The 72089-nt window shown below is 38.0% G+C and overlaps 3 protein-coding genes and 1 long non-coding RNA gene across 4 annotated transcripts in view; 3 read left to right on the top strand and 1 right to left on the bottom strand.

Annotated features, from left to right (window-relative positions):
* The window catches only part of LOC100372095 (NEDD4 family-interacting protein 1-like), a 23036-nt gene extending 22618 nt beyond the window's left edge, over nt 1–418 (bottom strand). Inside the window, exon 1 of the mRNA XM_002739754.4 lies at nt 255–418. Within this exon, the coding sequence (XP_002739800.1) occupies nt 255–281 (27 nt within the window). The 5' untranslated portion in view covers nt 282–418. The remainder of the gene's footprint in view (nt 1–254) is intronic.
* Nucleotides 419–576: 158 nt separating this feature from the next.
* On the top strand, nt 577–18701 carry LOC100372243 (nucleoside diphosphate-linked moiety X motif 6-like). Its single transcript, XM_002739755.4, has 5 exons — nt 577–811; nt 5330–5536; nt 6911–6966; nt 9871–9970; nt 18317–18701. The coding sequence occupies exons 1-5, from the start codon at nt 634–636 to the stop codon at nt 18652–18654; spliced, it is 879 nt and encodes a 292-aa protein (XP_002739801.1). The 5' UTR covers nt 577–633; the 3' UTR covers nt 18655–18701.
* Nucleotides 2796–3598, top strand: LOC144349526 (uncharacterized). The gene is made up of 2 exons (XR_014929096.1): nt 2796–2936; nt 3431–3598. It is a non-coding gene; the product is annotated as an uncharacterized LOC144349526 (long non-coding RNA).
* Nucleotides 18702–55129: 36428 nt separating the features above from the next.
* Nucleotides 55130–67423, top strand: LOC102801502 (fibroblast growth factor 1-like). Its single transcript, XM_006822799.3, has 3 exons — nt 55130–55956; nt 61151–61275; nt 63555–67423. Exons 1-3 carry the CDS (start codon nt 55620–55622, stop codon nt 63828–63830), a joined length of 738 nt encoding a protein of 245 aa, XP_006822862.1. The 5' UTR covers nt 55130–55619; the 3' UTR covers nt 63831–67423.
* The last annotated feature ends 4666 nt before the right edge of the window (nt 67424–72089 follow it).

Here is a 72089-nt window from a genome sequence, read left to right as displayed (position 1 = left end):
AAGCATTGTGATATCTCAGCAAAAATTCGCATAATTATATTAAAATTCATAATTATACTTGATTACTTGTATAGATAGAAATATTGTATAAACTATAATCATATGTTATGTTTATTTATAGCACAAATCGATATAGACATCTGACAGTCATATGGGCAAGTGATATATTGTCCTGAAATCGAAGGTTCGATCGATTTGCATTGTGGAATAAAAACATTCTATTTTCTATGTAATTGACCAAAATATAGCCTCACCTCTTCATATTTTGGTGGTTGATCCATGTCTGCTGTTTTCTGTCCCTCCGGCTTGTCTCACAAAGTGGGGAAAGTCGATATATTATACAAGAGAGCGTAATAGAAATTCACAAAATCACGAACCCAATTTTGTTTTGATGGCACAAAGATGGCGGACATCCGGGTGTGTGTCGCCAAAAGAAGTCACGTATTTTCTCGCGATGAGTTAATTTAACGAGATCCAATATGGCCGCTCTCATAGAAACATGCGGCTTCGATAGTTTTTTTTTGTGATTTTTTTCTCAAATAGTTTTAATCGAAGAAATAATCCACTGATAAACGCATTTTGTCACCTTAGTTATATTAATTTGCTAAATTAGCGCTAGAAAAAGAATTTACAATGATTGCAGTACTTCGCTCGCAGAACATTTATTATTTCGTCGTTGGTACACTGAAAAGAAGATGTTCAAGTTCAACTTTGTTTGATGGAAAAGTTGACAGATATGGTGGCATAACTGTGGACTTACAAAAGTCACATCTAGACAGCCCCGAAACAACATTCAGTGATATTTTGAAAGGTAATCGGCACAGGTGAACAATTATTTTGTGCGTGTGTGTGTGAATGGGGGGGGGGGGGGGTGTTGTTAAATAAACAGTCATTAAAGTGCCTGTGAAATGGCTGCTATGTTCACGCCTAAAATTATCCATTGATACATAAATATTATTAATTTTTATGTTTCTAAATATGAATTATTTTTTAAGTGAAAAAATGTATTTTAAACTCAATCTACGGCAACTTTATTTTTGTGTATTTTAAAACGAGGCTCCTCATTAGCTTCTTATTTGCATACAGAAATTCTCCTTGTGACGTCAGAAGGGGAAGTTGCATGGCAGCTTGCATTGCCGATATGTGTAAATAAGGCAAATTTCTCTTGCAGTTTTCTTGTCTTTGACTGAACTTTCACTTATGTACTTGTTCGTCGAAGAGGAATAGACCATAATGATCACAAAGTATCAATTTTTGTTGCATGGGGTTGAGTTAGATGCGAAATATGTCCGTTCTGGTGTAGCTGGTCACCGTGATTGTCACTGGCGCACGTTTGTACACTGTCGCTGGACAAAATAGAATTTGACGTCGGAATTATCTCGTTATTTAGCAGGTTACTAGGCACGTCACTACACTGTTGTATTTCATCGATCGTCTGAGTAAAACTTTCAAAATTAAAATAAAAAAATATTTTGACATTCTAAACATTAGACTATAGTGATCACTATAAAATAATTAAAAAAACGACAAATCACAGTTACTAAATAAATGACAGCCGCGTGGAAATAAATTGAAATTTTGTTGAAATAGGTGAACGCGTCAGGTCACGACGAGGGCAAGTGCGTTAAAAGTGGCGTTTAATTGGATAACAAAAATAATCAAGATCGTCAAACATACAGATAAATTCAGAGTGGATTCGAGTTAGCGTGATCCATGGCGTGATTGTCATAATTATAACATCATATTAAAACTTTATTTGGTGGAAACACATTGACCAAGCCCGGATTCTTATTTCATAAATTATTATGCAGATCAAGCTGCAAGCATGGAGGTAAAACAAGAACAGATGTGAATTCGACATTCAACACCAATCACCAAACAATTCAGAAACTTTTAGCCTTCGAAAATGAAAACAATTAGCAGTGTGTAAGGGCTGTTTGTCCGACGCTTCGTTTTCGTGTCACTGTCAAAATTATTGCTACCTTTTACTTAACAGGGACTAAATGGTCTCTATAAAACGATAATCAGGATCGCAAAAAAGTCAACTCATTTGAAACACTTGCCGGACGTCTCTCTCTCTTCTGAAATCCGCCTCGGTGATCATGGTCCAGAATCTATTTCTTTCAAAAGTGTTGCGCCAGGTTTATGTTGTTGGCATTTCTCTTTAAACCTAGTTGTTTTTTCATGGACGAGGACAGTTTCTCCAAAAAAAAAGAATCTGAGAAACGTGTGAATACTTACAATATGACTATACGTTTCACTGCAACTGCCCAAAACACAACATCTAAAAACCCTCTCTCAAAAAAATAAAATAGACAAAAGAAAAAAAAAACGCTGACCGAAAAATGTATATCGTTTAAAAGTATACTGAATGACCAGTGTTATTACGGCTTAGAGTATGACTTCCTCTCACATTTTGGCATTTGGTGGCGCACTTTTGGCGAGAGTCGGAAATCCAGAAACAGTCGACCGTTTCAGGATAGGTGGGCATGGCTACAACACAAGAAATATCCCAAATTTACTTGGATACGAGTAATCATTTTTGGCAAAAAAATCAATAACTGCCCATTTCAGTGGGACACAATCTGATTAAAATCTGATGTAGTGTACGGGCTTTAATTATTTTGGCTATAAACTTATTTTAATTTTATTTTTTATTACTTTTGTTATTAATGCCTTTTTATTTTATTATCATTTTACTTTGATTTTGATTTCGTGTTTTTTTTAATTCCGCCCTACATACATCTGAACCGATGCCTATGTAACGAGATTTCAACGAGACCCACTATCGGCGATTTTAGTCAACGAATCACAGACCTCCTTCTATAGCGCACATGATGACGTCACCGGGCAGAGTCAGGTAGCAAACAGACTCAAATAAAATGGCGGATTATACCGACGTTATAATTAGCTACCGAGAATAACACGGCTTTTCGGTAAGTTTATCATTGTCAAATTCAACGAAAGTCATTTTTATGTTAATATTGTGGCTCGAATGGTTCGAGTTTAGATCGTTATTTTGCGTAGTTATTCTGGGAGTGACGATTTTGTTTCCACCGGTTCGACAGAACACCGGTGTCTTTTTCCAGTCGCTTGCCCTGAAGACGGGTGATGTTTTGTTGACGATCGGGCCAAAATCGTCTACGGCATTGAAGCCGTAGCTGTAAATATTCATCAAATTGTATCAACATTTTGTACATTATACAATAACTCTTTATTAAAGTAATTGAGCTGATTTGGACTGGAATAAAATATTTGTTATTTGGAACACATCGCAATTGATCAAGAAATATTTTTTGCTCCAATTTTCTGCGTCGATTCCGTGGGCCGGTGACCGTTATACAATTTAAAATCAGTTTGCATTGTTTACTATAGCTGTTAACAGTGTTCTAATCATTACGATTTACTCATTTGTTTGCTTCCATTCTAGATAATTATGCTCAGTGTTTGATGTAAAATTGAAGGGATGACTGAATGAACGAACCTTGGCTGGCGAAGATGTATCTGGAAGTGTACACATTTGTTGGAAGTGAAAAAAATATTCAATGTAATGACAAAAATTGTAAAATTTCTTCTGTAAATAAAAATGTACTAGCAATTTTCTATTAATGGTTTATTCAAGTGGGCAAAATATAATGTACAGAAAGCTTGCCCGTATACACTGAAAAGTAAGCAACTGACAGCCTGTATAAAAGGGGGGCTGTGATTGGCTGTTACTTACGCGAGATTTGAACGGGACTTACATAGGCGTCGGATCAGATGTAGGTAGGGCGGAATTAAAAAAAATCACAAAATCAAAATCAAAGTAAAATAATAAAATAAAAAGGCATTAATAAAAAATATAATAAAAAATAAGTTTATGGCCAAAATAATTAAAGCCCGTACACTACATCAGATTTTAATCAGATTGAGTGGGACACAGATCTAAAATGGGAAACGTGAGGGTGGGCATTGCACAGGCACTTTAAGGGTGGACCATTAGAAAACTGGGGGCGATTGCAGAAAAACTGTGCAAAAACATTTTGTTCCTTCACTTAGTTTTGCGCTATTTTTGTTAATGATGAATTCGCTGTATTATTTTCTCAGTGTGTAATATTTTTTCCCTTAAAAAATAGCGATGCAGAAAAAATTAAAATTGCATTGGTTAGGGGTTGCGGTGTCACTGCAAAGTAAAAACAAAATTTTAGTGAGAAAAAAAAAACCTTCCCTGAATATATTTCCACACAGTTATACTCCACAATAAGTTTTCAATGGTTGACATTTGCAGGCCTTACAAATTATATGAAACAGAAATTTTACTTTTATTTATTTTGATAGACTTTATAGTTCATGTTTATGGTATAAGGGTCCAATCTACTGAAAGTCAGATGTGGGTACAGGCTCGGGTCCAACTACTGTAAAATACCTCATTTTCACTTGAAATTTATTTTTGCTATTTTCTGTGAAGAGATGAATCTGAAAATAAAATTCAATTGAAATAACCTTTTTCGTTTATTTCACATGCAGCTCATCAAAAATCAGTGAAAAGAAATTCCATACAAAACAGTCAAAATGTCTTTTTCAGAGAAAATTAATTCATGCTAAAATAAAGTAACTTACAATACATGTACCCATATCAAATCATGTTAAAGTATTGTATGATTAAAACAACCAATCATAACTCATGTTACAGACAGCTTTAGGCATGGCTTGATGGATGCTTAAACTTACAATTATGTTGCCTGTATACTCACCGCAGTCTGTTAAATAAATGAATATTTGTTTCTGATCAGAGCACATGATTTTTTTCTGGTTTCTGCCAAAATACTTAGATAAAGTAAATGAAGCGTATTTCACTCCACATTGTACTAATTGACCAATGAATGGAAAACATTTCACTTCACATTGTACTAATAGACCAATGAATGAAGAACATTTCACTTCACATTGTACTAATAGACCAATGAATGAAAAAAAGTTCACTTCACATTGTACTAATAGACCAACGAATGAAGAACATTTCACTTCACATTGTACTAATTGACCAATGAATGATAAATATTTCACTTCACATCGTACTGACTGACCAATGAATGAATAGCATTTCACTTCACATTGTACTTATTGACCAATGAATGAAGAGTATTTCACTTCACATTATACAAACTGCCAAAATACTTAGATAAAGTAAAAATGGTGAAAATACAATAACTTAATATAATTATTAATTAAAATTAAAAGCACATGTTTTGAATATAGTGAATAAAAAAAAAAATATTTTTATGAGATTTGCAAATTTTCTCCCAAGCTTGCATGCACATATGCGGTAACCTGTCACTGTCTTTAACAGAATCTTTACTATCATGGAGGAAAGAGGGACGGAAAGCAGTATGGCTGAATATACCGGTGATGAAAGCTGCCCTAATACCAATTGCTGTGAAGCAAGGTTTTTGTTTGCATCACAGCCGTGGAGATTGCATCACAATGTGTCAATGGATGGACGATGGCTCTCCAAGTAGACTACCACTCTATGCAACACATCAAGTGGGCGTGGCAGGTTAGATTTTTAACTGTAAAATGACTAGTTTTCACTGGGTTTAAATTTTGCTGATTCAGTGGGTTTTAAATTCACAGTTTTATCATTTAGATAATGTGTTATATGCTAAATTTTACATATTCACTGGGTTTTAATGTAGCACATTTTCCAGTCAGCGAAATAAGCAAAATTAAAACCCAGTGAGTAATTGACCCTTTTACAGTACTCAGAACCCAATGCAAGTGAGCCCTCTATAGACTGGATCCTTACATTTTGAATATTTAACCTTTACCTTTTGACCACCAGTTCCCTCTATTTATCACAAATTCACAAAATAGTACTCTTTATAGTCTGCACTTTCATTCATAGGATTGGGACAAAAATAGCCAAATTTTTGCAGTAAAAACTGAAAATTGACTCAAATTTTGTGTTTGCTCCAAAAAAAAGTGCAGACAAATTTTGATGAGAAAATCCAGTGGTGAAAAGGTTAAAGTGCTAGTCATCGTGCAGTGTGTGTGTGTGTGTGTGTGTGTGTGTGTGTGTGTGTGTGTGTGTGTGTGTGTGTGTGTGTGTGTGTGTGTGTGTGTGTGTGTGTGTGTGTGTGTGTGTGTGTGTGTGTGTGTGTGTGTGTGTGTGTGTGTGTGTGTGTGTGTGTGTGTGTGTGTGTGTGTGTGTGTGTGTGTGTGTGTGTGTGTGTGTGTGTGTGTGTGTGTGTGTGTGTGTGTGTGTGTGTGTGTGTGTGTGTGTGTGTGTGTGTGTGTGTGTGTGTGTGTGTGTGTGTGTGTGTGTGTGTGTGTGTGTGTGTGTGTGTGTGTGTGTGTGTGTGTGTGTGTGTGTGTGTGTGTGTGTGTGTGTGTGTGTGTGTGTGTGTGTGTGTGTGTGTGTGTGTGTGTGTGTGTGTGTGTGTGTGTGTGTGTGTGTGTGTGTGTGTGTGTGTGAAATATTTTGAAGGAAAGTGCAAAGCACTGCCTGCCATTGACTTGAATGAACTGACATCTGTGTTTTTTCTCAATAATGTTTCTGTTATCTTAGCTTTGCTGTGTCAGTAGCAGAATTAAATTATATTTGGCTGAAATGAATTGTCAGTTTCACCACCAATGGCTTAAAGGAATTTCAAACTATGGATTATTCTGCGAAAATAATCGTCATTTGAAAACATGTTATCACCCCACAGAAATGTAAATTAAAAAAAACGTAAATCTTAACATCGAGTAATAAAGTATAAGTTCGGTAGCACATTTTAATTTATTACACAAATCTGACATGATTTTAGCTTTCTCCGCATTTGTAAAGTTGCTAAGCAAGTTTGAACTTGATGAAAAAATTGATGTAGTTTAAGTGACTGTGTAATGATTAAATGGTTCTATCTTGCTTAACAATATTGCTTGTTTTTAGGATTTGTGTTAAATGAGGAAACAGGGCAGGTTCTAATGGTTCAAGATAAAATACGAGTGAGTATAAAAACAATGTTTAGACTCATCATTGTTTGTTGAAGTCTCCACTTATGACAAATGTGTATCAGCAAAAGTCAATGACGCATACACGACCTTTGACTACATTGTATTGAGTGAAGAAAGTGACACAAGTTTTGTTAATTAAACACATACTTTTTGGGAAGTCCTTGGATGCTGAATTTAAAATTGAATTTAGAGTATTTTTACTTTACATAGTTTCATTTTTTAATTGGTTTGCATGGAATATAAAACAAACTGACCAATGAATGAAGAGTATTTCACTTCACTTTATACTATTTGACCAATGAATGAAAAAAAGTTCACTTCACATTGTACTTATTGACCAATGAATGAAGAGTATTTCACTCCACATTGTACTAATTGACCAATGAATGAAAAAAGGTTCACTTCACATTGTACTTATTGACCAATGAATGAAGCGTATTTCACTCCACATTGTACTAATTGACCAATGAATGGAAAACATTTCACTTCACATTGTACTAATAGACCAATGAATGAAGAACATTTCACTTCACATTGTACTAATAGACCAATGAATGAAAAAAAGTTCACTTCACATTGTACTAATAGACCAACGAATGAAGAACATTTCACTTCACATTGTACTAATTGACCAATGAATGAAAAATATTTCACTTCACATCGTACTGACTGACCAATGAATGAATAGCATTTCACTTCACATTGTACTTATTGACCAATGAATGAAGAGTATTTCACTTCACATTATACAAACTGACCAATGAATGAAAAACATTTCACTTCACATTGTAATAATTGACCAATGAATGAAAAACATTTCACTTCACATTGTACTAATTGACCAATGAATAAATAATATTCCACTTCACATTGTACCAATTGACCAGTGAATGAAGAACATTTCACTCTACATTGTACTAACTGACCACTTAATGAAGAGTATTTCACTTCACATTGTACAAATTGACTAATGAATGAAGAGTACTATTTCACTACACATTGTACCAATTGACTAATGAATGAAGAGTACTATTTCGCTACACATTGTATCAATTGACCAGTGAATGAAGAACATTTCACTCTACATTGTACTAACCGACCAATGAATGAAGAGTACTATTTCACTCTACATTGTACTAACCGACCAATGAATGAAGAGTACTATTTCACTCTACATTGTACTAACCGACCAATGAATGAAGAGTACTATTTCACTCTACATTGTACTAACCGACCAATGAATGAAGAGTACTTTTTCACTCTACATTGTACTAACCGACCAATGAATGAAGAGTACTGTTTCACTCTGCATTGTACTAACCGACCAATGAATGAAGAGTACTATTTCACTCTACATTGTACTAACCGACCAATGAATGAAGAGTGTTTCACTTCACATTGTACAAATTGACCAATGAATGAAGAGTACTATTTCACTACACCTTGTATGGACAAATGAATGGTTTTTCTCATTTATTTTATTAATAGCATTTGCCACTGCCTTAATTTTATAGAATGGCTGGTTCTGAAAGCAATCTCTCAACCATAGTTTTGACTTTCCCATCTATGTTATGAATACGACACATGGAATATGATTTTTAAGCCAGGTGCCAGATTCCCGCAATTAATATCATTAGCTGTCAGTCCTGAATATTTTTACATGCAAAAGGACTGATTACTGTCCAATCAAATCATTGCTCTGTTTATAAAAATGATTGGGCATTGGCTACCTTACTGAATTGGCAGCGTACACACCCTGGTTAGGGAAACTCATTTTTGCTATGATTTGAACTTGAGACAAGCTTTATGTTACCGATGTAGTTAGTTAAAATCTTCTGACCTCATATCTGCTGACACTGCAATGCAACAGCACTCGAGTGTATGAAGAAATCGTTGAAATAAATGAAACAGAGATTTTTTATAATTATCCTAAACTATTCACAAATAGACCTCCATATTGGAAATCTTATTATTATATAACAAAACTTCTCGTGTGTTAACCTTATCATCTAACATTTACATCCTCTGACACATAATACGCTCATGAATAAAATGTCTGATATGCTGGTATTCAGTCCCCACTACAACTTAATAATTAGGTAAAAATATGTTGCATATTTCCAAGTTGGCTAAAGCGTGAAATGTCATATTAAGAATACCGGTAGTTTGAGTTTGCTTTCACTTTCTACACAAATCATCATTCATGGCAATTTCATGACCTGTCTGTGGCCATTATTATATCATGATTAGCTATGGCCGTTTATTGACCTAACATTAACAGTATTGAAAAAGGTTACAGTAGATGCTGCATAGTCTGCAAAGTAAAAGTACATTCTTGTTTGCAAGCAACATGTCAAAGGTTAGACAAAAAGTTTGCTTCATTTTGTGAATGTAATACAGCAGTACACAATTGTGGTCGAATCAGTGGAAATCATAAACCACACTTACATGACCACTTATCATTAATTATACAATCTACCTGCCCACAACACTTGCCAAAGCTTTTATTAAAGTTTTGTTGAACATAATTAAAATTGTGGAATAGTTTCTCTTTAAATGAGTTGCCGTATTCAAAAGGTATTACTTTATCCATTTTCCTACTTGTTCATGAATACACGATTGTCTCTGAAAATTGCACCGTGACCTCTGTGGTTTCGTTTCGCTTTTCATCTTTGTTGTAGACTGAAGAAAATGTCTCGTTTTCAGGTACCACCACACCCTCCTTAACAAATTTCAAATGTCATTTACACCCACATGTATTCTGTCTCCATAGTAACCTCCCACTCATACATCTATACAAGACATAATGGCGCCAATGTGTGGGATCAAGTCAAAAGTGTATAATTGACATCTACGGGTTAAACTGGATTCTTTTCTGTTTATTCTGCACTGTAGGTGTCACTTTGGAAGTTCCCTGGTGGTTTATCCAACCCTGGGGAGGACATTGCGGACACTGCCATCAGGGAGGTCTATGAGGAGACTGGTGTTAAGACAGGTGAGGGTAAAAATACAGGTGTCTTATTATACAGGTGTTCCACAAAAAGACAAGTGGGCAATAAGTAAGCGGTCAGATCTTAAAATTTGATCAACTGGGTGTGGTTTAAGTTTGTACGAAGAGAGGTTAAAAAGATTAGGGCTGACCACAGCACTCTAGCTGTGGACTCATAGCCATATGTTGCCGACCGCATTATTTACGTGACTGACTCTGGTCTACCGGTATGTTCGACAGACAATAACAAAATCAACAAGTCATTGTTAATGACAAAGTCCCCGTCCAAAATTTTGTGATCTGACATATCAATTTGATTCTGATGAAGTCATTGAGACTAGATTTAAACCATTAATAGTTTGACCTAGCCCACCAAAATGTGAGCTGCTTTTGTTATCTGTGAACATTAACCTTTTCACCACCAGTTCCATTTTTTCATACAAATTCATAAATTAGTCCCGTTTATGGTCTGCATTTTCCTTCAGAAGATTAGAACAAAAATAGCCAAATTTTTTGAGTAAAAACTGAAAAAATACTTAAATTTTGTCTATCTGTCTGTACTGTATTGAACAATTTTGGCGAAAAAGTCTGGTGATAAAAAGGTGTATGTGTCATAATCTTTCCGTCATGTTGTCAATTCTGAAATAAAATATTTTATACTGGTTACTCATTTTTTAAAGATGTTAAAACATAGCACTACAAATAATTAACATGTTGTGAACACAAGAGTCTAATTTTTAGAAATGCAATGTTTAATTCAATATGGTTGACTGACTTCAGTATCAAACTCTACCCTACCAGTAATTGCTAATGCGTAATAACTACTCAGACTTATGAATTGAATTCTGTCAATCACAAGTCTGTCCATTAGTGTTTCAGAGACATTCATTTCATAATGTTTTCAGTTTACTTCAATAGGATTCAATTTAGATCATCATGATTTTTTGCTGGCCCAGTTAAAATACTAGATTTTATGATTAGAATCAAAATAGCCGACTAATGGCCATTTTACCCTCTGAAGTGCTCCGAACATACTCTCTGATTTAGTTCAAGTTTAAGAGTCGAGACTGAATGGTATACGTCAATTTGTTTTTGGATTTGATGAAATTTGACCAACTTTTGTGATTTCATTTAAGATATTGGCCATTTTGTTTTGTATTTCCTTACCCATTTTGTTAGGAAACATAGGTCAACAGAACTATTTGATGTTTAAGAAGAATGCTTGGCAAAAGTCATTTTACTAGAATATAATAGTTCAACAATAAAAACTATAAAATATAATTAGTTTTCCTATCATTAGATTTTACCAGTTCAGGCTGTTATAAGTAAGATACGTCTTGTCCTATTGATAATTTTATATGTATAGGTGTGATATTTTGATGAATTGTTAAATGTATTTACACCTGAAATCAAATTGATATATGTTACTTTTTAGATGCAGGGGAATGTTGAAAAATCACTTTCTGTGATATTAACCTTTACACCACCAGTTCCCTATTTTTATCACAAATTCACAAAATAGTCCTTTTCATAGTCTGCAGTTTCTGTCAGAAGATTGGGGCAAAAAATGCCAAATTTTTTGAGTAAAAGCTGAAAATTGACTCAAATTTTGACTGTTGGCTCCAAAATTAGGGTTCATTTCCAGAAATATTGGAGAATACAAGAAAAAAGTGATGAAAAATTTTGGCGAGAAATTCTGGCGGTGAAAAGGTTAAATGATACGTGTCACGCACAGAGGACATAGTGTAGATAAATGAGTGATCGGAGTGCATAGCTTATTGGCTATTTTTGAGCTACTATCTACATGATCAAATGTTAATTTTAAGACATTTTTGATTTAAAGTTGATTATATATTTGTGAAATTACACATATAATGGAAATCTAACACGTAGATAAATTCCTGAAATAAGTGAAAATATAGATAACCCTGTACTTTAACTAAAGAAGCCAATTATCACATAGTTTATTCTAAAACGTGTATTGATTTTAGTCGTATATTTATCGCTCAAATGTAAATAAATATATATCTTGGCATAACCGCTAAAATTACAATTCTTAGTAACAAGTGAATTTGAGCCATACAAATTTTTTATCAAGCTGCTGATTTGACCTTGCCACTTTTCTAAAAAATATGCACAAATACCTTTCCAATGATACCACACACCATTAGTACTTACAGTCTGTACGAAATCTGCCAAAAAATGGACTTAGCCAGTAGACTAATCACCCATACGTCATTCTCCATGTCAAGTTTATCTGTATATATCTTGCAATATAATGGTTTGCACAGAATTACAAACACTATCAATTACCTGCGGAACCTCTCAATAAACTTGTGTGGTCAGATTATAGGTGTGTAGTTTTACCTAGTCAGTACGAAAACACGGAAAACAATTAAAAGTAAATCTGATAAAAAAAACGGGCTATAGAAACTGGCTTATTCAACGAGATCGGGTTTGGGTAATTAATACTTGATTGTCTGTGCTGATAGCTGTATTTCATATTGTACAATGCTAATATGACGCCCCATAAAACAAAACAAAGACCACCGAGCGCCGTACTCTAGATTGTGTCATTGTATCCGACCATTACCAGTACATTGTTATAGTATATAATAGAGGGTATTGTTCCCAGACACCTACAGATTACATGGTGACAAATTCCCACCAACTGGAATAGTGTATGAAACTGCAGCCCTGTTTACTGATATGATTGTGTAACGCCTTTGTGTTTCATGGTTCACGGTGTATGAGTACCAGCTATTTATTGGGTGTATCATAGTTTATTATTGTTTCTTGTAAGGTGCGGCTTGGGTGTACCGGTTTATTAATAGTTGTTGGGTCTTCTAGCTACGCTTTTGTTTTTGTTAGTCTTAAGCCAGCAAAGGCTTTTTTTAATTGCAAAATACTTCACAGCTTCCCTCACAAAACTTTTAATCAATTAAACTTGGTGATGTTTTAAGGTAGAGATGCAGTTTATTTGGCTTGCTTTTAATTGAGTAATTAGACAATGAAGATGGTATTATATATCCAACATGTTATATATTTTCTGAAAGCTTATTATACAAACTTTGTAAAACTTGTCTTTATTTTAACGCTACACAAAAGTAAAAAATATTGTCATTTTTTTTATGTTTTCATATTTGATATATCATGTTACAAGAATTGAGAAAATAAAATAAAAATATGGGGTAACCTACCGTACTCAGTTCAGAGATCAATAAAATACAGTGAAAATAACACGTTTTGTCTGTTTTAGGACATTTTACCATTGTTACATATTGCAATGATATATTTAAATATCTCAAAATTTTGCTTATAGATAAAAGTTGAAAAAAAGATGCAGTAAAATAATGTATATCAAAATTGTTCGGTAATCCGAACACGTGTTACGTTCCCCAACCATGTTGTTGTTTTCAGTATAAGCCGTAAGAAGCTATAGTTTGGTTCAGTCAGATGTTGTCAGTTGTTTATGTTAAATGAAAGTGCGATGTACAATTGATTGCGTGTAAGTTGCATTGTTTTCAATTCATGGTTCAATGAGCAACTAAATGGTTCCGACTCAAATTTCAGAGCAAGCTTTGGATGGTGGAAGACAGACAAATTTCCATGCAGGGAGAGAAACTGTCATCTGGCGGTAGAGTCATTCATTCAAAAATTCCATGAAATTATGACTAAAGAAAATGATAAATCAGAGCAAATTTACAGCACTGATGAATCAGGCAGGACCTTATTGGAAAAACATTGGTAGCCACCTCAGAGACATCAACACCAAGACAAAGTCAGCAAAAAAAGATTGACAATCATGGCTTGTGTCAACACTGCTGGCACACACAAATTGTTGCTTGTTGTCATTGGGAAATCCATGGATCTGCGTTGTTTGAAACATGTTAATATGAACAACTTACCTATTCAATATTTCAAGCAAGCAAGTGCATGGATGAGTGGGGAAATATTTTCCAAGTGGTTTCACGGTGCTTTTGTTTCTGCGATTTTGTGCGGTGATTTTGAATTGAATGAGCCTTGATACTTTTGCGTAATTTCCCGTCTCACTCCGATGTTGCCGAGCTAAGAAGCATTGGTGGATCAATCAAATGTTTATTTCTGTTGCCAAACACCACCTAGCTAATTCAACCAATGGACCAAGGCGTTGTAAATGTTACAAAATGTCGCTACAAATTGAAAATGTTGAGAAAGTGATCATGAAAAATGCAGATGCTGAGACTGACAAAACACTATCAGACTGTGCCAAATCTGCGAACTTGAAGGACGCTTGTTACCTGATTGGGATGTCAGGAGCTGAAATCTCTGAGGAATCGCTGACAAATTTCTGGCATTAAATTGAAGGTAAATTTGGAAGATTCTGAGAAAATTGAAAATGTGACTTGATAATGAAACCACTGGTGAAACCAACATCTAAGACATCGCATCACAACTTTTCCCCGAAGACTGCAATACTGCCATTGAATAGATGGAAACAGTAAAAGACAACTCTGGCTTTCAAGTAATTAGTGATGATGAAATACTTCATTCCGCTTAGCAATCCGTGACAGAAGGAATAAAAAAGGCAGAAGGATATTCTAGTGACAAAGAAAATCTGTCTTGTGTCCGCATGTCAACTCACAGTGAACCTGCCGACATGTATTCACAACCAGACTGCGAATCAATGCAGCTTTTTTTACTCTGCAGAATCCTCAAGAAGGCATTCAGTGTTGTTATCAGACAGCAAAGCAGTGCTCTATAGACCATTTCGTAACAAAAAGTAATACAACATGCAGTGCATATAAACAATAAAATTATTTTATTTATTTTTTACGTCAGCATAACGCAAGACATGTTTACATTTTAATTGGCAACACATATTGTGTAGTTGGTGAACGAGTGTGAATGGTGAAATTGAACAATGAAAAAAAATCCCAACCCCGAGTTTGCATAACCAAACTTTTTATATCTGAACAAAAACCATGACACCCAAAGTGTTCAGATATTCAACATTTTACTATATAGTGTCTTACAAGGTAATAGAAGTATTAAAAATATTGACAATATTTATAGTGGGTTCTTGATGAGGAAACATGTTTTCATTGTGGTCTATGTAACTGCTGCTAAAATGGCATTTTATTGGTATTATTTTACTGTTTGTTTTCCAAAAAAGCTCACATACTCTTGACCAATACATTTAGCCACCTTCACCTACTCTGTTGTTCATTTGTATAGTCAACTGATGGTCACATGTGATCTCATCAAGTGTGGCCAACTGATGGTCACATGTGATCCCAATCACTGTGGCCAACTGATGGTCACGTGTGGCCAACTGATGGTCGCCTGTGATTCTATCAAGTATGGCCAACTGATGGTCAGATGCTATCTCATCCAGTGTGGTCAACTAATGGTTTCATGTGATCCCATCCAGTATGGCCAACTGATGGTCTCATGTGATTCCATCCAATATGGCCAACTGATGGACACATGTGATCCCATCCAGTGTGGCCATCTGATGGTCCCATGTGATCCCATCCAGTGTGGCCATCTGATGGTCCCATGTGATCCCATCCAGTGTGGCCATCTGATGGTCGCATGTGATCCCATCCAGTGTGGCCAACTGATGGTCGCATGTGATCCCATTCAGTATGGACAACTGATGTTCGTATGTGATCCCATCCAGTATGGCCAACTGATGATCACATGTAATCCCATTCACTGTGGCCAACTAATGGTCACATGTGATCCCATCCAATATGGCCAACTGATGGTCACATGTGATCCCATCCAGTGTGGCCATCTGATGGTCCCATGTGATCCCATCCAGTATGGCCAACTGATGGTCACATGTGATCCCATCCAGTATGGCCAACTGATGGTCGCATATTATCCCATCCAGTGTGGCCAACTGAAGGTCACATGTGATCCCATCCAGTGTGGGCAACTGATGGTCGCATGTGATCCCATTCAGTATGGCCAACTGATGGTCATATGTAATCCCATCCAGTATGGCTAACTGATGGTCATATGTGATCCCATTCACTGTGGCCAACTGATGGTCACATGTGATCCCATCCAGTATGGCCAACTGATGGTCACATGTGATCCCATCCAGTATGGTCAACTGATGGTCACATGTAATCCCATCCAGTATGGCCAACTGATTGTCGCATGTAATCCCATACAGTGTGGCCAACTGAGGGTCGCATATTATCCCAGCCACTATGGCCAACTGATGTTCGTATGTGATCCAATTCAGTGTGGCCAACTGATGTTCGTATGTGATCCAATTCAGTGTGGCCAACTGATGGTTCCATGTAATCCCATCCAGTATGGCCAACTGATGGTTCCATGTAATCCCATCCAGTATGGCCAACTGATGGTTTCATGTGATCCCATCCAGTATGGCCAACTGATGGTCACATGTAATCCCATCCAGTATGGCCAACTGATTGTCGCATGTAATCCCATCCAGTATGGCCAACTGATGGTCGCATGCGATTCCATCCAGTATGGCCAACTGATAGTCGCATGTGATCCCATCCAGTGTGGCCAACTGATGGTCGCATGTGATCCCATCCAGTATGGCCAACTGATGGTCACATGTAATCCCATCCAGTATGGCCAACTGATGGTCGCATGTGATCCCATCCAGTATGGCCAACTGATGGTCACATGTGATCCCATCCAGTATGGCCAACTGATGGTCACATGTAATCCCATCCAGTATGGCCAACTGATTGTCGCATGTAATCCCATCCAGTATGGCCAACTGATGGTCGCATGCGATTCCATCCAGTATGGCCAACTGATGGTCGCATGTGATCCCATCCAGTGTGGCCAACTGATGATCGCATGTGATCCCATCCAGTATGGCCAACTGATGGTCACATGTAATCCCATCCAGTATGGCCAACTGATGGTCGCATGTGATCCCATCCAGTATGGCCAACTGATGGTCACATGTGATCCCATCCAGTATGGCCAACTGATGGTCGCATGTAATCCCATCCAGTATGGCCAACTGATGTTCGCATGTGATTCCATCCAGTGTGGCCAACTGAGGATCACATATTATCCCATCCAGTGTGGCCAACTGATGGTCGCATGTGATTCCATCCAGTGTTGCCAACTGATGGTCACATGTGATCCCATCCAGTATGGGCAACTGATGGTCCCATGTGATTCCACCCAGTATGGCCAACTGATGGTCGCATGTGATCCCATCCAGTATGGCCAACTGATGGTCACATGTGATCCCATCCAGTATGGCCAACTGATGGTCGCATGTAATCCCATCCAGTATGGCCAACTGATGTTCGCATGTGATTCCATCCAGTGTGGCCAACTGAGGATCACATATTATCCCATCCAGTGTGGCCAACTGATGGTCGCATGTGATCCCATCCAGTATGGCTAACTGATGGTCACATGTAATCCCATCCAGTATGGCCAACTGATGGTCACATGTGATTCCATCCAGTGTGGCCAACTGATGGTCGCATGTGATCCCATCCAGTATGGCCAACTGATGGTCACATGTAATCCCATCCAGTATGGCCAACTGATGTTCGCATGTGATTCCATCCAGTATGGCCAACTGATGGTCACATGTGATCCCATCCAGTGTGGCCAACTGATGGTCTTATGTGATCCCATCCAGTGTGGCCAACTGATGGTCACATGTAATCCCATCCAGTATGGCTAACTGATGGTCACATGTGATCCCATCCAGTGTGGCCAACTGATGGTCACATGTGATCCCATCCAGTGTGGCCAACTGATGGTCTTATGTGATCCCATCCAGTGTGGCCAACTGATGGTCTTATGTGATCCCATCCAGTATGGCCAACTGATGATCGCATGTGATCCCATCCAGTATGGCTAACTGATGGTCACATGTGATCCCATCCAGTGTGGCCAACTGATGGTCACATGTGATCCCATCCAGTGTGGCCAACTGATGGTCTTATGTGATCCCATCCAGTGTGGCCAACTGATGGTCACATGTAATCCCATCCAGTATGGCTAACTGATGGTCACATGTGATCCCATCCAGTATGGCTAACTGATGGTCACATGTGATCCCATCCAGTGTTGCCAACTGATGGTCATATGAGATCCCATTCACTGTGACCAACTGATATTTAATCGTGAGCCTGGATGATACATTCTGTAACAATGAATATTAAAATTATATTTTTGTCTGAAATTTCATCCTCATAAATGTTCATAAATCACCTAAAATCAAGTTAGTTGCTGGCATTGAAAATGATTAAAGGGTTGACAGTATACTGGGCAGCATTGACAATAGATTGGTTTCTGTATAAATGTGGATAACGCTGTCAAAATTTCTCTCATCTCACCTAGAGTTCAAGTCTGTTATATCATTCCGACAACAACACAACCATCCTAACGCTTTTGGAAACTCAGACATATATGTTGTATGCCGACTGCAACCTTTGACCTCAGCCATCACTGTATGCCAAGATGAACTATTGGATGCTAAATGGATGAAAATTCACGACGTTGCTCACGATGTGAATATTCCGACACTCACTACGAGGATATGTCGCCTTGGAATATGTGGAATGGTAGAAGGCTTTGATAAAGTGGACATTCAGATGGAGAAACTTGAATCCATCTATAGAGGTGCTTTTTATAAAATTTACCATCGACCTCTGTCAGACAAATATAATTACATGTAGTTCCCTACTCTGTAAAACCATTACTGATTGGCTGAAAAGACATGAAATGAATTTGTTAACTGCTTAGTGACCAATCAGTGAACTTTTTACATGAAGCGAATATACTGCACTGCAAACTGTTAAAGGGCGCGGGTCGTCCTGCAACATACACCCATATTTTGCCTGAAACAAAAACACATTGCATACGTTGCATGGACCCATACTGAAAGGAATGCACCTTGACAACCACATTTCCTTAAAATGATTGTTGCAATGCACTGTATTTGATATGGGTTCCGTTGTTTGTTTGGATTTAAATTATTAATTATAACTTTTTAATTTGTCATTTTTGGGCTGTTTTGAAGGAGTAAACTTCACGAAAGTCACTGTGATTCAATGATGTCCATAACACTTTTAAAATTTTTGAATTCACTCACAATTGTCTCAATGACGAACAATATTTGAAGGGATGATTAGAAGCTTTGACAAATTTAAACTCGTTTTTAAATCATAGCATTAAGATAGCATGAATGTAGATTATGACATCTTTGATTGTGATTAAGACATCTTTGATTGTGATTAAGACATCTTGGATTGTGATTAAGACATCTTGGATTGTGATTAAGACATCTTGGATTGTGTTTAAGACAGGAAGCTGATTATGACATCTTGGATTGTGGTTAAGACAGAAAGCTGATTATAACATCTTGGATTGTGATTAAGACATGGATGCTGATTATGACATCATGGATTGTGATTAAGACATGGATGCTGATTATGACATCTTGGATTGTGATTAAGACATGGAAGCTGATTATGACATCTTGTATTGTGATTAAGACATGGATGTTTTGTGATTGTGATGACATCTTGGATTGTGATTAAGACATGGAAGCTGATTATGACATCTTGGATTGTGGTTAAGACAGAAAGCTGATTATAACATCTTGGATTGTGATTAAGACATGGATGCTGATTATGACATCTTGGATTGTGGTTAAGACAGAAAGCTGATTATAACATCTTGGATTGTGATTAAGACATGGATGCTGATTATGACATCTTGGATTGTGATTAAGACATGGATGCTGATTATGACATCTTGGATTGTGATTAAGACATGGAAGCTGATTATGACATCTTGTATTGTGATTAAGACATGAATGTTTTGTGATTGTGATGACATCTTGGATTGTGATTAAGACATGGAAGCTGATTATGACATCTTGGATTGTGTTTTAATGACAGGAAGCTGATTATAACATCTTGGATTGTGATTAAGACATGGATGTTTTGTGATTGTGATGACATCTTGGATTGTGATTAAGACATGGAAGCTGATTATGACATCTTGGATTGTGATTAAGACATAGATGCTGATTATAACATCTTGGATTGTGATTAAGACATAGATGCTGATTATGACATCTTGTATTGTGTTTAAGACATGTATGCTGATTATGACATCTTGGATTGTGATTAAGACATTGATGCTGATTATAACATCTTGGATTGTGATTAAGACATTGATGGTGATTATAACATCTTGGATTGTGTTTAAGACATTGATGCTGATTATGACATCTTGGATTCTGTTTAAGACATGTATGCTGATTATGACATCTTAGATTGTGTTTAAGACATGTATGCTGATTATGACATCTTGGATTGTGATAAAGACATGTATGCTGATTATGACATCTTGGATTGTGTTTAAGACATGTATGTTGATTATGACATTTTGGATTGTGATTAAGACATTGATGCTGATTATAACATCTTGGATTGTGATTAAGACATAGATGCTGATTATGACATCTTGGATTTTGATTAAGACATGGAAGCTGATTATAACATCTTGGATTTTGATTAAGACATTGATGCTGATTATAACATCTTGGATTGTGATTAAGACATTGATGGTGATTATAACATCTTGGATTGTGTTTAAGACATTGATGCTGATTATGACATCTTGGATTCTGTTTAAGACATGTATGCTGATTATGACATCTTGGATTGTGTTTAAGACATGTATGCTGATTATGACATCTTGGATTGTGATAAAGACATGTATGCTGATTATGACATCTTGGATTGTGTTTAAGACATGTATGTTGATTATGACATTTTGGATTGTGATTAAGACATTGATGCTGATTATAACATCTTGGATTGTGATTAAGACATAGATGCTGATTATGACATCTTGGATTTTGATTAAGACATGGAAGCTGATTATGACATCTTGGATTGTGATTAAGACATGTATGCTGATTATGACATCTTGGATTGTGATTAAGACATTGATGCTGATTATGACATCTTGGATTGTGATTAAGACATAGATGCTGATTATGACATCTTGGATTTTGATTAAGACATGGAAGCTGATTATGACATTGTGGATTGTGATTAAGACATAGATGCTGATTATGACATCTTGGATTGTGATTAAGACATAGATGCTGATTATGACATCTTGGATTGTGATTAAGACATCTTGGAAAATCTTACCAGGGGGGGGGTGTCCATGATTCACAATGCTTGCACTGAGACATGGTTGCTGACATCGTATTTGGGGGTGTTTGGTTCACTATGGTGGTGGTGGATTAGCAATGTTCACAGACATGTTTGCTGACATTGCTATGGGGGGGGGGGGCTTCCATTAATCATTATGATACATTGGTTGGCGCATTGGTCTCGAATGAGAGTTTTTTGATTTGATTGCAGCTATTGGGAGACTGCTTTGCATGTACTTGCATTTAACACTAAAAATGAAAAAAAAAGAATGGCAAAAGAGCCAGCAGTGACTTTGTTTAAAAAATGCTATGGTGCAATAATATTTTTTTTTTTAAATTGTAATATGTACAGCAATAAGGACATGGTGAATAAATTAATAAATCTTACATGACGTCTGTCTATCTGTCATGTTCATTTCTTTAATGATTTATTGGTGGTACATTTATATTGCTGTAACATGTTGTCATCAATCTTGTTATAAATGCCCAAAACAAACTGTTTTGACAACATTTTCTGAAAAGTTGCCAAGTTGTTGCCTCTAATTGGCTATTTGAAAATCTGAAGAAAAAATCTTGGGGTAACTAAACTTTTTATTGAATTAATGTGACACAGTGTTGTGTACCCTCTATTATTCAATTCAAAATGGCCGCCACTGTAGGGCTTCATGAGAAAATGAGTTGTTTCCATGGAAACATTCATTTATATATAAAACAATTCATATAGTTTTATGTCTAATAAATATAGTGGCCTTGATCTTTGTCTTGCCATGTTTGTGAGATTGTGCGTTATGTATGAAGTCTAACATTAAAGCAGGACAAAGGTGATAGCGCCATAGTGGCATCAAAACATCTTGTGGGATTCAATATACACGAAACTTCGAAACTTTGATCACTCCGCGCATAATAATGTGCTAAAGACCTGGAAGATCGGCATTTTGACATTTAGTTATAAAAAATAGAATTCAAAACCAAATTATTAATGTGCATGAATTAGTAATAAATTGATACTAAGGACATATGAATGATATAATAATCGACTTTTCGGAATATGACTTTCAAAATGACTTTCAGTTATTATTCCAGAGGTAATTGGGAGAGAGTAAGGGAGTTTGAAATATTTGAAAGAGTTAGGGAGTTTGAAATAGTGTTAATAGTTTTATGCTCTGGGATTTTCTCTTGATAATTAGAAATAAAAACTTCTTTTAAATAAGAATGTCAAATGCTGGAACCCAGAATTTAAAAATTCTCTATCCTATCTAATAGCTGTGAAAGTTTGGTGAAATAAAAGTTTGTAAGAACCACACTGGAAAAAGTTGTTCATTTTAGCTTTGATGTGCTTAATATGCAGATGTTCGATCCACGTCTTTCAAGATCTTTGAGTGAACAGAAAATCTTCTATTGGAACACGAGTTTTTTTGTCACAGGCATAATTTATTGTGAACTGTTTAATTTTCACTCTAAGTATTGTTTGTAATTCTAGAACGTTTAAGAAGACTGAAATTAGCCTTTGTCATGACTCTATTATGAAAAAATTGTCACTTCTATAAAACTTGTTTCTTAAATTGCTAAATTTGTTGCAGAAAACTGATTGCCTTGCATGAGGCTTCAATTCTGGCAACTCAAAGAATTACTGATTTTATTTCCAAAAAAAAAAAGTTGGTAAAAATTGCTAAATTTGGTAGTTTCACTGAGGCTATAATTCTGGCAACTCAAAGAAACACTGATTTTATTTCCAAAAAGAAAAAAGTTGGTAAAAATTGCTAAATTGGGTAGTTTCACTGAGGCTATAATTCTGGCAACTCAAACACTGATTTTATTTCCAAAAAGAAAAAAGTTGGTAAAAATTGCTAAATTTGGTAGTTTCACTGAGGCTATAATTCTGGCAACTCAAAGAAACACTGATTTTATTTCCAAAAAGAAAAAAGTTGGTAAAAATTGCTAAATTTGGTAGTTTCACTGAGGCTATAATTCTGGCAACTCAAAGAAACACTGATTTTATTTCCAAAAAGAAAAAAGTTGGTAAAAATTGCTAAATTTGGTAGTTTCACTGAGGCTATAATTCTGGCAACTCAAAGAAACACTGATTTTATTTCCAAAAAGAAAAAAGTTGGTAAAAATTGCTATATTTGGTAGTTTCACTGAGGCTATAATTCTGGCAACTCAAAGAAACACTGATTTTATTTCCAAAAAGAAAAAAGTTGGTAAAAATTGCTAAATTTGGTAGTTTCACTGAGGCTATAATTCTGGCAACTCAAAGAAACACTGATTTTATTTCCAAAAGGAAAAAAGTTGGTAAAAATTGCTAAATTTGGTAGTTTCACTGAGGCTATAATTCTGGCAACTCAAAGAAACACTGATTTTATTTCCAAAAGGAAAAAAGTTGGTAAAAATTGCTAAATTTGGTAGTTTCACTGAGGCTATAATTCTGGCAACTCAAAGAAACACTGATTTTATTTCCAAAAGGAAAAAAGTTGGTAAAAATTGCTAAATTTGGTAGTTTCACTGAGGCTATAATTCTGGCAACTCAAATAAACACTGATTTTATTTCCAAAAGGAAAAAAGTTGGTAAAAATTGCTAAATTTGGTAGTTTCACTGAGGCTATAATTCTGGCAACTCAAAGAAACACCGATTTTATTTCCAAAAAGAAAAAGTTGGTAAAAATTGCTAAATTTGGTAGTTTCACTGAGGTTACTTAGATGGCGAAACTAAATATTTTGTTGAGGTGAATGCCCCTAAGTTACATTTAACAAGTGCAGTCGTTTCACACAAAATGACAAATAATATAATATAATACACTTAACAATAGCGACACTGTTTGTTATCATGTTATCATGCAGCGAGTTAATAAGTAATGACAAGAAGTGTTAATAATAACCTTTTAAACCTTGGCTACTTATACAAATTTATTTTATTACTGTAAACATTTTGCAATAGCCACAAGCATTTTTTTTTTTGGTTTATTTCCAAAAGAATAGCACTTTAATGCAGCTAAAAAAGCCAGCAATCTCATTGTGGTGATTGGCTTTCTGATAAATTAGTTACACCTTGAACTACAAAATTAGAAAAATGTAAGATTGCCTAATTTAACTAAAATGTCCTGCGAGTTAGATAAACCTTTATCAGTATTATTTGATATATATATATATATCATTTTTGCTTGCTCTATGACAGTGATGCATTTTATACTTTTATCCAGTGTCTGTCTAATTTGTTGCTTCCTTATGTAGCAGTCATAGCCACCCTGTGTTATATTATATATCATATCATATATTGTAAAATGAAAATGATCACCAGCGCCCTCTAGTGCCGAATGTCACATTGCCAATTATTGACTCGGGTGGGAATTTAATTTTGTTAATTAAAGTTCCCTTCCTAATTACTAAAATTGATAATTTAATTGTGTTCCCTTGTCAATTCCTGTACATTAACTGACAGTTTAATTTCATCTGTATAATTCCTATCATGTCTATTTCTTTGTTCCCTCCTTTTGTCCCTCCCTGACCTACTTTGTTTGATGCATGCCAGATTACCCTTGCAATTTGTTCTTTCGTCAGTTTTGTTTCCGTTTTTTTGTTTTGTTAAGCTTCTTTAACAAATTTGTATATGCTTGTGTGTGGACTTTTTCTTTCTTTTTTAAATTCTCGAATTTTACTTCAAAAGTAAAACAAAAATCGACCGTTATTTATGCTCCTAAACTAATAATCTAAATTGCAATTGTTATTGTTTTTATAATTCGAAACAGTTAAATGCGAACATTTTGCAACTTTTGAAAGTACTTCATTCACAAACGTGTAGACTATTTCAGTGTTTTCATAATTCATTCATACACCTGGAGACGTAAATCGAGCCGAAAGTTTGAATATATGTCATCAATTTCCATTCATGCAGGCAGAAGAATGGTGACATACTTTAATTTTTTATACCTAGGGGTATAGGATTGTAAATTACTGAATACTTGTGTATAGACGGTAAGTGATCTGACGTATACAGGGTACCACTCCTAAGTTGACCGCTCAGTGACCTGAATGATTTGTTTGAAAACTTGTATTATATCATTTGGTTGTAGAATTGTCATTTAAATACCTTCATGTGTGTAATTTACGAGAGGCGTACCTTACACGCAGATTGTCGGGTATAAATAGCCGATTAAGAACGCTCGCAGGCATTCAACCTATTAAATAAAAGTGAAAATTTATTTCAATTTTTTTCCCAAAAGTGTTACAAAATTATTAAGGCTTTAATCCACTCTCACATAGCATGTGGAAAACAACTTTTAAAACAAATTTGAGACATTTTCTTTTGACAGTTTCACCATAATGGTAACCAAATACTTTCAGTGACATTTGTTATTATTTAGGTAAATAGTGATTCTTAGAAACCATCAATACCATGATTTTTGTCTAGCATGTGCAAAGCGCGCATAGCAAGTCTTCGTGGTTAGTGTGTGTGTGTGTGTGTATGTATGTGTGTGTGATATCAACGTTGTGACGAATTTCATTTTACTTTACACCTACCAAATGATGACAGACCTACCAACCTACTACTTTTAATAGTCCCCATTAAACAAAGTCTGTCCACTGGTACATACATTGTACATTATAGGTTACATGACATTTGTTTCGTGATCGAATCAAAGATGGCCGACTGGCAGCCATTTTGTTTTTGAAAATGTGGTATCTTATGCATGCTTTGTCAGTTTTTATTCAAATTTGGTACATACATTATACATGTTAGGATACATGTCTATGATGATTCATTTCGCGATCGGATCAAAGATGGCCGACTGGCAGCCATTTTGTTTTTTGAAAAATCTTATGCATGCTTTGCCAGTTTTTTTTTTCAAATTTGGTACATACATTGTACATTTTAGATTACATGTGCATGACAATTTGTTTTACAATCAGATTAAAGATGGCTGACTGGCGGCCATCTTACTTTTTGACTATACCTCCAAGTTTTTGGAACTATTTTCATTCATATTTTGCACATACATCATATACATGTTCACGTCAGTTTGTTCCATAATCAGATCAAATCTGGCCAACTGACATTCATCTTGGTTTTTTGAAAATGTGGTATCTGGAACAGGATTTGTCAGTTTTCTTTCAAATTTGATACAAACATTATACATGTTGATTTGTTCTTGTTTGAATCCAAAATGACCAACTGGCAGCAATCTTGTTGTATTTTCAAAATACATACATTTTATACATGTTATGATACATTCCATGGCAATCAGATCAAAGATGGTTGACTGCCTGCAATCTTTATGACATACTACAATATTTTTGTACATGAGCCATACAAAGGAAATTCATTATGAATAGCATATATCCTGCTTAATTGTTGATCATTTATTTCTATTATGGAAGAGTCGCTTAATACATTCAATACCTGTTGATACTAGACCAGTCAATTATTCACTCTAAATTTTTAACTATGCTTTTGGTACATATTACTTTACTTTTGTTATGAATAATATTACTGTAAAATCTGTATTAAAAACCGCGGCTTCTATTAAAATGGTACAATGCAACAGAGGGGATGCGGCTTCTAATAGAGCATCTACACATATGAGAAATGATGAATTTTTGGTTCTCAATTATTGAAAAAAAATGGGTGCGACTTCTATTAGGGATGCGGCTTCTAATACAGATTTTACGGTACCCCTAATTCCAACAATGACTTGTTTAATTGAACTTGAATTAAAACTCAATTCTATGTTGAATTGCATTGTAATTGACTTTTAATAATTAAACTCCAATTGAAACGCAACCCTATTTAGAACGCATTGAGTTCATATGGCAACTATATTAAAAGTTAATCCAGTGTGTGTTGTTACAACAACGGTAAGACGTGTATTTTGTCCAAATGAGTTGCATATTAATTAATTTCTACAACACTTTTACAATGATGAAACAGAAATTATCACAAAAGATACAAACATTGTAGTACACTATCATTTACATACAGAGTTATTAGGGTATATAGGAAAACAGTCAAAAGTCAAGTGATTTTTCTTCCTTGTTGAATGTGTTCTATTGTAGTCAAACTCTTGATAAAAAGCACCTCCCGCCATGATGCAACAACACCCACTGACCTGATAGGTCAAGTTTGTTATTAACTAATCAGAATGCTGTGTGTTACTGACAAGATTTCTGAATATTGATGATGGCATTTTTTTTTAATGCAATACAAAGGTGAATTATTTCTTGGAACCGGTTCCAATGAAAAAAAGGCAGGATTCATGTTAAATTCTAGTTTACCCGTTCACAACCGCATTCATGATGAGCAGTACCAGTGTAATTATTTGGAAAAGTAAAAGGATGTTTAATGACCAGGTTTCATGATTTGGCGGTTTAATTTTGGATGTTTTGGAAGGGGTAGTTAGTCAAACATGACCCTCAAAAAGAAATCCCCTCCAAGTCAAGCATGGGCACTAAGACTGGTGACATACAGTAGTAAATATGTGTGTGTGTGTACTTGGATTGCTAAATGTTGCGAGGACAAAAATACAGATATATATCTACTTCCGAGGACATACAAACATAATTTATATTAATAGTTAATTCGATTATTAATACGTTTTGCGTAGCTTAGGTTTAGTATCGGGGGAAGGTATAGTTCACGTTATATTAATATTAATATAATTGTACCATACCTTACCCCGATACTAAACCTAAGCTTCGCAAACATTTCTATGTTCAGTCACGGGATATTCAACTCTTGTTTAATCAAACTTAATTAAAATGCAATTCTCCATTGTATTGCATTGTAATTGAGTTTAATTAAACTCCAATTAAAACGCAACCCTATATAGGAACGCGTTTTAATCGAGTTCATATCGCAACTATATTAAAAGTTAATTCAACTATATTAAAAGTTAATCCAATGAAGTCCTCGGAACATATAGCAATACAAGTATGTGTGTGTGTGTGTGTGTGTGTGTGTGTGTGTTCTACTGGTATCTCAAGAACCAATCATCAACATTCAATAAAACATAGATTCTTAGGGATAATGCACATACCTTATTAGTGTTTGACTGCAATCTGTGCATATTAATTACTTAATAAAAAGTAGCATAGTGGTTGTTGCACCAGACTCATGATCGGTAGACCCAAGTTCAAATCCTACCTTAGGCTGAACTTCAAAGGGTCGACCCCTACCCTGGGTGAATGTGCCACAGACTCAATGGGCAGGCCAATTCCACTGGCCGAGATTCATTCACTAACGAATGCGACTTTGGGGGAACCTTGGTTAAGGTCCGCAGATGCTTGTGTTCGACCGAGCCTGGTTGATACCAGGATAGCGCATTACAAATTGCCATTTGATAGAGAGATGGCCACACAGCCCTGTCATGTAGTCCCAAACATGAATATGACTTCTGTGGCAATATGCACTATGTGTCGTCACTAGCACTTGCACTTAATTTGAATATTAATTTCCAAATTTCACTTTCAGTTCTGATAATACCTATTGCAGGTATACCTATAGCCAATGCTATAATTAAGACTCATTAATATGCATTAATATGCATAACTTTAATAGCTGATATAAAGCCAGACTTGTATTGAAGGCATTTGAAAAAAGCATAGCAATGTGAGCTCATTATTAATGCTAGAATATTAAATTCACTAAAATCCCCTGCATATGAGAATTTTTGTTAAAAAATATATGCTGTATAATGTACAAAACCTGTACATTCACTTCTTATATCAGAGCCTATGACACTCCTCTCAAAGCCTGTACATTACCTCTTTCTGTCAGAGCCTATGGCACTCGTCTCAAAACCTGTACATTTATTTTGTATGTCAAAACCTATAGCACTTATCTCAAACCTGTACACTCATATCTTATGTCAAGGCCTATGGAACTCTTCTCCAAAACCTGTTCATTCACTTCTTATGTTAAAGCCGATGACACTCCTCTCAAAGCCTGTACATTCACTTCATATGTTAAAGCCGATGACACTCCTCTCAAAGCCTGTACATTCTTTCTTTATATCAGAGCCTATGACACTCATCTCAAAGCCTGTACATTCCTTCTTTATATCAGAGCCTATGACACTCCTCTCAAAGCCTGTACATTCCTTCTTTATATCAGAGCCTATGACACTCCTCCCAAAACCTGTACATTCTTTCTTTATATCAGAGCCTATGACACTCCTCTCAAAGCCTGTACATTCTTTCTTTATATCAGAGCCTATGACACTCCTCTCAAGGCCTGTACATTCCTTCTTTATATCAGAGCCTATGACACTCCTCTCAAAGCCTGTACATTCCTTCTTTATATCAGAGCCTATGACACTCCTCTCAAAGCCTTACATTCCTTCTTTATATCAGAGCCGATGACACTCCTCTCAAAGCCTGTACATTCCTTTTTTATATCAGAGCCTATGACACTCCTCTCAAAGCCTGTACATTCCTTCTTTATATCAGAGCCTATGACACTCCTCTCAAAGCCTGTACATTCTTTCTTTATACCAGAGCCTATGACACTCATCTCAAAGCCTGTACATTCCCTCTTTATATCAGAGCCTATGACACTCCTCTCAAAGCCTGTACATTCCTTCTTTATATCAGAGCCTATGACACTCCTCTCAAAGCCTGTACATTCCTTCTTTATATCAGAGCCTATGACACTCCTCTCAAAGCCTGTACATTCCTTCTTTATATCAGAGCCTATGACACTCATCTCAAAGCCTGTACATTCCTTCTTTATATCAGAGCCTATGACACTCATCTCAAAGCCTGTACATTCCTTCTTTATATCAGAGCCTATGACACTCCTCTCAAAGCCTGCACATTCCTTCTTTATATCAGATTCTTTCTTTATATCAGAGCCCATGACACTACTCTCAAAGCCTGTACATTCCTTCTTTATATCAGAGCCTATGACACTCATCGCAAAGCCTGTACATTCCTTCTTTATATCAGAGCCTATGACACTCCTCTCAAAGCCTGTACATTCTTTCTTTATACCAGAGCCTATGACACTACTCTCAAAGCCTGCACGTTCCCTCTTTCTGTTAGAGCCTGTAGCACTCCTCTCAAAGCCTGTACATTCCTTCTTTATACCAGAGCCTATGACACTCCTCTCAAAGCCTGTACATTCTTTCTTTATACCAGAGCCTATGACACTCATCTCAAAGCCTGTACATTCCCTCTTTATATCAGAGCCTATGACACTCCTCTCAAAGCCTGTACATTCCTTCTTTATATCAGAGCCTATGACACTCCTCTCAAAGCCTGTACATTCCTTCTTTATATCAGAGCCTATGACACTCCTCTCAAAGCCTGTACATTCCTTCTTTATACCAGAGCCTATGACACTCATCTCAAAGCCTGCACATTCCTTCTTTATATCAGAGCCTATGACACTCCTCTCAAAACCTGTACATTCCTTCTTTATATCAGAGCCTATGACACTCATCTCAAAGCCTGTACATTCCTTCTTTATATCAGAGCCTGTAGCACTCCTCTCAAGGCCTGTACATTCCTTCTTTATATCAGAGCCTATGACACTCCTCTCAAAGCCTGTACATTCCTTCTTTATATCAGAGCCTATGACACTCCTCTCAAAGCCTTACATTCTTTCTTTATACCAGAGCCTATGACACTCCTCTCAAAGCCTGCGCATTCCTTCTTTATATCAGAGCCTATGACACTCCTCTCAAGGCCTGTACATTCTTTCTTTATATCAGAGCCTATGACACTCCTCTCAAAGCCTGTACATTCCTTCTTTATATCAGAGCCTATGACACTCCTCTCAAAGCCTTACATTCCTTCTTTATATCAGAGCCTATGACACTCATCTCAAAGCCTGTACATTCCCTCTTTATAACAGAGCCTATGACACTCCTCTCAAAGCCTGTACATTCCTTCTTTATATCAGAGCCTATGACACTCCTCTCAAAGCCTGTACATTCCTTTTTTATATCAGAGCCTATGACACTCCTCTCAAAGCCTGTACATTCTTTCTTTATACCAGAGCCTATGACACTCCTCTCAAAGCCTGCACATTCCTTCTTTATATCAGATTCTTTCTTTATATCAGAGCCTATGACACTACTCTCAAAGCCTGTACATTCCCTCTTTCTGTCAGAGCCTATGGCACTCCTCTCAAAGCCTGTACATTCCTTCTTTATATCAGAGCCTATGACACTCCTCTCAAGGCCTGTACATTCCTTCTTTATATCAGAGCCTATAACACTCCTCTCAAAGCCTGTACATTCCTTTTTTTATATCAGAGCCTATGACACTCCTCTCAAAGCCTGTACATTCTTTCTTTATACCAGAGCCTATGACACTCCTCTCAAAGCCTGCACAATCCTTCTTTATATCAGAGCCTATGACACTCCTCTCAAGGCCTGTACATTCCTTCTTTATATCAGAGCCTATGACACTCCTCTCAAAGCCTGTACATTCCTTCTTTATATCAGAGCCTATGACACTCCTCTCAAAGCCTTACATTCCTTCTTTATATCAGAGCCGATGACACTCCTCTCAAAGCCTGTACATTCCTTTTTTATATCAGAGCCTATGACACTCCTCTCAAAGCCTGTACATTCCTTCTTTATATCAGAGCCTATGACACTCCTCTCAAAGCCTGTACATTCCTTCTTTATATCAGAGCCTATGACACTCCTCTCAAAGCCTTACATTCCTTCTTTATATCAGAGCCTATGACACTCCTCTCAAAGCCTGTACATTCCTTCTTTATATCAGAGCCTTTGACACTCCTCTCAAAGCCTTACATTCCTTCTTTATATCAGAGCCGATGACACTCCTCTCAAAGCCTGTACATTCCTTTTTTATATCAGAGCCTATGACACTCCTCTCAAAGCCTGTACATTCCTTCTTTATATCAGAGCCTATGACACTCCTCTCAAAGCCTGCACGTTCCCTCTTTCTGTTAGAGCCTGTATCACTCATCTCAAAGCCTGTACATTCCTTCTTTATATCAGAGCCTATGACACTCCTCTCAAGGCCTGTACATTCCCTCTTTATATCAGAGCCTATGACACTCCTCTCAAAGCCTGCACGTTCCCTCTTTCTGTTAGAGCCTGTAGCACTCCTCTCAAAGCCTGTACATTCCTTCTTTATATCAGAGCCTATGACACTCATCTCAAAGCCTGTACATTCCTTCTTTATATCAGAGCCTATGACACTCCTCTCAAAGCCTGTACATTCCTTCTTTATATCAGAGCCTATGACACTCCTCTCAAAGCCTGTACATTCCTTCTTTATATCAGAGCCTATGACACTCCTCTCAAAACTTGTATATTCCCTCTTTATGTCAGAGCATGTATCACTCATCTCAAGTCTTGTATATTCCTGTACATTCACTTCATATGTCAGAGCCTGTAGCACTCCTCTCAAAGCCAGTAATTCCCTCTTTATATCAGATCCTATATCACTCTTCTAAAAACCTGTACATTCCCTCTTTCTGTCAGAGCCTATAACACTCATCTCAAAGCCTGTACATTTTCTTTTTATATCAGAGCCTATAGCACTCATCTCAAAACTTCTACATTCACTTCTTATGTCAGAGCCTATAGCACTCAAAGCCTTAAAGCCTCACACTCCATCATCATGTCGTAGCACTCCCCTCAAGGCTTGTATATTCACTTCTTTTGTCAGTTCATTATTAGCACTTCCCTAAAATGGACATTTTACTCAACTCTTCATATAACAACATGTGCCACCCAAAGCCTGTATATCATCTCCTCATATTAGAGATGTTTTATTTACCTCAAAGATTATGTCAAAGCCTATTCCACTCCCTTCAAAGCTAGCAGATTTTCTTCTCCTTGAAAGCCTGCCTGCAAATGCTGTAGCACACTTCTCTTCATTTGTGAGCTAATGGCACCTAAGTAATGGTAAATACAGGTTTCGACACCGAATACCACCTGAGACTACTGCATGCTATGCCATTCAAAGTCGACAAATCATTACCTGTTCTGGCGAAGCATTACTAATTTTGGTACTTTCTAACAAATCTGTGGGTGTATGCATGGATACCTGCACATTATCTTCATACCAGTGCCTATGCCACTTTCCTCAATAATTGTACCTCATTGTATCAGAACATATGTCACTCTCATTAAAGCTTATACATACATCTGCAACTCACTTACTACACATTCTTCTCATGTCTATGTCGCCCACATCAAAGCTTGGGCATTATGCCATTTTAAACCTCTCAAATTGACCAATTGTCATGTAATTACCTCACACATCTTCCAAACCTACACAACTCAGATTATTTTGCACACCCAAATCCTGTAAATCCCATTTGTATGTAAGGTTAAGTTTCACTTCACACCTTAGACCATGTTCTTATTGCAAAAAAAACATTATTCTTTTGTATTATAATGGTTTATCAAGTAGCTGTACTATAACATTGTGTACCACTGGAAACCACTTGCTGGATCTATTGTTTGCGCAATGTATAAAAAAATTTTTTATAACCTTAAAGCTAGGTGTCTGGTCATAGATAAATCATTCTACCAGAGGCAATGCCCTTCTTTGGTTGTTTCGCATCTGTAAGATTTTGACAAATTACATTCATATATAAAAATAAAAGAAATTTAGCAACTAGTATATGCCTGTCTAGTAAAACATGATTCAGCTTGTGCAGAAGTACACTACGCCCTGAGGGTCCAGTCCACAAACCAAGCATTGACAACAAAAGCAAAACACCAACTAGATTTTAAGACAATGATCAGAATTGTACACACTATCGAGTGTCTGACACCGAATCAAGCATGAAACATGCTCATCCCCCTTCAAGGTAAGAATTGGCAACAAAGGCAAAACAAAGATAGTGTTTTAAAACAATGATCAGAATTGTACGTAGTATCAAGTATCTGACACCAAATCAAATTTACACATGTTCATACAGGTTTGCACTTCAGGGCAGAATCCAGCAGTCTTCTCAATACAGAGACACAAGGCTGTATTTGCTTAGACAGTAAGTAGTTTATCAATGCATGTACTTATTGACTTCATGTGTTTAATCATAATTACGCTTATGCTAGCTCTGTATTTCAACAATTCACAGTAGTTACAACAAACTACAGTTTTATAGAAACAATAAACTATACAAAACGGTATAGTTGTCAGAAGATTTATTTGCATGGTTGGCTTCATTAAAAACTACATTTGGTTGCACTGGCTGATTTGGTTTGGACAAATTGCAGCTCAGGTATATTTACCATATTGTAAAGTGTATCAATGATAGCCCCCACGGGGTTGGTAATACCTATGTTGACAGTATTTATTTAATTTTATACTATGTCCTTGAATACTGCTGTTATGCAAATGTTCATTTGCGCATTCAGTTGCTGCGCGAACAACCATTAGCTCATACAGTTACTACCCAGACGCTCATTGGCCACGCCGCTACTACACAAACGCTCATTGGCTACTCTGCTACTACGCAAACGCTCATTGGCTACTCTGCTACTACGCAAACGCTCATTGGCTACTCTCCTACTAGGCAAACGCTCATTGGCTATTCTCCTACTACGCAAACGCTCATTGGCTACTCTCCTACTAAGCAAACTCTCATTTGCTACTCGCCTACCACGCAAACGCTCATTGACTACTCTCCTACTACGCAAACGCTCATTGGCCCCTTTGTTGCTACGAGAAAGCTCATTAGTCCATTCAGCTGCTACGTGAATGCGCATTTGTCCACTCACTTTCTCGGCGGACGCTCATTGGTCCTTGTCATTCAGCTTCCTGAGTGATTGTATCTTCATGCTAAATCTCCTTGTCTTATTTGAACTGTCGCGTGGAGGGTATTGCAAATCTAGAAAGGACTAGGTCACAGAAACATATTAAACTCTTTATCATAACTCAGCAGTCAACATAATCTACACACTGTGACGTTCTGTAGTATTACCCATCAGTCACCACTGCTGGGAAAAACCCAGACAGCTTATCAAGGTATTACAAGTAGTTCATTCATTTGGCGCGAGGTAACAATAACAACGACATTACTTAGCAAAAATGTTTTTGTTCAGCTTTTATGCATTTCATAGTATTGCATATCAGACACCATGCCCCCAGACTGCTTGGATGAATTCCAATATATGATGATCGGAAAGATAACAGTGTTGGTACCAGACAATTCACGCCTTCTGTTCCGACAGGTGTCCCGCTTTATGTAAAATGCCAAACCTTGCAACGTACGCCTCTACGTCACTCTGGTACGCTCATTGTGTGATGGGTTGTCCGCAAAATGGCCATATATGGGCGTTGGCGTATTAGCATATTTATTAGCATATTTCGTTGATGGCGCTATTGATCATTAGCCGATAATGTCAAGAAAATGCGTGTTTGAGATTTATGGCCATTAATTGATTTTTTTTTAATTTGGGTAAAGTATTGATATGTGTTGAGTGATATCTCTTCACGTGGTGCCAGGGCGTAGATGCAGGTGTCACGGCGATGTTGTCCCGCAAGAAACTGACACTTGAATTTATTACGGAATTAGTTTAAACATGGAGGTAAAAAGAGATCTCTTTTTACCTCCATGTTTTAAAATATATTGATTGGTTTCCTTATCTCCCTCGGACTGGTGCACGTAGATAGTACCGACCACGGTATGGCGGTCACCATGACTACCGTCACTAGTACCTTCTCTGAAATCCTCATTTAACTCGCGGGTCTCTCTTTTCTCCCCCCCCCCCGTTTTTCTCAATTCCTGTCGTCATTGAAATTTATTCACTATTTATTCCATCGTTATTATGCAAGGTAACGGTGCGCCTGCAATGTTTGCTTCGTACCGCGCATGCGCAATGTTTCGTTAATGGACGTAGATAAGGGCATACCGTAAATAACGGACTGGAAATATGACCACCCAAACGCACAACTAATTTCGACTCTGAAATAAAATTACGCTATCGATATTAATAATTGTTGGAATGGTGGCTTCTGTATCAACGGGTGACGTCGTGGATTTAAAATTACTCGTTTATACCATTTGACCCCACCACTCCCATACACACACCTGCCGTACTCGCTGAGCATGGCAACTGGACATCTGTTTACCAGCTGCATGCAAGTGGAAGTTGGTTATTCTCAGGGGATGGTATCAGTGTGGCGTGTTAGATGAAACATCGAATTGAGCATCGGAAATCCCTTATCGAATAGAATAATATTTTATCAGAAGTTTGAAATGAATATATTATGATACATTATATACGTCGTTTATTGCACACCACCTAGCAACATAAGATGAAATACTTTCGCCGTGAAGAGCAATACAACAACACAGATAGGGTGAAATTGTAACTTTTCTCAAAAAAAGTGTCCGGTGGTCATAGCCCAATATTCATTTTCTTAGAACGGAAAACGACGTACGCTAAAAACGCAAAGGCTCATGGGTAGGCGCTTGTTTTTAAACAACGACACGCTATGACCGTCTGTCGCACGCGTAGGTGACGACCCCCCGTCCCGCTTTAACCATTTAAACGCCAAGGTAACTTTTTATCATTTTTGTCAAAAGTAACCCTCATAATTGTTTCCGTATTAAAAAAAATAATCAGTCGATGGGACAATATGCCCACTCCGAATCTAACAGATACACAAAAAAAAGGTATTGTGAAATAGTAAACAGGGAAATATTCGAAATGTTGTACAACAATTTTGCCGGGAAAGATTATGGGTTGGTATGTATCCACTTCACTGAAAGTATGGTTGGAAGATCAATATTCAGTTTGATCTCAACTTTTTTAAGGCTATTGTACAACTTTACCGACCGACTAAAACTGACGTATGACTGGAGTTTTTTAACTGGACCATCAAGCGTATGAATATATACGACTCACTGTAAAATCCAACTGCAATTGCCGAGAGCACGCCGACTTGTATCAACAGAATGATATATTGTCGACCGTCACCTATTATCCAGTTAGACACAGATGCCCGCCGAGATAGCGGATATCGGGAGAGCCGCTATTCTAAATACCATGGTTACATAGATCAATGGAACAGTGAACTTGATGACAGAGGAGAATACAAACACTATTTGAGAAGAGAAAAAAAAAGTCTCGTTGACCTCACGCTCTCAATGAGATCTCGGCGGCCATTCGCTCCATTCGGTGGCTAATTGAATAATTAGGCTTTTGTGTATTTTTATCTTTAATGAACAAAATTTCCACACATATTTGCAAATTTATTATGATGATTGTGACGTAAATTCACTTCTGTATTATTCGTTGTCGCATTTATCGAATTTGAAGCTATGTGGTGGTACACTGTAACCTAGTTATAACTAACTCTTTGGAGCACATACAGTTAGTTTGTTGAAGTGGAGTGTTCACTATAATGAAGTGCATAATACAATGTTGTGGGTGAGAGACATGCAATGTGTTCATTATATCAGAAAGCTCATTATAAAGGTGGTCATTATAACGAGGTTACGATGTAGTTGTTTGCAACAAATACACTTGAAAGAATTGAGGAAGGAAAATTAATATCACAGTGTAAAAGTAATTGGGGGTGATGTGAATATATTTGTCGTCTAATAGATGTGAAAACAATTTACCCCCCCCCCCAAATCCTCCAGTCCTACAACATTTGCCGTTGGTAATCATTAAAGTAATACATTGTTACGAGGCTAAAGTTTCAGTGGCGCATGCGTCCTTTGAAGTCCCAATTGTACAGCGTTTGGAAAACTAAAATCGTGTCCCAGTACGTGTGGTCGCCTAAAGCTGTCTTCTCTACTATATTTCATTGCATTAAAAGGGCAAGAAAACATTTTACAAATGTATGCTTGTGTTCATTTATTTACGAGGTACATCTTTTGAAGATAGTTGGTTCTTTCTTAATGCTCTTCAGAATTGATGGTAAAAGCTATTGTGAGAAAGGACGATAGTTACGTGGGCGTTGTTCGTGACATTTGGAGAGTGCCGACTATATTTATATTCTTTAAATGTGACCATTGATGCCGCAATTATTATAAATCACAGGAATATGTGCATTTCTCCAGTCCATCACTCATCATTCATCATCATGATGTTGTTTGTGATAATGATGTTGATTATTATTATTATTAATCTTGTATGCCCCCAAGGTAATCTTCTGCGATAGAGAGATATTGTAGTTCAACGCTTTGCTGTCTTAAATTCACGGCGTTGAATATCCACACGGCAGAACTCTATACGTTGCATACAAGTCGAGTACTACTATTTTAATATATACGTGTAAGAATTGCAACTAGTATTAGCTTAAACAATGAGATCGAAGAACTGTACATTAGATTACACGGTTGCCGGTGTTCTTGTCGTCGTCGTTCCAATGGCGACAGACGACTGAAACAGAACACGCTTTTAATACACGGGATTCCGTGACAATTGTTGAACGACGACTCGGGCACCCACTTTAAAACTAACCTACAAAACGTAACAATAGAGGCATTATATGGCATTATATAATTGATGACTGTACTTTGAATACAATACATTGCCTTTTGGTCCTCAGGTCACAGGTCAAAATTACATTCAATGTATTTAACCAAAATAGTCGACGAGGTGGGCCAAAGGGGAATGAAAACACGTCGGATACAAATTGGGAAGTGTTTTTTTTTCTTTTTAGTAGAAACAATGTTCATACTATGTACAACACATTTAAATATCACAAATGCGTTGTTTAGTCTGCATTTTGCAAGAGTTGATCAGCCTTTCCAGGGCGGTTGAATATATCTAGATTTTCGCCCCTCTTCTCCCCGAAATTTACTTTTCCTATCTCCCTCTACCCACACCTATTTGACAATCCATTTTTTTTAAAAGAATAAATGTATAAATCTGAAGTAGACGCCGAAATTAATTGACATGTTTAATAACTGTGTTATCTGTATGGTCATTGTGCTCTAAGCCCCGATGATAACGCGTATCTTGTCTGACGCTCTGAACAACAGCACTTTTGTGTTCGGGGAACAGCTGTGAAGTCGTAAATATTGCTAATTACAGGACGGAAATATAATTACACGGATGTCCACACGCACACACCAATGTCGCCAAAGCAAGACTGTGATCATTGAAGCACTTGGAATGTCTGAAAAAGTTGTGGATATATCCCACCGTATATAAGCCATATTTGGGCCAAGATAAACAACTGCATTATGCAAGTTACGACGCGAATTAGTTAACAAACTAATTCAGCTTTCTGTAAATTAAAAATAGCGGGCGAAAATGGTAATGTTTGGGGTGATTAGTACGGTATCCCCAGTTGTCAAGGTTCACAACACCTTCTAAGTACGTTGTTGTTGGGACCCTGACACGTTATTTGATTAACGGTAATAGCCGAGCCTTCAGTGTTTTAAGTGATAGCCGCTCTATTTAAATTTTGCCAAGCGGCACACACGTATTACCGTCCGGCATGCACAGAATTAATAACCTTTTCTTTGGGGCATCAATCTCTTATCCCTCCCCAATAAAGTACCAAAATAGTGAGCAACAATCTTCGCCACAAACATTATTACCCAAAGTTGTTTGGTTGTCTATTTGTTCGAGAATTGATAGCAACACTCTGCAGTTCACGCGGCCACCTGTAGAGTCAAACTAAAACAGAACCACACTTACACCTCTGCTAATAATAACCCCAGTTGCTTGTCCATCCGTTACGATTGATAGATGGAATTTGGTGTAATTTGTCTCGTTAGCCCGCCTTAATAACTGTCCCCCCTCGCTTTGTATGACCATTAGTCTCGGGGGCAGATCAATCGGCGCCGATGCAACGCTAAGACACTGGTGTCCATGGGGACGCCGGCGGGATGTCTGTACCGATTAAAGGCGTCTTCTATACTTCAATGCGTTAGATACATAGAATGTTAATAAGAGCTGTTTTGTCAGCAGTTTGTTTCAGGGTTATCATTTCACTATTCGGACCGTGAAAAGCTGGTTGTTATTGTCAGATAGAAACTCTTGTTGTTAATTGTTGTGGGTTGACCATGTGTTCACGAAACATTCCCCGTTCTACCTCCGTGGTGGTTAATGACGAGAGCGGTCCCCTGGGATGTTTCCCCCAAGTAATTTATCTCCAGTTATTGGACAGTAAATTTAGACTCGCTCAACTACGATTAAATTATACTAGCTTATACGAGGAGATTAGATCATCCAAAGATATACTGTCCAGTGCATGGAATGTGTCACCGTGCCGTCGGATCAACGGGCGCTCGTGATCCAAACGTCGCAAACAAATTAGTTAAACTGGTGGGCTTGATAATTCGATGCCCGGGGCAACATTAGATTTTCAGACAATTTGATAGTACCACGATTGTTAACTGTGAAATTCGTACATTGGATATAAGTCAGCCCGGGGACGTAGTAAAACAACTTGAAAGGAAGTACGATGAGAAGGTTTCAAACAGAGATCAATTAGAATAAATCACGCCAGTCGTAAACACCCTATTGTAGAGATGTAAGACGGAGAAAAATGGAAGGGCTACAATTGAAATGGCATCGAGACTGATTTATTTCTATGTCCCACTTTAAAAGTTCAAAAAAACAACAAACAAACAACAACAGTCTTGTCCCACGTAAGTATCAGTATCATGAGCAGCACAGTGTTGCAATGGAGGTGTAAAAAAAAACATTGATAGAGTGTGAAGAAAGTTCACCAGTCGTACAAAACGTACAAGACTTTCCGTTCTGTATCGCCAGAGGGCTTTGATGAGGAGGATGATGATGTTAAAAGTTGCTGAAATTCACAAAACAAGCGAACAGCCTCCTATGTTGCCCTGGATTACTTTTAGTTGGGTCAGCAAAGGTTCATTAGTTCGCTCGGTTAGAACCGTGTACTTGCAATGAGATCCCGAGAGAGCAGTCATTGATTGAACGTACACTCGGACGTCTAGTGCGGGTATTGTCACAGTAATATTCAATTGTACACTTGGCTTTACACAGTATTACCATCGGCGGTTATAGTTTATGTTTAAGGGAACGTGACACGGATTTGAACAAGAATTACAAAAATTACAAATGATGCCATCGGTAGAGTTTATCAGCTAGGGTCGTAGACATCTCTTATCACGTCGCATGACTATACGTCTGCACGTTGCATTGGATGACATAGTAAACATGGAGTGATGATAGCACGGGTTCAAAAAATCACCACCTTATTTGAAAACTAATATTCTACTCACTTTCTGTAAATAAATATGCGGTCTGAAGTACATTTTGTGTAAATATTTGTTGTGACAGCGTACTTTGCTTCGTCAAAGTGTAGACAAGTTGCGCTTTTCAACTTGAAGTGTGCTCAAACTTGACCGGGTTTGTGTGCCGGTGAGAGGACACAGGCGAATCACAGGATAAAGGTAAAAGTGTCAGCATGTCTCGACCGAAATAACTAAATAAATTGAATTGAATTGGGTAGCTTAAAGAAGGTCGCCGTTAACACGGAGGAAAGTTTGCCTGCCTCTCGGGAATTTGGCAAAGCTATTCCTTGTCTATTGGATCGTTTGAAAAAAACAAAAAACAATTGTAATATCTGAACTACTTTTTGTAAATTATGAACCTTCAGTCACCGGTCATCGCAACGGTCATCGCAACGGCCTTCGCAGCGAATCGCGTTTGACATTGGTCACCAACGACGCATAACGACGCATGATGTGTATTTGATTACACAAAATGTGAACGCGCGCTACAGGGCGATCATCACGTTATCTATCGCTTACATAGACATTCAAACTTGCCAGATAATGTGAATTCGGCAAGCCGGACTCCGACTCCACAAACTTGACGTTGGTCAAGTGACAAACTGGGTTTTAGTATAAATACGAATGCGGATTGTGAAATATTAAAACTCAAATCTGACGTGACCCTTGACCATTTAAACTGAACCCACCATTTGCCCCCCTCTCCATGTGCAGATACGACGTAGTTCAAGCGGTTCATGACAGTAAACCAACGCCATCGCCACCACTTCTCACAATGAGAAAGTCTGCATACTACTGAAGTAGAAGACCATAGCGACATTATTCCATTTTTATTTTGTTTGAAGCGCGGTGGTCGTCGCGAAACGCGTGTTCGAATTTCATGTAAACAAACAATGTATTTTACACGCGTTGTATACGTTGCCATGGGTCCCATATCGAACAGGACGCGGTGGTTCGATTGTAGCGCTTTAACTTTCATGTGATAATAGTAACTGCATCTAGGCTTGTACACAGTAAAACCTGTTATGTTTGCTTGTTTTATGATTATTATGAATTTTGTCAATAAATCTTTCGCAACCTAATTTTTATTGGTGATATTGAGACAATCACGTGACATATTTATGAGAAGTATACACTAAGTATTAAAAATGTCAGTGCTATTTGATCGTGTGTCAGAATAATTATTTTCGGATTCACAAAGTTTCGCCCGTGTTCCGAATTACTGCAATTTACAGTAATTCGAAATAAGACATAATCCTGGCGAATCCCCCCCCCCCTCCGCAATGCGCACATTCAGAACATCAAAAACGGCTATATGGATTACCTCAGAATGCAACTTAAAATTACCACTGTATTATTCTATTCCCAAGCCAAGCATTTCGACAATCAATTTTTTATCAATATTTCCTGTTTGGCCAAGCGCTCACGTTTTCAATTAGGTTTGAAAAATCAATAACGTCGTAGAAAATAATAATTGTTACTACTAATATTTAAATACATTATTTAGTTGGTTCTATGGACAGATTAAAGTTAAGTTTTATTTTCAAGTAAATCACTATTCTGTTGATAGTAAAATACTATTATTTATGATAATATTCTTTAGTGTTTTTTTGCAATATTTAATATAAAACATTATTGGACAATATAACTTTTTTACTTTTATGACGGAATCAAAATTATGGTTCCTAACGTATTCTTATATTTTTTCATAATTTAGCGGTAATTTGTTTAATAGTCTTCGCTAAGGAACTGACTATTAGACACTATGAGATGTGAGATGGCAGTAAATTGTCAAATCATTTGTTTTTCAAAGAGTTGTGAGCTATTATTGTTTTCAAAATAATACTGCTTTACAATTTTAGCTTTCCTTTATTTAATGTGTGTGTTTATATTTTTATATTATATATTTCAATCTTAATAGTTAACCTATAATCACAGTACACCATATCAGTCCACATCTCAACCGACAGATGCATCGTAACTCAAAAATGTCTTGTAATTCACAAACGAGTCACTCCTTTAATAACCGCTGTTCCCGCAGCCTGTGACGAAATTTCCACGTTTCACAGGTGCAGCAGTTCTGGTGTACATATATATATATATATATATATATATTTAATGAGAACTCATTCACGTGTTTTTGATAAATGATCGATTTCACTCGCTCAGTGTTCAGTTCAGTGCTCATAAACTTCTAACTGAAACGTGAATGAAACAAGGACCACGATTTATATACGTAAAACGAAACACGTGCACTGTAAAATCAAAAGACACCGACTTCAATGCACTCTTATTACGAACTAAGATATATGCGTTCCTTTCAAAGACGTACTCGCGCTAGATTTGCCGTGGATTTATAACTGACTCTATTTTTAGCTTACTTAACGAATTATTTGCTTTATAACTTTTTTACAAATGAATTTTAACTATTCATTAACTAAAAGTGTCGGTTTAATGCGGGATGTTGAACCATTTAGTTTACAAGCTGCTTTTTTACATAAAAATGCAATTATAGCACAATTTCTCATTTTTACAATTTTTATTTGTAACACGGCGAGAAACAATAATTATCACGACATGCCCATTGTACCGAGCGATACGAGCCCAAGAGGCAATTCTAAATATTTTAAAATTTAAGGTTTGACCATTAGAAAGTTTGCACAGAGAACATTTGCTACAGTGAAAAGTACTAAAAACAAAATTATATTTATAAAACAAAAATAAAAAATTGATTACAAAAAGAATGTAGCTCAAACTCCGCGAAAGAAAAAAATATTCACAATAGTTTCTACTTCCGATTTTATAATGGTCCCTCTTAAATAAAAAAAGAACGCAGCGAATTTTCTCTCTCTAAAAACTCTTGACTTTCTTAACGAGTGTTAAAAATGTCACAGGGTCCGTTAGGTATGATAAAGCCTGAAGTTGACTCTCAAAAAAGAACACGGTTGCCTATTTCAAAAGTTCAAGCACTATACTTGTCAACGGCGTCCTTACAAACAGAACTGTTTCAAGTATTGATTCAGGGATCTCAAAGTCTGAGCTCGTTTGACAGCACCTCGTTCGAGGAGGTCGTCGAAATAACGTTTTTTCTCTCTTTGGCATGCGACAAGTTGGCAAGTGCGGCCTGCACAAGGTAAACATGCCAGGCATACCGTAGCTCTTCAGTGTAGATGTATTGTATAGTGGTAATTCCATACGCCGGTCTAAAGAGTTCGGACACTGCTATTATATATCTGTCTGCTGCGCGTAATAATACACTAGTATGTTCCAACTATAGCCCTCCCACGCCCTCCCTCTTTTGTAAACATACGCCTGTAACCCCGGTTTCGTTTCTATAGAAAGTTTTGCCACAAGTCGGTAGAATGTTAACGATTGTGATGTCGATGTAAAAGCATGTGTAAACCATCATAAAATGTGTACTGTATCAGGTTCCAGCTGTGGTTGCAAAACAGTTATGATTATATTGTACCAGACACGTTGTCACGATAAATTATTGAACGTGATATGCTCCACGTTTCATGGTTACCCGTTACTGGATCGTTCCATGTTTAATTATTTCTGGGCCACATGTGACTGTTTCAAGGTTGCCCATTTCTGAACCAGAAGATTTTTCAATGATCAATGGGTCATATGTGACTGTTGACCGTTACTGGGTCACGTGACTATGCCATGGCTCTTCGTTACTGGTCCATGTGACTGTGATAGTTGCCCAGTACTGGACCATTTGACTTTTCCATGGTTTCCCAATAGCTGGGTCATGTGACTGTTCCACGGCTGCCATTACAGGCGGGGCATGTGGCTGTTCCATGTTATCCATTACTTGGCCATGTAACTGTTCCGTTGATATCAGTCTAACTGGGCCATATGTTCCATGGTTATCTGTTCAGAGCCTTGTTTCAATTCCATGGTTCCAGATTACCGGGCCATAGTACTATTGCATGGTTGCCCATTGCTGGGCCGTGTGTTTTTTTCTTTCTATAATCTGTCGGGGTTATATAATCAGGGAGGAGGTGGCGACCGTTTTTTGAGAATTTCCAAATAGACAGTGATTTATGCATGAGATGTGTGAAACCAAAAATGTGCCACCCCATAACATCAATAAATGTTCGACTATTACGTGGTTGCTATGTGGCAACCAAGACCATACTGCACCTAGACTGTTAATCTTTGATGTACATGCTAGCTCGATATAAATAAAATAAAATAATCATTAGTAAGCATGGTTATCGGTTGCATACGCAGTATATCTCAACTGTCCAGGTACAAGGAATGTTGATTATACTGTCCAAGTCATATGTAGCCCGATGTACCCACTTCCCCGATGACTGAATAACTGAGATCCACTGTAGTGGTTCAGAATGGAGGAATTCAAAGCTGTTAATCGAAATTCAAGTATGCTTTTCGGCACCCTTTTTATCGCCAAACAAATAAACTTCAACGGTACCTTGTTTCAACAATTGATGTGTCGGCCAATCTATGTGTTTGTGTTGCTTGGTCACATAGTGTGACCCCAAGTACGCATGATAGTAACATGGCGGGGTGTTAATAGCCTCAGATGGTGTGTGGGAACTCGTATTCAAGGAGGGATAAACATGCGCATCCAAACAATTGTCCCGAAATGGTGATGCATATTTCTATTTTAAATTACCCACCACAAGGATGTTTATTTCTGTTTAATTGTCCAGCACACGAATATACATCTCTTTGTTTAATCATAGACAGTAGAGTTCTATTATATTGTCTATAGTTAATTACTCACCACATGGATGTGCATATCTGTTTAATTGCCCACCACATGGATATGTATTTCTTTGTTTAATTGCCCACCACATGGATGTGTATTTCTTTGTTCAATTACCCACCACATGGATATGTATTTCTTTGTTTAATTGCCCACCACATGGATATGTATTTCTTTGTTTTATTACCCAAACATTGGATGTGTATTTCTTTTGTTTAATCATCCACCGCCTGAAAGTGTATTCCTTTGTTTAATTGCCCACCACATGGATATGTATTTCTTTGTTTAATTGCCCACCACATGGATATGTATTTCTTTGTTTAATTGCCCACCACATGGATATGTATTTCTTTGTTTAATTGCCCACCACATGGATATGTATTTCTTTGTTTAATTGCCCACCACATGGATATGTATTTCTTTGTGTAATTGCCCACCACATGGATATGTATTTCTTTGTGTAATTGCCCACCACATGGATATGTATTTCTTTGTTTAATTGCCCACCACATGGATGTGTATTTCTTTGTTCAATTGCCCACCACATGGATATGTATTTCTTTGTTTAATTGCCCACCACATGGATATGTATTTCTTTGTTTAATTGCCCACCACATGGATGTGTATTTCTTTGTTTAATTGCCCACCACATGGATATGTATTTCTTTGTTTAATTGCCCACCACATGGATATGTATTTCTTTGTTCAATTGCCATCACATGGATGTGCATTTCTTTGTTTGATTACTCACCACATGAATGTGTATTTCTTTGTTTAATTACCTACCATATGGATTTGCATATCTTTGTTTAATTACCTGCCACATGGATGTGCATTTCTTTGTTTGATTACCCACCACATGAATGTGTATTACTTTGTTTAATTGCCCACCACATGATCGTGTATTTCTTTGTTTAATTACCCACCATATGGATATGTTTTTCTTTGTCTAATTACCTGCCACATAGATGTGCATTTTTTTGTTCGATTACTCACCGCATGAATGTGTATTACTTTGTTTAATTGCCCACCACATGAATGTGTATTTCTTTTTTAATTGCCTACCACATGGATATGTATTTCTTTTATTTAATTGCCCACCACATGGAAGTACATTTCTTTAATTAATTACCTACTGCATGCATGTGAATTTCTTTGTTTGATTACTCACCGCATGAATGTGTGTTTTTTGTCTAATTACCCACCACATGAATGTGCATATTTTTGTTTAATTACCTGCCACATGGATGTGCACATCTTTGTTTAATTACCTGCCACATGGATGTGCATTTCTTTGTTTGATAACTCACCGCATGAATGTGTATTACGTTGTTTAATTTCTCACCACATGGATGTGTATTTCTTTATTTAATTACCCACCACATGAATGTGTATTTCTTTATTTAATTACTCACCACATGAATGTGTGTTTCTTTGTCTAATTACCCACCACATAAATGTGTGTTTCTTTATTTAATTACCCACCACATGAATGTGTATTTCTTTATTTAATTACTCACCACATGAATGTGTATTTTTTATTTAATTACCCACCACATGAATGTGTATTTCTTTATTTAATTACCCACCACATGAATGTGTATTTCTTTATTTAATTACCCACCACATGAATGTGTATTTCTTTATTTAATTACCCACCACATGGATGTGTATTTCTTTATTTAATTACCCGCCACATGAATGTGTATTTCTTTATTTAATTACCCACCACACGAATGTGTATTTCTTTATTTAATTACCCACCACATGAATGTGTATTTCTTTATTTAATTACCCACCACATGAATGTGTATTTCTTTATTTAAATACCCACCACATGAAAGTATATTTCTTTATTTAATTACCCACCACATGAATGTGTATTTCTTTATTTAATTACCCACCACATGAATGTGTATTTCTTTATTTAATTACCCACCGCATGAATGTGTATTTCTTTATTTAATTACCCACCACATGAATGTGTATTTCTTTATTTAATTACCCACTACATGAATGTGTATTTCTCTGTCTAATTACCCACCACATGAATGTGTATTCTTTTGTTTAACTACCCACCACATGTATGTGTGTTTCTTTGTTCAATTACCCGCCACACGGATGTACATTTCTCCGTCTAATTACCCACCACATGAATGTGTATTGTTTGTAGAAAGAGGCGATAGCGCATCAAAACATTTGTCTATGATTTTCCATTAGTGATCATATCGTGCACTACCCCCCCCCCCCCGGATGTATACATAATGTAATATTTACGTTTTATGTGTGGTTTCTACAACGAAATACGGGGATACAATCATGATAACATACGTCGAAACTGTTGAACTTTTGAAATGTAACATCAAAGTCACAGTCTGGGATTAATATAGACTGTTTTTTTTTCTTTGCTCCAGTTCACTACAAAGTTCAACGGAATAATGAACTCTGTATGTGCACAAGCATTTTGAATTAATGGTACGTACTAGTTATTTTTGTTCGGTGCACAGCTTAGACAACAATGCCACAGTTATATAAATCGTTATAAATCTTCTCAACTTGAAAGCACGAGTCAATTGAATACCATCTATCAAATTCAAACGAAACATCGTCGGCGACATATTTCTTATTTCTCTCACAAATATCAGGGCCCTCGTTTCAGTTACCCAACGAGTGTGACGGTCGAGTGGCTGATAAATGAGCTGACATCAAAAGAAAGTTTTCTGAACTTGATGACAGAGTTGTGGGTTTTTCCTAACGCTCTTTACAATTCATAGCCGAATAGTGGTAGATTCTTTGCATACCAATGTGTTGGGGCTTTCTCTCAATTCACCTTCCTACACGCACGCTGCATACCCTCGAATCGCCCAACTGTGACACACAGGTTAAACAACCTCGGAATAGATCGATGAGAATCGAAAGTTTTCAGCCACCGTCCTCACCGCCCGCTTTCACACGGCGGGGTACATGTATTAAGCGCTGGTCGGCAATTTACGTTCGTACTTACTGTGCCCGCTAGTCTCGTCACGTTTGTCAACCCGCGTAACAAGTCGCTTCACTAAATAAATAGTCGTCAGCGAAATACTATAAAGTTATTTCGGCTAACTACGTGCAAAAATGTTTCCCATATTAAAACATTACATTGATGGAGGGAGTGAACAAGGGAAACCTCCGTCGACAATAATTCCCGGCTTTGTAATTGGCCACAAAAGTCCACGTGACGCAAGTTTTATCCAATCGGGCGCGAGAAGCATTGTCGGCAAACATGTTGTCCTATGTCACGTTCTCCGGGGCTCCAATCTCGCTTTCTATTGACATAATATATACCGCTGTCATTAAAACTGCAACTCGCCGGGGTATTGTTTGTCGAAAATATTGATCTTACACAATGGGGGTAAACTGGGGCAGATACCGAGAATACTGTACGCAACATTCCGTACACAAAGCATGCAAACGTCTTGTATCAACATATACACAGTACTCCACATATGCTTTGAACCGTGGTGTGCGTCGCTATGGTGGCCGGGTTTGCTGTGTGTGTTCTTTTCCAAACACGAGCCCTGTTTATCGTTATACTACAATAAGATAGCGACCCGTTTAGTCGTGTTTACCGAAGTTGTGGTTTAATATTCTAACACTATCATGTCCATCATTAAACGATCAACCCACGCTTTCGTCGTGTATTCTTCATTCGACGAAAAAGTGTCAGTTTCGTCGCTTGACTACAGGTACGAGAGGATTCCCTGACAACTGACGTCATAACCCCGTAAGTCAAGTTTCAAAGAACGGTCTAAACAATACTGCAATTTTATAGAAATTCGAACGAAACAAAACAAAATTGTAATCGACTGCGAGGAAGGATACGTATTACGATGATGTTACGTGTACGGAACCTTTAAACCTCGGAAATATTCTAGGTGCGACGTGCTTAAAGCCGTGAGTGCTTATCGACAAAACTCGGTAAGCTGATCACTGATCATCGCAATCACTTATGTTTATCCCCCGAAATAACAATGATTTGCCTGATGTACTCAAATATCTGATATTCACTTCAGCTAACATGGCAAGTACCATCGTGATTCGGTTGTTAGAAACGGTGCTCAGGTGGCAGTTGTGATACCTGGAAGAAAACGAAGACAAGCCGCGTGAAATGTCCCAGCGCTTCCAATGAAATTGATGTGACTGGTTATACTTTCACGCATTGGCGCCTTCTATTTTTTACTTCTGTACACAAATTAGATTTGCAAAGAGAAACTAGTTGTAAAATAGTGATTTAACGTGCTGAAGATCAAACGGGCTTTGAATGTCAAATGGCCCAGAAATCATGGTGTTTTCTCGTTTGGATGATACCTTTTTGAAACGCGCGTTTAATAAAACTCGGGCAACATTTCCTGGCAGCGATGGCGTAAAGGGCGTCGTTGTCACGGTTTTATGGAGGCATATATTAACATTCGGTGATGAAATAAACATACCTGGTTAAGAAAAGGGAACGCTAAAAAGTGACGAAGACAATAAACGAAAAGAAGCCGCGCATCAAAGACCTTTCCTCGGAGGCATGTTGTTTGCGCTGTCCATACCTTGTCCAGACCCGCGTTTTATGGCAGACTGTAGTTATGGTAACGCGTAACCGGAAGTAGGAAAACCGATGATCGCATCCATCACAGCTCAAGTGATTCCCTTCAATCAGAAACAATTCGATTCGTGTTAGTCTTGATGCACGATTTTTATTTTTTAATTATTAACAAATACGTGTGGAAACACGAAAATACCAGTACCTATAGGGGCTGTCCTTGACCGCGGTCTGAAAGATTTAAACCACCTTGGCCTCTGTCGCTAAATAATAACTGCAGACCTCGCTAGTTTATTCAACATATGAGTGAACATTTAGCCATTCAACTGACAAAAACGTTCCTTCCAAACAATCATCGTTCAATGATTTTTTGTATTACTTTTCAGTAGTTCTATAAAAAAAGTTGTTTCTTAAAAAAATTGCTCCCACAAGTTGATTTAAATTGATGGGCCAATTTCGCGAAGGCGAACACGTTCAAATGACCAAAAAAACACTCTTGCCATGCTGCTTTGCAGAGCTTATTGGTTTAGTAATGCACACGCAAACTTTATGTTGCCAACGAGTGGGCGTGGTCCAACACACAGATAAATCGATTAAAATATCTCAAGCACGCGTTGTTGTATATAAAATGTACCTTAATCACCAAGTATACAAATCTGTTATCGATTTTAGATCCAATAACAACACCTTTTTCAACTGAGGGAAATCAGGTAATCCCGCGGATTACCATATATCACAAGATTGTGTGACGACAATGTTTATACATTGGCGTCATGATACGGTACACGGCGGTTGGTTTAATTCTGTCCGTGAATTCGACGTTGGCTCATATGCGCCGATGTCATTTAAAATGTGGGTTACCATTATCGTTAATGCCAACTCGTAGGGTGGTCTCTTTCGAACAAGTCGTGACGCAGGAAAGCATTCTCATGACGCTTCTCTACTTTAAAAAGTTATATTGTAATTTATGAAGACGGTTTCAATCTCAGAATCAATTGAGAACACGTAGTTATTGTGTTATTGCGCTATTGTCGTGTTTTTTGAATAACGATTTATTGCTCAATGTTAAGTTAGAAGACTTGATAATCCCAGTAGATTTAACCTCATTTAACAAGTTGACAGAAAAAGATTGTTTAAAAATATTTACATTCGTTTTCAACCAGTCAAAACACTATAACGTAATTATAAGAATTCTACGGAAGGAATGGAATTGGTGGGTTGTGATGTTTGTGCATTGGCAACGATTTGCTTTATGGAAGTCTTGTTACGACTTGCAACAACATGGAGGGACACCAATGGAGCAGAAGACTCCAAATATTTCTGAAGATGGCTAATTGGCAACGACATGCCCCCAAAAGAGCTCTCTCACCGTCTCTCAAGGGTAAAACTGTTTTTCTGCGAAACTAATGTAGCGTTGGGGTCGGCGCTTTGGTCGTGACTTTAATCGGGACTGAAAAGAGGGTTCAATGTAGCCTTGGTGAGCTTTGTTCTACTGGAAGCAAAAGAATTCAGCGGTGTGTTTGGCAAAGAGAACTGGTGTCAAGACGGTGCAGCCACAACGGTTATGTTCCTCGGCAGCGCTATCCACCGTGTCGAGATGCCCCTATTGAGACCTCATTGTAAGGTGCGCCGCTCGTGTGATGGTGAGCCAAGTGAATGGGAAATAAAGAAACCGTTTAAGCAATCATCATGCGACAGAAAGAAAGTAATTCCTCCCTCGGCGATTCTCGGCATTCCCCCCCCCCCCGAGTATGTGAATTGTATTGGAGCTTTTGGAATGTAGTACCCCTATCATTACATGCCGCGTATCGCTGCCGAGGCATTATACAGCTCACACAATGCTTCGCCGCTGTGGATAGAAAGTGTGTAGGGTATTGGAATTCCTAGTGCTAAAGAAAATATTGTCTTTTAGTGCCTTTCAATCGTTACCTTTAATTGAGAGGAGAATATGAAAAAGTGTGCCGGCTAGAGGTGTGCACCCACGCGCGTCGTCTGTGCCCACTTCCAAGTACAAACAGACTTTTGTTGCTCAAGAAACAATCGGGCGGCTTGGCGATAAATATTTGATTGTCCCTTTTCCCCGTGACACGTCGGCTTCGGTTATTTCAATGGGCCAATTGGAGGAACCCCAAGAAGCAATAAGTGAAGTTGTACATGACAACAACAATGGAATGGGTGGCCTCGGAACAGAATGTTGCAATGCATTTTGTTTTTGGTGTTCACGCGTGCATTTTGGGGTGTAAGAATGCACGCGTTATTTATTCATCGGGGGGAACAATACCGCTGAAGGGTAACCCGATCCGCATAGCAATGAGATCGTCCCTACATCTATAAAACTGTTCACTATTCTTGTCTACCCGAAGTGAGGCAAACTTAGTGTGAGTGGTATTCAGATACTTATTGAATCCTCAAAAAAAAAAAGGTGTCATCATGATAATGGACATTGTTCTATGTACTACACGTGGTCGTATTAACTAATTATTTATACATGTGCGTATGCAACTATCTTCGCGCGAATTTTATGTTTTATTGGACGAGATCCAAATAATATTACAGAACAATCTGTCAGGTGGTCGAGTACTTGATATACGTACGCGCTTTTGTACGTTTATTGATTACAAAAATAGCAAGACAACTTTGTGAGAGCCGGATATGCGAATATTTGTTTTAATTCCCTCGCTATTTGGTATGATTAACGGTTTTATCGCTCCCGATTGTAAAATAGAAAAGAATAAAAAAAAAACGGGTTTATTTATTTCCGATTAAATACACACCCGGCTGGCTTGATACGCCCACTGTGTTCCTAGTTTAGTCCTTGCTTTGGTTATTACCAACCCGATCAAGCTTTGGGATCCTATGATAGGATGTGCGGTATTATCCGTGTGACCTGTGCTAGTCTGGGTACCGGTGTAGGTGAACCTCCTTACAAAGGCCAGCAACACGCGACGAAATAGACCCGCTAAATATACAACTAATCAAAAAAAAAAAAAAAAAAAAAAAAAAAAGTAAAAACACGTCATCAATGAAATGTTACACCGGATGTCACGTGAACCCAAAACGAACACTGTATAAGTTCGTGTTGTAGAATTTTTATTTTATTAATGAAAAGTTACTGAAGGTCGGGTTATACTGCATGGGTTACTTTAACACGTACTAAATGGAACGTTTGTGAATGCTCCCTGCCCGATCGACAATGGCGTACATGATTCGGGGAGACAGCCCGAATGGTTTGAGTGGTGGGCTATTTGTACAGTTTTCTGACAAGGTTGTGAGAGCTTCCATTCTATCGATTATTTACTTTTCTTTCTTCTTTTCCACCCAAATAAAAAAAACGAGCAGTGTTGAAAGTGACTAATGACTTCGTGTGTCTGTTTAAAAGACACAGTAAGGCGTAGCAACAATAGAGTCTATAGGTGGTCGCGGGAAGAACAGGGAGGGGTTGTGAAAACACTCTAGCGGGCCCTTACTTCACTCAAGTTTTAGTAACGCGTTTGAAGCCTGGCGTATATCCCGTTTTGGGAGGGGGGCTTCTTTGTGGGGGGAAATATGGCAGCACATAACTCTGCGGATTTACAAATCACCTCGACTGCCATGTATTGTTATTCTTGGTCTTATCCCAATCGTCTTTCAGTCCAGCGGGTCCATTGTTGGCGCTACGTCGGCGAAATGCCTTCACATTCATCCGAGGAGAGACCCATTGTTACGCGTCTCAGTGCAGCTCAATGGCACAGATATTTTACGAGTACAAAGTTGAACAATTGTTCATTTCGTTTGAGGGGCGAGTTCGTTGCACTCAGTCATTTTAAAGGTAGGCTGTAATGACAATAGGGTTCCTCCATACACTAGACTATGCAGGCACTAGTGGCCTTATTACCTCTGTCATTACTCTTGGTGCAGCCTGAGGCGTGACACGTGATCAAAAATAAGATTAGTGATGGGAAGTAAGAGAGGAGGGGGAGGTGGGGTAGGGGGCGTCGGACAGATGTAAACAAGTTGGAGTTACGCGTCTACATGCTTCAAAACTTGACTCTTTACCCCCCCCCCCCCCCCCCGAGCTCCATAATCAACAGGAGGCGATAGATTGTTATAGGATGAAAACTGTATATATTTGGTTCGTGGTCAGTTGAAGGCTTATTGAACAGTTTCTGTATTTGGATATTAACATGACTATGTAAACACGTACCCTAGGCCCAATTATGTTTTAAATGAAACCGTCTTTACATTCAACTTCCAATCGACAACGTAAATTTTGTCAGGGCATATATATACTTACAGCGAGTTACGGCCCGCGCATCGTCCAGGGTTGACAATATTTACAGCGTGTCTGTATTTTATTTTATTTATGAAAGCGACAATGCACCACCGGTGTGTGCAGCGAGTGATCCGATTGATTAATATCATACACTCACAGTTGGCCATAGAGGGCGCGACAACAGGTCCTTTCCCCCGAGTCGCTCAGTTCATTACGAGTATATAAACGGCTAACAGACGACGTACTACGTATGTATGGTCTGACATCGAGCTCAAACTTCTCTCGTGCTCCAATTGTTGCTGTGTCGCGTCGTCGATAGCTTGTTAAACTTGCCGCTGCTTGATACGTTATTAGCCGACGTTCATTCGGTGTGGTCAAGGCGAAGAGTGAGTTTTACGCGGAGCAAATCGTGCATGGTAGTTACGTTCCGTTGTTTTTTTTTTAGCGCAAAGACCAGCCACGTCTATACGTTCTTTAGTCTATTAGCGTGTACACCGTTGTGTTCTTTACACCTTGTGTGCTTTATCTAATGCATGTAGTAAGGGGATACTAACTTTACATGCGCAAACCTGACCAGCTCTTTCTCACCTGTACGTAAGCTGGATTCTCAACTTTGAACATTTCAACTCAGGGAGAAAGGTCGTACCTTTCTCGCTATATTTTACCCAGACGTGGAAAATTCACTGCTGGATATTACGACGAATTTCCACTCGATTCAGAATGAGGGGTGGACCATGTCTGGTGCAGCCGGGCAAGCGCTCATGTGTGCTCTTCTGTTAATCTCCGTGTCGGTCTTGAAGTGCCAATCAGCTCCCTTGGATAGCAAAGCTAAGGAAGGCGACAATGTTATCATGCCAGAGACAGAGGAGGACATTTTGGACCCAGATTGGCTCGCTAGTAAGCTCAGCCAGTACAATGACTCGGCTTATGAGATGCAAGCTGACGGACGTTTTATTAGCCATGTAAAGGAGAAACCGAGGCTACGAATGTTCTACAGCCGTGGCGGTTACCACTTGCTTATACTGACAAACGGGACAGTTACTGGGACTAACTCGAGGGATGATAAATATGGTAAGTTCAAAGCGATGAAATACACTTTAAGCGACTGTCAAACCATCGGCTATTCTAAACACTAAGAAACAGGACAAAAACATTCACGGTGGTCAGCTTATGTTATTTTCTGTTATGAAATGGTCAATGTGGGAATGAGGGGGTGCGGGGCTCCTTTAAAACGTGATGCTACATATTCTCCGTGGCGGTAAAAAAAATGAAGTGTTTCTGGCAAGCCAATGAATGATCAAGTTGGTTTAAATTGTGTGGACGGTAACGACGAGAAATGATAGTATTCTGTATTTAAGCACCCTAAACGTGTCGAGACACGATCCCCGTTGCCGTCAAAGAGTTACTGCATGGTCCAAACCAACCTTTCCCCCCAACACTCAATCATGTTAAATAAGTAGGGAGTTCAACGGCATATCAAATATATGGCAGCTTTATACAACATGTGACATTTATTTTTATACGACAGTTCAACATTCGCGTTTATTTTTGCTAACGACATCATATTTTCTGAAAAACTACGTGTTCATTTTGTTGATTTAAAAATCATTCACTAAACAGCTTGTTCTTGACCACTCAGGCCACTTCCAAAAATACGTCAAGGTATACCACCAATGGTGGCAATTTAAATGACAAGCCCGCCGCGTAAGCACTTTCGGTTTCTGAAACCGGGGTATGACGCATCACACTGGCGGCCTCGATACGCGTAGACTGGTCATCATCGCCGTAATAACGTCTATCATGGATCGGTCGTCAATAAGCTACTTATTTCTGTCTAAATTCGAAAATTCCGTCCACTGGTCAGTTGAAATGCCAGACCTGCACGATTCCGCCAGCTTATTGTTGAAACAAAAATGTGTAAGGTAAAAAAAAGGTAACGGGAACGTCATTCTAGCCATACGAGCAGACATCGACGTTCGCAACGGAAATGTCAGTCTCCCGCCCTTCTATTTTAACAGGTAATAATTACACCTGGAATGCATGTAAATTGGCCACTTCGTCGTTGCAGTCTTTTAATGTACGCGAAAAAAACAACGTCCATAAAGTTTGTTTTAAAGAGAGCGATTTTTTTTTTAAACGAAGGTATGGGTCACTGGGTAATTGCCATAAAACTAATGCGTGTAAAATAAAACTATTTCGACGACACGTGCGTTGGTCTAACCTATTACGTGTTTATGAATTATCACGGCGTGAAAACTCTGAGGTCATATATTTAATTTTTTTTCAATAAAATCTTCAAAAAATAGGTATGTGTAGCAACGCACGGATACAATATAACATGGATAGTTCATACAATACCATGACAATACATGTATGTGTTGAGTATATCTCACCGTATATACACAGCGAAACCCATGTGACAACGACACCGACGACCTGCTGTGTAGACATTTCGCAATCCTATGAGCTGCATTACTTTTAATATACTCGTATTTCTCACTGAAAGGACGTGTTTCAAAATCAAAAATAAATTTTACCAGATATACTCTGCAGTAGGAGGCATCTTGTACAATCAACCACCCCGGCAAATTACAGCTGCGTGGTTGCTTAGTGATAGCCCATGCAAGACCGCCGAGCTTCCCTGTGACGTAATGGCCGCGCCATGGTTTCCATGGGAACAGGCAAATTTGCGTGTCTTTTTAGAGATTTCTCTATAATTTCTCGCATTGCGACTCTCTAATTTCAATCACGCGGTAAAATGTCCATCAAGCCATTTGCAACCATGTTGTCGACCACGTGATCCTACGATAACTCGGTGGCTGTAATTTAGCCACGATTTTTCCAACAAAAGACGACACGCCTAAACAACGTCAGTGGACTTCTGTAATGCTAAGAATTAGTTGTCATTTTCTCTCTCTCACCCGAGAACTTTAGATCGGACCTAGCTCAAGTCGTCATTTTTATTGTGGCCAATTCACTTAAAGTCTAATGATTAAAATAGTGAAGCGCAACATCATTATTACCTGTGTTCACACCTCCGAAAGAATAAACGACTGGGCCCTTAATAACCTATCGAGGCAGTGTCAATGTCAATGCATGCGTCTTTACACGTCGAATGTTATCAACCAATATTAACTTAGAGGCGCATAGACAACACATGTAAAGACCAAATTGTAGCCGCAGGGGGAAATAATACATTGGTGATAGTACACGGGAGGAGGGAGAATAAAAAAAAACAACAACGCGGACAAGATATAACATGCATGTTCGAGCTATCAGCCAAAACAAAGGGTTACAATTTACAAACAAATAGGGGCACACTATAGGATGAAATTTACGACAGGCCACTCCAGTAGGTGTCAATTGTCGCCATTCATCGTGATGATGTGCGACGACAACGACTCCCCTGCGGCAGGAACCAGTCGACGATTCCCACCATGCCTTCATGCTCTGTTGACTCGCGGGTAGCCAATGATTCTGCACGCTGAAAATCAAACTGAAATTAATTTGTTTTGCAAACTCAAAATTCAACCTTCAATAAATATTTCTCTGTCCTTCATCTCTCCACGTGTTTGTGTCTACTCGCTATCAACGTCATCATGATGATAACCCTCTTGGGTTTTTTAGGCTTTTAGGCAGTGTTTCCTTTCCTCCTCGTTTTTATTATTCTTTACCATCAGTTTATTCATTCACTGATGTTTTACTTGTTTGGAGATCTAAACGGTAGACGTTATAATAAACGTTGTTGTCCAAATCAGACAGACTCACAGATAACAGCGGGGGTATAGGACACAACACGCATTGTAGATTGCGTGCTATACACACTGCAAGACAAACACCACGCCTGTCATGAACACGATCGTCAATAAATCACCTGGCCACTCGCCACACTCATCTTCCCACCATACTCATTTGTTGTTAAAAAAAAACGACCATTGGCAGTCAATCGATCAGAAACACGGAAAAATCCATGGAATTAGTTAATTTCATAACTGCCACATTTCAGCGATATGAAATAAGCATTGATTAACTTGTTGGTAATTGGCAATTTGACCTGGGTTTGCTCGATACGTTAACGATGTTGCGACTTTAGATATGAAGACATGCCTCTGTAGTCCGGTGTGATACATACGGAATGTCCATGATAATTTGCGAAAGAGCTCCACAATGAAAAACCAAAACCCCTCCCTAACACCCCCCCCCTCTATAACGTCACCGACAAGCTGACGTCTATGTATACATTTTTTAGAAGAACACAGTAACGAGTAATTCTGGAATTCAATTATAATTGTCAAAACACACACGCGAAATATCAAATTCCAGGCTTCCTGTTTGGCTCGACTCGACTAGAACGCAATCCGTGGGGTGAATTAAAGTTCGTGGGTCTTACATCGCCCACACAGTGACACATAAAGTAAACCTGCACACATTTGTATTGTACATCGCGACATTAACGCGATATACCTTAAAGGGCGGCAGTCGTCGCGCCGCGTCCTGCTCGATATGGGACTCATAGCGACGTATACAACGCGTGTAAAATGAAATTACATGAAATTCGAACACGCGCTGCGCGACGACCACCGCGCTTTAACATCCAACAATACCCGCAACCCTAGTACACGTGTTAATTTATGGAATATTCCGATTTTCCATCCGATCGCATTTTGTAATATGGAACCGAGACAAGAAGCGTCTTCTCTTTCATCGCCTTATCTCGTATCAGCCAACACAAGATATCGAGGCCTTGAGAGCGATTTTTCGAATACGTGTGTGGGTGGTGCTGAGCGGCGGTACGGCGGTAAATCATTTCCTGACAGTCTTACCAATACAGACACCTGTTGGATTTAATCCGACATCAATTTAAATTGACATTCTTACGAAAGACAAGGTGACATTGTGGATAATTGTCATTTTATTTGATCTCAGTACTCATACCAGCTCATATTATATTAGTCGTGAAACTAAAACGAAAATAGAAGGAATGAAAAATCAGCACATGAATACCAATGTTTGCCTTCCTATTATGGCGCACATCATTACACTGTGCTATAATCAGTCATTTCCACGCTGTACAATGAAAGAGAGGCTCTCATCCTGTTAAACCGTTGCTATGGAAACGTGCGTTCTTCAGAAATATAGCCCTCCAATATGCTACCACCAACGTAAAATAACTGCAACTGTGGTAGTTCTGGGTAATTCAGTACACTCGTTGGATTAAATCAGTGCAACTGTGGTTGATCTGGATAACTCAGTATACGCGCTGGACTCAATCACTGCAACTGTGGTTGATCTGGGAAACTCAGTACACGCGTTGGGCTCAATCACTGCAATTGTGGTTTATCTAGGTAACTTAGTACACACGCTGGGCTCAATCACTAAAACTGGTTGATCTGGGTAATTCAGTACACTCGTTGACTAAATCACTGCAACTGTAGTAGATCTGGGTAATTCAGTACACGCGCTGGGCTCAATCATTGCAACTGTGGTTGGTCTGGGTAACTCAGTACATGCGTTGGGCTCAATCATTGCAACTGTGGTTGATCTGGGTAATTCAGTACACTCGTTGACTAAATCACTGCAACTGTGGTAGATCTGGGTAATTCAGTACACGCGCTGGGCCCAATCATTGCCACTGTGGTTGATCTGGGTAATATATTACACACGTAGGATTAAATCACTGCAACTGTGGTAGATCTGGGTAATTCAGTACACACGTAGGATTAAATCACTGCAACTGTGGTAGATCTGGGTAATTCAGTACACGCGCTGGACTCAATCATTGCCACTGTGGTAGATCTGGGTAATTCAGTACACGTGCTGGGCTCAATCATTGACACTGTGGTTGATCTGGGTAATACAGTACACACGTAGGATTAAATCACTGCAACTGTGGTAGATCTGGATAATTCAGTACACACGTAGGATTAAATCACTGCAACTGTGGTAGATCTGGGTAATTCAGTACACGTGCTGGGCTCAATCATTGACACTGTGGTTGATCTGGGTAATACAGTACTCACGTAGGATTAAATCACTGCAACTGTGGTAGACCTGGGTAATTCAGTACACGTGCTGGGCTCAATCATTGACACTGTGGTTGATACGGGTAACTCAGTACACTCGTTGAGCTAAAACACCGCAACTGTGGTTGATACGGGTAATTCAGTACACTCGTTGAGCTAAAACACCGCAACTGTGGTTGATACGGGTAATTCAGTATACTTTAGACTAAATCATCATCATCACATTTTACTCTTCTCCACAGCCATAATGCAAGTCTTCTCGATACGGAGTCCGACTGTTGTCGCAATCAAGGGTGTCTACAGTGAGAAGTACCTAGCTATGGATAAAAAAGGAAATCTGTACGGAACGCCACACTGTCCGCATACGGTAAGAATATATATACCAATTTATGATGTCCATTGTCACAGTTTCACCGTGACATTGTCAGCGTTTCTCTAATACAGGAAGCAAACACAAGAGGCGGGGATGGTACTGGGACAAATAAGGGAGTGGGTTGCCATCTTTGTAGAAGGGAACATCGGCCTTGTTTAAATTTATTTATTATTTGTTGCCGAATGATCGTCAATATTTACATAGTATTGGGTCATCGGATAATACTCTCATAATTTGTCATAATTCTGTAGTTTCTGACAGCTTGATTCAATTTAGTGAGCGAAGAAACCCAAGTTATGTTGTCCTATAACTTTGCAGTATTTCACTAAAGATAAATCGTAGAGCTGTGAGGCGGTCTTGAATTACTAGTATTATTTGACGGAAAAGCAGCTCCCGAGGTCACACGATTTTCCATGCTGACACCGAATAACATTATACGATGATATTGAACAAGCATGTATAAATTGTTAAACTGTATATATTGTGGTTACACGTGGCGGTGTACATTACCCACACTTCAAACACTGTGTGAGTTTCCTGAGTACGGAAATCTCGGCGAACCCTATACACATATGCACGTGACCATCTCACCTGGCAAGCTGAAATAATTGAAACGAAATCGAGGTCACTACAGGCCGCGGATTGCAAATTTCATAAACTGACGGCGCAGTCAAGCGACAGTGATCCAGCTCAACAATTAGCGACGCGACGTACAAATGTTGACCTCTATGCCAAGTCAGGCGAAACAATAATTGTTCGGCTTGCTCCAGTGTTCTGACAACTATACACGATTATTGTGCATGGGTGGAGGTCGCGCCACGTCTGTTCGTCGCTGGTTCGGCCGCCCGAAATCACCCCCCCCCCCGCAGTAAAAGTGATTCGTTCTACGCGGAGCATGCTATAATAACGAGACTACATATATATAGCTTGTTATTTAAAAAAACTAAAATAGAACGTGCTGTGTTACTCATATATCCACCTTTGTGGACCAACAATACACCTCGCTATCATCAAAGAACCAATTCTCAAGAACGAATGACGCAGCATATGGGAGTACAAAAATGTTAAAAATAAAAGATAAATAATTTGACAAAATATTTGATCAAACCTGTCATTTCAAGCGAATACCCGAATCAATGTTGTGGGTGGAACCCCGAGTAGCGCGACAATCAACAATATATCGCCCACATCAAGAATAACAATACATGACATTATTGGCATTCCTGTTGGCATCCGGAAATTGACTACGTTCAAAAGAAAGGCGACAGAAATCCAGATCTAATTAAAAAATTAGTACTATATCGCGCATTTCGCCCCCTCCGCTTATGCGAGAATCGGAGAATTTGCCGTGTCGTTTCATTAAGCTATTAATTTAAACCACTCAGATTATTATTAATTTTTAACAGTTGTACCATTCATTACTTGGGCGATATTAATAATACTGTATACATTTAGGTAGTTTTACAAAAAAACATTATTGTTCGGATATTACACGGGCACGAAGCACGCTGTTTTGGCTATGTATCGAATAGAAATGAACTATTGGTTACATGCGTATCTGTGTACTATTTCGTTAAACGAATACTGATTAGAATGATACAAATTCGACGCTTTCACATTTGACGATAAAAAACGATATATAAATCGATGTACAAAAACACTGATAACAAGTTTAAGGAATCCTTACTATGTAATTAGCTGTCAGGCCAGCAAGTTATAATTTCAGTGAAATGTTACATGGCGCAAAAATCCAGGTGCCAAGCACTGAAAATGACATATTAACTCATTCTTATTTCAGTAATAGCTAACAGAGTGGATACGCTCGGGAGCATATGTTTTGATTTCCTCCCCGATGCACACAGAATCAAGACAAATTGCCCCAAACATCTATCCAGTCTAAATATCGTCTTGAATTATTCAGTAAAGAAATGTGCTTTTGTTCTGTGCGTTCCCTTGGGTTATACGGACTTCGTTTTAATTTCCTTGCTTGGCTGAACTTTCTTAGCGCGACTACCTTGTGACTTCCCTTGTTCTTTTACAAGGACAGGAAAATAGATAAGAAATGAGAAACTATGACCAGTAATCATCAATATATTCCCCCCTGGGACTTGTACGTAATTTAGAACAGTTGGCAGAGATTTTAGATTAATTGCCTTCATTTTTTTTTCAATTTCACAACTCCGTTTGTAGTGTTTGCGTAGCTGCCCGGATACAAGCTGTGTTATTATAATATTATAATCTAGTCGGTTTTCTATTTTCTCACTCCCTTTTAGCCGTGGAAGACGAAAAACTGTCATTTCAGTGAAGCCTTGAGCAAAACCAAATACAACACTTACTTCTCTGTCAAATACCCGCCGAAAAAAAAGAAAACAAAGAAACAGAGAAAGCGTCGACGTCCTGAAACGTATTACGTTGGACTTGGCAAGGATGGAAAACCTCTAACGGGGCCTCAAACCAGGTCGGGCAGGAACAGTGTGTTGTTTTTACCGCGGCCATTGGATGACAAGGCTAATGAATCAGCGAAAGAGTACCTGGACGGTCCTAAATGAATATACATTTACATTAAGTGTCAGTGATCGAATATATGAGAACGCTTTAGCATGTGTCTGCGAATGCTTGAAAGAATGGTGAAAAAGCCCAGCATTATCAGAATGTTAGAAGCCATTTGCCGATAAGCGGGACATTTTCCTCTTCCTGATTTACACCAAGTTCAAATTATAGGTTATTTAAAAAACGATAGCTGAGTGTATTCCTAGCGATGACTGTGCGGTGCAACATGGTGAAAGAAATGTTGCGTCACCTCCTATCATATTCAGAGTGTTCGACGTACGTGAACGCTTACTTTGTTTTATTGTGAAAACCCAACTTTTTTTTTCAAGTGACTAATCTTCAAGCAGCAGTGGTCATCATTAAATTCGTTGCTATTAAAAGCGTTGCTATGGGAACCTGCTGATAAATTTCAACGTATGTCCATGGTAGATGAAGCTGAAATAACCGACAGAGTTCTAATGGTGACGTAAGGCCGATTCTTTCTACATAGTTGGTTGAACAGTAAGGATGGTGATCTATCCTCCGGACTGCCAAACCGGGACCGAGTTTGAGCCCACTCCACTGGGAGTGGTGATGGATATCGTCGTACACACTCCTTGGGCACATATATCCCCATGTAAGCTGCACGGTAAATGTATTAAACAAAAAAAACAAAAAAAACAAGATATTAAATGAAAAAAATCAACCCTCTTTTTGATAATATAACTTAAAACGATACTCTGTATTTGTTGGTCCAAGTCTATAAAATAGATAATAGATAATATATAGGTATAGTTATTATATAATTATATAATCGTTATTATTACTAACACTTCCTCTTTTGTCCGACCCGGGAGGGGGGTTGTGAAGGTATAAAAAGTTCACGTCTCAGTCGAAACAACATTATAAGGGAATATTTGCTTGAAAAACAAATCTAAAACTCTGTTTTCAACTATAGCATGACTATAATAAGTACCGCCTTTAATATAATATTAATAATAATAATGATAATAAAAATAAAAACAGGCTAAATTTACATCCATCCAACATAGTGTCGAGTGGTGTATTTATATATGTATTTACATTGAAAACGCTGGTAGCTCAATATACTGAAATTGATACATCTATCGCCGGGTAATCGTCAAATTAAACAGTTACGAATAATTATGAAACCAAGCATATAAACCGTGTCGTGAAGCATTGCGTTGTTGTCGGAGACCTATTTGCGTGGGCCCCACGAGTTGATGAAATCATCAACTGACAGCCACTTTCCAGAATGTGCAAATTGCGTTTTTTTTTTGATCGGTTTGATCTCTGCCGCCGCCGTGTATACCTTTCCTGGCAAATGAGCTCAGCATACAGTACTGGAGACGGCATGGCGTCAAAAGATCGTTTGCATTAGAACTCAAATTATCGCTGTTTCCCATTTGCGAAATGCCAAGAGACCGAGCGTTTGCAAAATTGATCACCGTAATGCCACAATCGGAAAGCGGGATCTCGTAATTTGAGTCGCAGCAGCCACACATTCCCAGCAAACGTGAGTGGATTAAACAGATATTAAAATAAAATCACCGCCTCAGTGATATTTACCAGAATTACCATTTTGTTTACAGACATCCTATAGAGGTATTAGGCTGAAGGCATAGGAAGAGTTTCTACAAAAATAAATAACAAATCCCTGTTCACTCTCATGAAAAAAAAACCGCTGCCGTTTTAGTGTGGCAATTGCTTTATGCTAATCAGTATACATGTCACCTTATTTGGAATATGAGATCATCTGCCGATACTTTAAACTCATGACCTTTACTGATAAATTTATAAAAGTCAACTGATATTGATCATTGTAAAAAAAATTACCTCACTACCAGATTAAACGATTACTGTCGGCTAAAGGAAGAGCCCCCATCAGCGTTTCGCAGTCCCATCAAAATGCCGCACAGTCAGTAGAGTCACATTGCCTCAAATATTTATATATAAATTACCGTGTATATATCATATATATATATATATAACCTCATATTCCTAGTAATTCCAATTTTAGTATTACAGCCTTGTAAGTTGTCTTGTCTCGTGCAATGTTCATCGTCAAACTATACGTGCGGTGGTTTCAATTTATTATACTGAAAAAACACACACATACAAGTTTAAAAGGAAGATAGCATACATGACGGTACCATGGCGTGTACCAGCAAGGGGCGCTCTTGTGTATTATTTTTCTCACGTACAAAGTAAAGAGAACCTCAGAGAACCCACCGTGTAGTTATACTTATAGATATGAATACATTATACAATGGTAGAAATAGTAGACAACTCGGGCCTTTAGTGAACTTTGACCTGATGTTATTGGTGGCAGTCGAAGCTGTCATAGTGCTAGCTCGTGTGTACAGGTAATTGTACCCTGGACCGAACGGGAAAAAAATTGAATAAATTTACCGAGATCTTATCAATTTTTTTTAAAATAAATAAATATTGAAATTGTGGTATTCCCGAGGTGTGTCTCACCACAGTCACTCTACTGGGAGAGTGACTGTGGTCTCATTTACGCAAACTATTTTCCCGCGTATGAATACTTGTGTCCAGGTGAAGTGAGACGGACCAATAGGGATTCATTATAGAGGCAAGAGCTGCGTTTTTGTTGTTGTTTGTTTACATGTATTTCGCATATTTGTTTTAAATTCGTGTACTTCTAAGCCACAATTACTTTGTTGGAACCAACTGATTCAACAGTGGGCAATGGGTCACGCATCGTGGCATACATTTATAGTAACAGCATGTAAATAGCCAGAAAATGTTAATTTTTTTGGAGAGCGACCAACAATTAATTTTCCAGTTTTCTATGTACTGTTTGCATATTCGTAGCGCAAACACGTCTTCATTCGGACATGTTGGCTCAATTGTACATTGATTAACAAATACCAACAACTTGACATGACATCACGCAGCTATTTTATGTAACGTTTTATGTATATTTATTCAAATTTCTTGTTCAACTGTATATTCAGAGTGCAATCACATACATACACACTGCATCAGTTACAGTATTTGACTTGCCCCTTAAAGCGGGGGAGTCGTCACCTGCGCATGCGTCATCTGGCCATAGCGTCTGTCTATGAGCCTTTTGCGTTTTAGCCTGCGTTGTTATCGTCGCTTTGAACTCAATTCCCGCGCGTGCGCAGGTGACGACCCTCCCGCTTTAACACAGACCCTTAGTGTTTACATCAATGGTATGTCACGTACAACGTTCTGTATACGTTTAATTATTTATTTGTGTACAATTGTATTTGAAATAAATTTAAAAAAAAAATTACTTATTCGTGGATCTTTAACCCATTAGCCTTATTATGACGTATATGCATTAGTCCAGTGTTGATAGGTAGATCATTTGCAGTAACCAAATACATAGAATATATTGTTAGTTACTTCTACTCAATGTGTTACAACATCCAGCTCCAAGAACCAATAAAACCTAAAAACGCTTACATTTTGTTTTGTTATCCTATTATTTTTCCACTTTTGCTCGAAAAAAAAAAATGAGTTTTTCTATTGCCTCAATATTATTCTATTTTATTTTTTATGTTTCAAAATAAATATTGTTGTTCAACATATATTAAAAGATTGGAATGTCGTTTTCATGTCGATGCGTATCAGGTATATGTATGCTAACATGTCACGTGCCAAGATGTTAAGAGGTCAATAACCCGGATGATCAGTGGTCACTAGAGTTCTCGGCCGTATGCAGTGAATTCGTCCCGCTGTATAAGTTGAAACATGTTCTTTGAAAGCCCCTCCCTCGCCCATGTAAAACACGTAGCAATGGAATTTAGAAGAATTTTTTTTCGAATATTTGAATTGGATGACTCAAAATTTGCATGTTAAAGAATCCCTCTATTTTTTGCATTTACTCGACAAAACATATTGAAACATAGAAGAATGTATGAATGGCATTCAAACAAAATCTGAATTAAATAAACCAGGTCTATCAAAAGTAAAACACAGCAAGCATATTTATATTTGGTTGTGCAGCAGGTCTTTGGTATATTTGTTATTGCGTCCACTGCTGACCCACGCACTTACTACGTAGGAATTCGGATTGGGTCTGTCTGTCTTTTTTTTTCTTATTTCTTTTTTCAGTAATAATAAAGCCACCTAAGATTTAGATTGGATAACCCCTTAGAAGAAGATAAACTAATATCACGGGAACGAACTGAACCGATAGAACCGAGAGACAATGTTAATTGGCCCATCATTTCACGGCCACGTGTATTTCATTGATCTCTCGCCCCCGTTACAGCACGTTTCTCGTTCTGATTCTGTAGTTGCTGTGTAGTACGTGTTCGTAATATCAATGTGCACGCGAAATGCCAATACGAATAGATGATGTGTGGGTTTCAAGTGCTCGCCGTACGTTGTCCGATTGCGTCACTAAAGCAGCAGGCTCGTTCGAGGTTCGTAATAACCCACCTCTCCCCAAATTTGCACAAAGCGACATCACATTTCCAGGAGTTCACGGTACGATGGGTCAAACGTTAACTTGCAAACATTGGGATTATAGTAGTTGTTCTTAAAAAAACGAGGACGACACAATGGCAGATAATTGTGACGTAATCCGGACAAAAGTACCACGCGACACAGGAACCCGCAGGAAGATTTATTTAACAGAAATACGTGTTTGCAGTTATTTTGGTTAGATATGAAATAATTATCTTGATTGTTGTTAGATTAAAGCAGCACGGTAACAATATGACAGTGTTTGCAAAATTAAACAAACACGTCCGATATTTTGGTATCATTGGTTTGTTCCTACTGTGATTATTCTAGACAAATCGATAACAAATTTCACTCCCCCACCCAAAAGACAATTCACCACTTCAACTACATCAGTTGATGATCAACAAAATTTGCTATTCAATAGGCTTAATACCCAAATGGCCACCAAAATATCGCTTTATTGGTCTGTGTAAAATGGCGCCAGAGATCGGAACAATATTTGATGGACAGAAACAATTCTCGTGGCCTTCTCGTCTCAACTAGATCTCAACGGTCATTAAGGCGTATAAGGTCTGACGACGCCCTGCTTTGTTCCAATGATTGTTTTTTTTTACTATGCGCTGGCTTGTTGCAAAATAATCAGTATACAGTTTAAAGTTTACCCCTCTAGGTATTTCTTTAAATTGGAGATTTAAATACAGTGTATCAAGAATCAATTTGAATCGATCTCGAGAGAAAACAAGGAAACTGGCGTGTTACAAGCCCGCTACTACAATTCCACGGTCCCTGGATATGCTGTTATTCTACTGATCAATTTACGAAAGGGTCAAATGGCCTGGGAAAACTATATTATTTGGCAAACACCCGGGGTCTAGACGATAAGCGCTTAGATTGGCTGAGCTTTTTTTTCCACTAAGGCTATGTAAGTTCATTTTATGGACGCTCCGTCCTTATCGCTATGTCCACCTTCAGTGAACTGCATTCGTAGAAAAAAAAACGTGTTTATACACATATATAGAGCAGCAATCATATTTGTACTGATTATTACTAATCTTACACCAATAATGGGATTCAGATATGCAGCGATCGAATTTAGATAACATTTCCCTTACGATTTGTCGAATGGACAGCGAATAAATTGCTATTATATCTACATTCGTTGACATTGACTCACGCATCGTGGGGCGCAACAATCTGTATTCATTAACAAAAAGGTGAATTTATAATAATCAAAACGTCACAACGTTGACCTTCCTCTGACATTGAGCTGTTCGCATCACTTACGCCGCCGCGGTTAGCAATGCCCCGCCCGTGCAATCACGTGACCTTCCCAATCAAGCAACTTGCGACGTGCTCAATAGGGGACACTATGACGTCATGGCAATCACAGGCACATTTAGGTTGTTCGGTTCACTGATCAACCCACGATGGCGAAATCAGACACAGCTCGAAGTACAATGGCGTGACTGGAATACAAAATATTAATTCGCTAGTCAATTTTCCCAGGTACGGATTTAAAACAATTATATATGAAATCATAACACATATTAAATTCAAATAGCAATTGCGTGCACAGTCCAAAAAAGAAAATGAGAAAGAAAGAAACAATATTAGAAAATAAACAAAACAAAAAACCTCAATACAACATCAACTAAGTCCTAACATCAACATCAACTAACTAATTGAAGAAAAACATAATTTGTTTTTTTGACCTTCTCTCCCTTCCAGAATTATATATTGGCCAGTTCCTAACAAATCTCTCGCACATAGTGTGTTAACCTTGGGTCATGATTAAATTCTTGACACAGCAACAGCCGCGATATTCATTTTCTCTACGTTTAAACTGAACCACAGTCACATCGTTGTTTTGTTTTTATTCCTACAATGCAGATGCTGACGGCAGAATCATCCAAGACTAATAATCAACACTGTGATAAAGACTTTCCGTTTCCGACATTGTTTCATTTTTATGGAGAATAGTAAAGCATTTTTGCCAAGTAAAGTCATATTTATTTAATTTATTGTTTCATACTGAGTATTTGAATACACTATAAATTTTGGGATTCCATTCTCAATCATAATTTAAAACAAATGAAATGCGAACATGTCGACATTGTAAAAAAGTATGTTTTGTCTTTAATATTCATCCTGACGTGTAATCGGGAAATTATGAACATTATTAATGTGCATATGGAGTACATTTCCATATTAAATAGTAATTTATTTCCGAATTCACCTATCAAAATCAGTTGTTTTCAGTTTTTGTTTTACAAAAAACAAAACAAAAGAATTTCACTATAATATCGAAAATGAAAAACCGTTATCGCAGTGTTAATCGCTATAAAGTGAAATCACGATAAAATACTACCTCCCGTACCAAGCTCCATAAAATTCATTCCGTAAACGTCAGTAAGCGTCAATGCTTTTTACAATATTTTTTTTCTAAAATATATAATATTACTATTGTCGGAAGGAAAAAACAACAACAACGGAAATCATTATTGAATATTGATATTGCTATTGAGGAAACTTGTAGTTTTCTCAATAGCAATAGACGCGGTCAAGCATCAGTGAAAGAAAGTCGCTCGGACAAGGTTTTTTTTTTTGAACCGATGAGCTGGGAACAATGACCGCAATTGTCGCTGAACGCGTTTACTATAATTATATCATAACGCGTTAATATCAGACATAACATTAATTACGATTCCCACTGTAACATCCTGTAGCGTATCGCCGAGCAGTTATTAGTGAAACAAAAACAACGGACGCCCGAACACACACTGCCTTGGCGGAAAAAGAAAATCTTATTAGTTTGTCACGGTGGCAGCAGCACTTCAAGAGCGATGAAGATGTAGAAATCGATTGAGCTGATTTCCTGTGGTCATAGCGCGACAATCACTGATGACCGACAAAACAACCTATAATAGCACAAAGTCTGGCCGACATCGGCTTTCGTTGAGCCTGAAAGCCTTTGAATTTCCGCAAATCGGCATCTTTTCGGTTCATTTCATCCAGCGAGACGCTTGCTAACACAGAGGGAGATGACGGACTTTACTTTCAACACACACTTCACGCATGCGCGTTGCAAGGAGACGTATCGCATCAATCCACACCTTTTACTTTAATTAATATATATATATATATATATATCGGGGTGTCCAACCCAGTCGCCCTTCACTGAGTGTAACCCAAATGGCTATAATTACACGTCGACTAGATGATTTTCGCCCAGGGCACTATTTGTTGTAGCAGCGCGTTGAAAGGACCACCATGGATACCGACAGCACGGAAATCAATCACAAATCTAGGCAAGACGAGAAACCCAATTCAGCGGTACATCACTTTCGGAACTTGAACTAGATAGACTGACAACTAAAATGTGTTTTTTTAGGCATTGGTTGAACCCATGCCCGAACATGCGGAATTGACGCAAATTGATAAATGGTTTCAAATTGTAAAGGGCTTCCTATCGGCCCTAAACGAGTGAGAGGGGTGATACTTTCGACCTAATTACCTGCTCATTGAGTTGTATAATCAATATGTTGACAACTATTTCAACTATGTCGTCCTCCAAAAATACCCGACGAATTTCTCACAGACGAAAACCTGACATTCCTCACGGGGGAAAAGCGGCAATATATTCGCAGAACTGTCAAGTTGTATATAGTTGAGAAGACAAACACAAAACGCAAAATAGTTTCTAATGAAATGATATTAAAACTAGGATCGCGGGGTTATACCTACATAGCCGTTGAATTGTGAAACAGGAATGCCGTTCGTTTTTTTTTTAA

Source organism: Saccoglossus kowalevskii, chromosome 4 (assembly GCF_978046115.1).
Source record: "Saccoglossus kowalevskii chromosome 4, keSacKowa6.1, whole genome shotgun sequence".
In the NCBI taxonomy this organism is placed as follows: domain Eukaryota; kingdom Metazoa; phylum Hemichordata; class Enteropneusta; family Harrimaniidae; genus Saccoglossus; species Saccoglossus kowalevskii.
This window is presented reverse-complemented; position numbering and strand designations above follow the sequence as displayed.

Bases quoted from the DNA above. Each gene is read 5' to 3' on its own strand.
- LOC102801502 (XM_006822799.3), top strand. From the start codon at position 55,620: ATGTCTGGTGCAGCCGGGCAAGCGCTCATGTGTGCTCTTCTGTTAATC. The intron at 55,957-61,150 runs GTAAGTTCAAAG...TCTTCTCCACAG, and splicing joins CTCGAGGGATGATAAATATG to CCATAATGCAAGTCTTCTCG. The intron at 61,276-63,554 runs GTAAGAATATAT...ACTCCCTTTTAG, and splicing joins CGCCACACTGTCCGCATACG to CCGTGGAAGACGAAAAACTG.
- LOC100372243 (XM_002739755.4), top strand. From the start codon at position 634: ATGATTGCAGTACTTCGCTCGCAGAACATTTATTATTTCGTCGTTGGT. The intron at 5,537-6,910 runs GTTAGATTTTTA...GCTTGTTTTTAG, and splicing joins ACATCAAGTGGGCGTGGCAG to GATTTGTGTTAAATGAGGAA. The intron at 6,967-9,870 runs GTGAGTATAAAA...TCTGCACTGTAG, and splicing joins TGGTTCAAGATAAAATACGA to GTGTCACTTTGGAAGTTCCC.